At 34.7% G+C, this 72,089-nt stretch overlaps 4 protein-coding genes across 6 annotated transcripts; 2 read left to right on the forward strand and 2 right to left on the reverse strand.

Moving 5' to 3' along the window:
• The first annotated feature begins 11,767 nt into the window (after nucleotides 1–11,767).
• On the forward strand, nucleotides 11,768–13,501 carry LOC144550974 (protein SRC2 homolog). Its single transcript, XM_078298736.1, has one exon. The coding sequence runs from the start codon at nucleotides 11,894–11,896 to the stop codon at nucleotides 12,836–12,838; it is 945 nt and encodes a 314-aa protein (XP_078154862.1). The 5' UTR covers nucleotides 11,768–11,893; the 3' UTR covers nucleotides 12,839–13,501.
• Nucleotides 13,502–38,998: 25,497 nt separating this feature from the next.
• LOC144550971 (calnexin homolog) lies at nucleotides 38,999–42,481 on the forward strand. Its single transcript, XM_078298731.1, has 6 exons — nucleotides 38,999–39,286; nucleotides 39,393–39,462; nucleotides 40,110–41,236; nucleotides 41,399–41,470; nucleotides 41,681–41,797; nucleotides 42,032–42,481. The coding sequence occupies exons 1-6, from the start codon at nucleotides 39,203–39,205 to the stop codon at nucleotides 42,200–42,202; spliced, it is 1,641 nt and encodes a 546-aa protein (XP_078154857.1). The 5' UTR covers nucleotides 38,999–39,202; the 3' UTR covers nucleotides 42,203–42,481.
• Nucleotides 42,482–46,151: 3,670 nt separating this feature from the next.
• Nucleotides 46,152–53,297, reverse strand: LOC144550968 (ribonuclease TUDOR 2-like). 2 transcript variants are annotated; one of them, XM_078298727.1, is made up of 16 exons: nucleotides 53,160–53,297; nucleotides 52,044–52,211; nucleotides 51,091–51,165; nucleotides 50,869–50,982; nucleotides 50,657–50,779; nucleotides 50,318–50,524; nucleotides 50,010–50,228; nucleotides 49,574–49,681; nucleotides 49,287–49,457; nucleotides 48,945–49,193; nucleotides 48,318–48,665; nucleotides 47,764–48,201; nucleotides 47,591–47,674; nucleotides 47,304–47,498; nucleotides 46,800–47,177; nucleotides 46,152–46,678 (listed from the first exon to the last, which is right to left on the reverse strand). In XM_078298727.1, exons 2-16 carry the CDS (start codon nucleotides 52,194–52,196, stop codon nucleotides 46,493–46,495), a joined length of 3,048 nt encoding a protein of 1,015 aa, XP_078154853.1. In that variant the 5' UTR covers nucleotides 52,197–52,211; nucleotides 53,160–53,297; the 3' UTR covers nucleotides 46,152–46,492. The 2 variants fall into 2 exon arrangements, with proteins under 2 accessions (XP_078154853.1, XP_078154854.1); XM_078298728.1 differs by having other exon boundaries at nucleotides 53,014–53,231.
• Nucleotides 53,298–61,704: 8,407 nt separating this feature from the next.
• Nucleotides 61,705–63,843, reverse strand: FOLB2 (Dihydroneopterin aldolase). Of its 2 annotated transcripts, none has more exons than XM_078298741.1 (3): nucleotides 63,733–63,843; nucleotides 63,164–63,370; nucleotides 61,705–62,159 (listed from the first exon to the last, which is right to left on the reverse strand). In XM_078298741.1, the coding sequence occupies exons 2-3, from the start codon at nucleotides 63,358–63,360 to the stop codon at nucleotides 61,961–61,963; spliced, it is 396 nt and encodes a 131-aa protein (XP_078154867.1). In that variant the 5' UTR covers nucleotides 63,361–63,370; nucleotides 63,733–63,843; the 3' UTR covers nucleotides 61,705–61,960. The 2 variants fall into 2 exon arrangements, with proteins under 2 accessions (XP_078154867.1, XP_078154866.1); XM_078298740.1 differs by having other exon boundaries at nucleotides 63,611–63,739.
• Nucleotides 63,844–72,089: the final 8,246 nt, after the last annotated feature.

The following is a 72,089-nucleotide window of genomic DNA, read 5'->3' on the forward strand; positions in this document are numbered from 1 at the left end:
CCTCAAAAAAAAAAAAAAAATGAATGCATTAAAATTAATTTATTAACCTTTTAATTTTGACCGATTGATTTTATACTAAATTAATTCGAATGTTTAAAATTTTCACATTAGACGCATCACTCGTAAGGTATGTGGGTTTCAACAGTTTGGATTCGTCATTTAAAGCTGATTTGATGGGTTTTAGACTTGAGTTCACTAAAAGATTTGGTGAACTTAAGAACACCCTAGTTCTACTCTCAAATCCGTTATTGTTTCCTGTATGGTCTGGTGATTGAAGAAATCGTCTAATTTTAATCATATTATCGCACCAGTAAAATTCAAATTATCGATGTAAACCGTTTAAATTTTGATTGATTGACTAATGATAAAATCTTGTCATCGCAAAAATAAAAGCAGATATAGGTTATTGGAAGGATGAGTTGGTGCTGGCTCAGCGTTAATTAAAAATCACAGCAGATAAAAAGATGATCGGAAGTCGGAACCATCGGAAATTTGGAATTAGCCTTTTTGCATTGATCTAATCCATTGAAATTTGATCACAGTGTTAAATAATATTATTTTTGTTTCGCCATGGTACGGAGAATGAAGTATGGACCACCGGGTGAGCTGACTCGGTTTCAAGGGAAAGGGGTCAGTCCCGAAATTTTTATAAATACACAAAAAATAAACAAAATTACGAAATCTACTTTGTTTCTTAATGTTTCTTAATGGATTTCGATTTATGCCCCTTCCGGTTACCAAATGATCGAATTTAGAATAACCTTCCGGTTACCAAATGATCGAATTTAGAATAACTTTCCGGTGATCCAATATCCAGATTTGGACAAATAGTCCTGTTATCTGGTAAGTGAAAAGATGAAAAATTTCACAATAATAACCGGTTTTGATCCGGTTACTTGATAACCGAACATTGGAATTTTTTTTTTCTGTTACATATTTCCGTATCTTTTGTCTCCAGTCTACCCTGACAAAGTTCTTGTATAAATGAGGATTCTTTGTTGGAGAAAATGCAATAGGATGACAACAGAGCACTTTTATTTTAGTCAATTTTGGTTTTTTCTTGCATTAAGAAACCAGTTGTGTGCGCTCAAATAGATTCATTTATTAGTGACCTTGGTAAAATCTGGAGCAAGTGTTTTTTTCCCTTAATTATTATGTCAACATCTCTTTGTTTCGGTACTCAAGTACACCAATAGGATTTTCGTGTGTTGACAAATACAAATAGTTAGAGGTGCTACTATTACTCAATTACTGGATCTGAACCGGATTCGAACTGAAACCGATCCGAATTCAATTAATTTGAATAGGGTATGGTTTAAAAAATATAACCGGTTAAATTATGTATACGATTACAAAATCAATAATTTAATATCTGACCAGAATTCGAACCGGAATCGATACTGTAGTGGGTAGGATATGAGTTCGATTTAATTATCCGATCCATAACCGAACCCGACCCGATATCCGTATAAATACCCGATAAAATAATAATACCATTTGTTTATAATTATTTAATATAAAAACATATATTAATAACTATGAAAAGACAATCATTTGCAGTATTTTTAATCTTTTTTAATGAAATTTGTTGCTCTTTTCGTACATATTATTGAAATTAAATGTCGCGTTCACCTTTTGCCTATAAATTTTTGAAATTAATTAATTCCTTTTTTGATCTTTGTTTACCATATATCTGACTTTCTGTAGGGATAATTGAAATTTATTGCTCTTGTTGATAGAAGTCAATTAGTATTAATATTCTATTCATGGGTTTTTGAAATCATAGAATGAAATCACCATCTTCAATATTTTGAAGCAGATTTTAATTTATATTATAATGATATATTGTGTTTGGATGTTCAAGAAATTATAATGTTATGTTTTGACCCAAATTGCTATTCGGGCCCGTTAAACTTTGTATCTTTAATACATAATCTCTTGTCATGAGAGAGAATTATGCCAAATCTGAATATCACTTTCAGTTGTCTCTGTCTCTTTCTCTCTTTTTCTTCTCAAACCCTAGAAAACCTAACAAATTGGTATCAGAGCCATCTTGCCGCCGGCAGTTCGATCGGTGATTCCAGGGTTCAGATCTGTTCCGCTGCCGTTAGAGTTTCATATTTTCTCAAGCCGATCCGTGAACCACGCAAGTGAGCCAGTGCCTTCTGGTTTCGCGATTTGGGTTCGTCAGCCACTTTCGTCGGTGGATTTTGGTGAACCGCGATCCCCTTTTCTGTACACCGCGTGAAGAATTTGATAAACCTTGCAATTATTGCTGTGCACTATGCCAAGCTTTGTTGACCGAAACATTTGAAATCAAACTTTGGTTTTGACTTTGATATTTTATTCAAATTTGATTGGTCTCCAGTACAATCGGGTCAGATAGCATAATTCTAATATTGCTCAATTAGAATTTTTCCGATTGTTTGCTGTGGCTGTGGTTTATTTTTCGGTTGATTGGTGTATTTTGATAATTTGGAGAATTAATTAATTGGGTGTTTTGAGAAATTGAATGGATATGTCGGCAAAGTATGATATTGAGAAGTATGATGGGAAGACGAGTTTTGCATTATGGCAAGTGCGCATGGCGGCAATTTTGTCGAGCCAAGACGTTAAGGATGTCATTTTTGGTCGAGATAAATTGATTGATGCATTGACGGATAGTAAGTGGAGAACTATGGATGATAAGGCACTATCCATTATCTAATTGTGTTTGAGCAATTCGACATTGCAAGAGGTCCTGTCGGAGAAAACTGCTAAGGATTTGTGGGAGAAATTGGAGAACATTTACATGAAGAAGTCTCTCACCAATCGGTTGCAGTTGAAATTGCGCCTCTACACCCTTCGCATGGTTGAAGGTACATCAGTTTCCGATCATATTTCGGAGTTTGCATCTATTTTGAATGATTTGGGTAAGATTGATGTTAAGGTGGAGGATAAGGATCAAGCGCTTTTGTTATTGTGCTAATTACCCGCATCATACAGGGCATTTAGAGACATGTTGATTTATAGTAGAGACAAGATTTTCCTTGAGGATGTTAAGAGCAATTTGCAAGCCAAGTTGCACATTAATAGTGAAATGACCAATAATGAGAAAGGGAGTCAAGGTGTTGGTTTAGTTGTTGATCGAGGTAGGTCATGGGACCGAAACTCGAAAGATACAAGGACCCGTTCGAAGTCTAGGCACAATAATTTGGCGTGTAACTATTGTAAGAAGAAGGGACACATTAAGGCCGATTGTTTCAAGCTTAAAAATAAACAAAAGGCGGATGGTAAAGGTACTTCTTCTGAAGAGGCCAATGTGGCCGAGTGTGACACGGTTGATACTCTTTGTGTGGTAGACACCAATGTTGATGACATGCATTGTTGGGTGATGAATACGGGTGCTTCGCAACACATGACTCCGAATAGAGATTGGTTTGAGACTTATGAGCCTACGGATGGTAAGGTTCTCATGGGGAACAACAACATGTGTAAGGTTGCCGGAATTGGTTCGGTGACAATTAAGTTCCATGATGGAAAGGTTCGAAGGTTGACGGGTGTGAGACATATACCTGATTTGTCTAAGAATTTGATTTCTTTGGGGTCTCTTGAGGAAAATGGGTGCAAGTTCCAAAGTGAAGGCGGAGTCCTTAGGATTTCTAAAGGGGCTCTCACAATTATGAAGGCGAAGAAAATTGAAACTCTTTATTTCCTACAAGGTTCCACGGTCACGGGCTCGGCCGCCATTGCGCGTTCGGGTACTATCTCGGATGCAGATGCTACAAAGTTGTGGCATATGAGATTAGGGCATATGAGTGAGCGAGAAATGACCATTTTGAGCAAGAGAGGCTTGTTGTGTGGCCAATGCACGGGCAACTTGGAGTTTTGTGAGCATTGTGTATTTGGCAAGCATAAGAGGTTGAGCTTCTCCACGGCCATTCATTCGACCAAGGGAACATTAGACTATATCCATTCGGATCTTTGGAGACCTTCTCGCAAGCCATCTAAAGGTAATGGTTCTCGTTACATGCTTACTTTCATTGATGATTTCTCAATGAAGGTTTGGGTTTATTTCTTGAAAGAGAAAAGTGATGTGTTTCGCACCTTCAAAGAATGGAAGTCACTTTTGGAGAACCAAACGGGGAGGAAAGTTAAGAGGTTGAGAACCGATAATGGTTTGGAGTTTTGCAACCGTGAGTTTGATAACTTTTGTAAGGCCGAAGGGATTGTTCGGCACAAGACGGTGGTTCACACTCCTCAACAAAATGGTGTTGCAGAAAGGATGAATAGGACACTACTTGAGAGGTCTAGGAGTATGCTCTCAAATGCGGCTTTGGGTAAGGAGTTTTGGGCATAAGCCATTAACACATCTTGCTATTTGGTGAATCGATCTCCTACCACTTCAATTGATTTGAAGACACCCGAAGAAGTGTGGTCGGGTAAGCCGACCGATTATTCGAATTTGAGGGTGTTTGGTTGTCCCGCTTATGCACATGTGAATGAAGGAAAGTTGGAGCCTAGATCAAAGAAATGTGTTTTTGTTGGGTATCCCGAAAATGTAAAGGGGTATAAATTGTGGTGTCCCGAATCATCTAAGTTCCTTATCTCGAGAGATGTCATTTTCAATGAGTCGGCAATGTTAAAGGCAAATGATGTTGCACCCGAGTCGACTATTAAGGGGAATGAGAAGGTTGAGAAGAAGGTGGAGTTTGAGGAACCGGTCCAAGAAGGTGATGATGCGATCTCACATGATGATGCCAATTTAGATGAAGGCCAAGAAGATGCACAACCATATGCATTGGCAAGGGACCGAGCTAGAAGAGAAATTCGACCACCTACAAGGTATGGATACTCCGACTTTGCTTATTGTTTGGCGATTGCAGAGGATGTGGAGTATTGTGAGCCATCTTCCTACAAGGAAGCCATTTCTTCCAAGGATGCGTCCAATTGGGTCGCTGCTATGAATGAAGAGTTACAATCCTTGCAACAAAATGAGACTTGGTCTCTTGTGAAGCCTCATAGTAGTAAAAGGATTATGGGTTGCAAGTGGGTGTTTAAGAGGAAGATTGATAGCTCAAATTGTTAGTGTAATAATCTAGAAGTCAATAATACGATGATTTATCATAAAACTTTGTTCATGAATTAGATTATTAATATCATTTTGTTGCCTTGAGTATTATTGAATTTATGGATCATTTCGAGTTCATGACTGAAATTGTGAAACTCCATAATACAGATGATATATACTCTTAAAAAGTCACTGACCAAGGTAATTAGCAGGAACACTAATTACCGCGATAAGGTTAGTATGTGGATTAAAATATGGTTAAGTTTTACAAACCACCTGACACGAGATGTCATTTTAATCATATAGATACATGTTCTAGGAACATGATATTTGACAGACCCCGAATGCAACATTAAATAGAATTGTGTTCGTGTCATTTATGTTTTCATTCAGTGTCAAGTTCTACAGTATGAGGTATTCATCTTTCCTACTAAGAAATGTATATGTGTGATTGTTATCAAACGCTGTCGGTAAAATGCAGTTATAACGGTAGCTCTTCGGTATACATGGCTTAGCTGAGGTAGTGATAGTTTACCAAAAGTACTATTGTCCCTCGTATCTCTATACTAGCTATAGCATCACTGGGCCCCTTGATAGAGTAAGATTATCTGCTAGCGGTATAATTACAAGAGTAATTATATTTGATAATCTGCTCAAGATCAAGAAAAGATTCAGTTAGCAAGGATGACACACATCTACCTTGAAACTAATCTGATAGCTATTAGACAGAAGAACAGACACAAGTAAATTGTTTACTGGATCGTGATATTGTACAGTACAGCATCATCTGTGTAATTAAATGGTCATGATGTGTTGCCAGATGCCGCTCATGATTATAGAAGTTAAAACAGTTTTAACTCTATTTACCAACATAACACAGATCCTATTGGGTCACACCATATAGGAGTTAATCGGAGAATCTTATTGTGATTGATTATAAATTGGTTATGATCAATAGTAAGATGGTTATAATTAATTATACGTGTTATAATTAAATTATAAATGTTATGTAAAAATAACAAGCAAAAACATTGGTTAATTTATAAACGTGTGTGACACGTTGAATAAAAGTTAACCGGTTAATTTATAAATGTGCTGGACACGTTGTATAAATTACCGAAACAACAACCGCAAGAAAAATATATATAATTGTTCAGAATAATTATACGAATATTATTTGTATTCGGGCCGAGGGCATTCGGGTCTTTTCAGATTCGTGCTTATCCGCATGACATGTCATCGATCCTATCCAGATGACACGTCATCGATCTTATCCACATGACATGTCATCCTTATCCATTCAATGGCATATCTTGTAAATAGGCCGAACTTGGAGGGCATTTTGGTCATTTGGCAACCGACCCTAAACCCTATAAATAGGGGTGGAGGGGTAGAGAGAAATTTGCTAATTCACTCATACCGTTTCGTGTCGAAACGGATCGGTATTTTCTCTCTTTCTCGGTTTCTCTCCCAAATAGTGTTTCGGTTGAGAAAAGAAAGTTATACGTAGTTGACGTATAATCTTGCGGGTTGTTGTGAAGTATATTTACGGGATCGATGAATAGTGTTTTACTGAATTTCGCGGTATGTCAGTTTTGCATATTGATGAAACTGAGCAACCGAAAATTCGTGTTTACGAGTTTTCGTCTTTTTCCTGTGAATAGTGTTTTTGCAGAAATCTGCGGTTTACGGTATTTCTGGCAGAAGAAATAAACCGCTCTCCGGTTAGTCCTGGTGGATAACCGATAGAGGTATCACACGTGTGATACTCCGAGTCGATTCCTTCCCTGGTGAGGCTCTACTCGCTCGGTCTGCATTCCAACTGTGATTTGGAAACAAGGTATAAATATGCTATATTAATCTATTTAATTGGTAAGTAGATTAAAGTTTTAGAAATCAATCATGGAGTAGATCTGTAAAAGGATTAAATTGGGTTTTGATGTCAAATGAATACTGAAGGTGGACCGCCTTGGAAAGTTTCCTGACATACCCCGTTTAATCCTGAGCTTAAGTTGGCCGTAGAAATTTTTGTTCTACGGTCATTCCGCAACTTAAGCCTAAACGGGTTTTGGTTACAGCACCGTAAACCCCAACACAAATCCTGCAGATTTTCAGGCTTGTGGCTAAAGGGTATAGTCAAGTCCAAGATGTGGATTTCAATGATGTATTTTCTCCCGTAGTTAAGCATACCTCCATTTGAGTTTTGCTCTCTTTGGTGGCAATGAAGGATTTGGAGTTATAGCAAATGGATATGAAAATCGCCTTCTTGCATGGTGATTTAGAAGAGCAAATTTACATGAGTCAACCGGAGGGTTTTGAGGTTGCGGGAAAGAAGGACAGTGTGTGTCTTTTGAAGAAGTCCCTTTATGGCCTTAAGCAATCACCGCGGCAATGGTATAAGAAGTTTGACTCATTCATGGTGAGTATTAATTTCCATCGTTCCAATTATGATAGTTGTGTCTATTTCAAGAAGTTAGATGGTGGAGATTTTGTTTACTTGTTGCTCTATGTGGATGACATGTTGATTGCATCCTCAAACTTGAAAGAAGTTAGGAGGTTGAAAGAGCAACTAAGTTCGGCATTTGAGATGAAAGATTTGGGGGCTGCCAAAAGGATTCTCGGGATGGAGATCACAAAGGATAGGTCCAAAAGAAAATTATTTCTTTCACAAAAGAGTTTTGACGAGAAAGTGCTATGCCGTTTTGGCATGGAGAAAGCAAAGGTTGTTTCAACACCTCTTGCGGCGCATTTCAAGCTTTCGGCCGCTTTAAGCCCAAAATCTGATGCTGAGAAGAAATATATGGAAAATGTTCCATATTCGAGTGTAGTCGGGGGTCTCATGTACTTGATGGTGTGTACTCGACCCAACATTGCTCAAGCTGTTAGTGTGGTAAGTAGATATCTCTCTTGTCCCGGGAAAGGGCATTGGGAAGCAGTGAAGTGGATCTTCCGCTATTTGAGATGTACTATTGATGCTCGTTTGGAGTTTGGTAATGGTAAGGCACTAACGGGTTATGTGGATGCGAATTTTACGGGTGATTTAGACAAGAGGCGTTCTCTGATGGGTTATGTTTTTACTCTTGGAGATTGTGCAATTAGTTGGAAGTCTACACTTCAAACCACAGTTGCACTCTCAAGTACCGAGGCCGAATACATGGCAATTACTGAGGCTATTAAGGAGGCTATTTGGCTCAAGGCGTTTGTTGGTGAGATGTCTTCTTTCGAGGGTCCTATTACGGTGTTTTGTGACAACCAAAGCGCGATACATTTGACCAAGGACAGCATGTACCATGAGAAGACGAAGCACATTGACATTCGGTGCCATTTTGTTCGAGATGTGATCTCGGAAGGTAAGGTTGCTGTGAAGAAGATTGGTACTGAATCAAATCCGGCCAATATGCTCACAAAGCCTCTTCCAATTGCAAAGTTCAAGCTTTGTTCAAGTTTGGTGTCGGTTTGTTTCTAGCTAGTTTGAGCTAGTTTTGTTTTCTAGCATGTTGCTAGTGTATCTTTATGTTTGTTTTATGCATTTGTTTTATGTTTTAGTTTGTTTTAGATGTAATTTGGTTCAAAGTGGAGATTGTTATGTTTTGACCCAAATTGCTATTCGGGCCCGTTGGGCTTTGTATTTTTAATACGTAGTCTCTTGTCATGAGAGAGAACTATGCTTAATATGAATATCACTTTCAGTTGTCTCTGTCTCTTTCTCTCTTCCTCTTCTCAAACCCTTGAAAACCTAACATATAATTATATTTAAATATAAACGGTTTCTCAAATGCTTGTGAGTTACGACATATACCCGCTTCAGATCCGGACCTGCCCCAAATCTGCTCCGGACCCGATAATTCATAAACAAGCTATAGGTATCTATCTACCCGAAACTGAAAAACTGAATCCGAAATATCTACGGGTAGATAAGTATTCGGATCTGGATCCAACCCGATTTGAAACTAACAAATATATGGATTGAAATTCGGACCCAAACACTTTTAGAATACGTGTTCAAATATAATAGTATCCAGACCCTAATAGCACCTCTACAAATAGTACAAAAGCATCACTATTTACGATAATCAAGGGACCGATTTGGATCCTGAATTATGGAGAGAAGATGAGGACGTAATTTTTTAGTTTTTGTCTTGTTTTGCCTTTCTTTAGCCTTGATATTTGTTCTTTCAAAATTTCTTAGTTCAGTTAAAATTGACCGCAGGTTCAGAGACTGATAGTGTCAGGCAAAATCAGAGGTGTTTTAAACTCAATAACCGAACATTCTCCACATTTTCGGTTACTCAGTAATCGAACAGGTTTTCAAGTTTCGGGTATTGGATAAACGGAAAGAAGATGAATATCCGGTTATTTAGTAAGCGGAAGGGGTATTTTTTGAAATCCATTCAGAAACTGAATAGATTTCGTAATTTCGTATTCTTTTTGGGTATTTATAAAAATTTCGGGGATCGGTCTCATGACCGAATTTTTTATTTATCTATCCCGCATTTAAAAAAATAATAATAACACTTTATCTAAATATATTAGTTTTTGCAATAACCAAATGTGTAGTATGCAATAAATGGGTATTTTAGAGATTGTTTCAACATAAATTGTGAGTTTCAAAATCCAACGATTTGGAAACCAATGCAAATTTAAATGTTGTGCTCCAAGTTTTATAATGACAAATGTTTATTTATTATGTAATGATCATGTGTGTATTCTACAATAGGTAAATGCACATTTTGATGAGTCTCAATAAGATGTCTGATGAGAGTTCAAAACAACTCAATAATTTTATTTAATTTTAAATGGATAAGTGTACATTCTAAAATTAAATATTTATTTATTTAAAAATACTTAAAAAATTAATTAAAAATATTTGTTAGATGATTTGAAGGATAATTGATATCTAACCTAACATTTATTGGGTCTACAACTGTTGTCCGCAAACAAATCAATGCGACGATGAGGCTTAAATTTTTTTTATAATCTAGAAAGATTAATAGATTAACATACTACAAAATTAGAGAAGTGAATTAATTCAGTGTATTGATAGAAATTTTCATGCATGAGAAAGAAACTCCAGCCAATAATTTTGCCAACTTAGTTTTTATAAATAATTTCTTAATAATAAACTTTACTGCATAGTTATAAATAAGAAACTCTCAAGAATATGTTTTTATTCTAGTGACATAAGCACATAACTTCTATTGAGAGGTCATGGATTAAATCATCTGTAATATACACAAGAATTTGCAAGTGTGTTAGATGACTTGACCTCCAACCATAGTGACAGACGAAAAATTTAGGTTCGGTTCAGTGGGTTCAAAAGTTCATGATTCGGGAATAATTCAGTACAATAAGGAAGAGAAAAAAGAAAATCTCCAACATAAAACCCCAGCAAAAAAAAAAAAATTGGCATTTTTTTTGCATTTTTCTAGCGAATAAAACGTGATTTGCGTTTTATTAGCGAATAAAACGTATTATACTTTTTTTTTTGCATTTTAAACGGAGTTTGGTTTGAAAACATAAAAAAAAAACGAATTAAATGCGAATTAATCGAGTACTATGTCACTATGGCTCCAACTCATGATTTAAAAAAAAAAAATCTCATATATTTGTGAAATCAAAATAAAAATTATCATCTCATACTAGAAACTCTAATAATAGAAACGGACATACTCAAATTTAACATTCCTAAAAAATATCTTGTAAAAATTTAAAGAAATCAAGAATTCAAGATTGAAACGGGTCAATGTCTGTGTTTTTCAATAAGGCCCTGTTCGGTGCGCTACTGTGCGCGTGGGAAAAAAAAATTCAGTCAAACTGAATTTTTTTTCTTCTCATGAGCACAGTAAATATCAGTTCAAAACCCATACCCATTCCTCACCCCCATTAGAACGCTGAACAGGACCTAAATGAGAAAGGTAAAATGTGTACGACTTGTGTCTTGTGATAATGACTACCAACAATTAATTAAGAGTTATTTGAATATTTAATGATAAACTTTTAGGACGAAATGACCAAAATACCCTTATAAACATGTTTATTGAGTTATTTGAAATATTCATGATTTAGTAACGGAACTGATGGATCCATCTACTATTTAAAAAAAAAAAATAATAATAATAATAATGCATACAGTTAACAGTCTATTACAATTTTACAAATACACTTATTTCAGAAGTTCGCATTGATGCTGCCCCGCTGCTTACTTTTTTGGCAGCGAGTAACGACTTCTTCAAAACAATAAAGACGTGCAACTTAATGCACAACAAGTTTCAAATTTCCAAATTTTCAATAATTGACGGGAACGAAATTTCGAGAAAGGAAAGACAATTGGCTGGAAAAATTTTTTAGAGTTGTTGTACTTAAATATTGAAAGTTTGATTTCTCTTCGTAACTTCGTAGAAAACAGAGTAGGTCTGATGGGCATCGGACCTACTTTGGTTCCAACAGGTTCAATTACTGTCGGATTGACTTTAAAATTTGCGTCAGAACTTTCGCGTCTGCTTTAATATTTGTGCGCACAAATTATAAAGCAAATTAAACGGTATATCTGCCCATCAGAACCAAACTAGATCCGATGGACATCGGACCTAAACCTTTCTCGACTTCGTAACTTCTGCGAAAATTCTCCAAAAAAAGACAGGAACGAAATTTCCAACTTTGAATCAGTCTCAATTCCATCTAATAAATAATAAGCAGCTTCCACCAACCAGTCTCCCTACCTGGGATTATATTTCCTCTCAAAAGCTAAAGATTTCATCACATGAAAACCCCGCTCAAATCAAATTCCTCTCCATTTTTTCTCCATTAGCAGTGAGTCAGTGACCAGTAAGCGCAATTCAATTCATGGATCGGCAATCCATTGATCTGAAATACATCTCCGGCCGAGGCATCCGCTCCCTGGCCGTGTTACGCCGCCCCTGCCTCTACACCACTGTCTACATCTCCTCTCCCTCCTCTGGCCCCCGGCCCCTCCGTCAGAAAACCCCTACCGATCACGATGGCGCCAGTAACCCTGAGTGGAACCACCCCATTCGCCTCTACTTTGATTCAAACCACCAAAGTATTTCCCCGGATCTGATCCTCAATTTCGATATCAAGACCCAAATGCTCCTCGGCGACAAGTTAGTCGGGTCCGTACAAGTCCCGCTTGCTAACTTGGCACCGGAGGGCCCCACAGAGACATTGATCCCCGTCAGCTACCAGGTGCTAGACCCTGATGACAAGCCCAATGGAATTCTCAGCTTTTCTTACATTTTAAACGAGTCTCCGGTTAGAGTTTCTTCTGATCCAGCGCTGGTGAAGGATAGCATTACGTTGCACCAAGGATCATCTTACCCGACTTTCTCGAATGATGTGGAGCCCCGAGAGGTGTACCCAGTACCACCTCCAGAAAAGCCTGATTGCATGTCCCGGTTGCACCCGCCTCCAGAAAAGCCTGATTCTAAGCCTGGATTTTACCCAACTCTTGATCCAATAGAAAATTTGAAACCCTTTGTTTATAATAATCCATCCTGGTTATCGGATCCAAATTTGAAACCTCCATTGCCGGATTCAAAGCCGAGTTTATACCCGGTAGTTCCCACTGAACCAGTGATTGCTTACCCTGTACATGATTCAGGGCTTGATGGGTATTATCAAACCCCGCGTTCATTGGGGAGTTATCCACAGGTGGAAGTGGAACCCGTTAGTGGATTAGCATCCTATGCTAGACCCGGTTATTACCCGCCACAAGCACCTGGATACTGCTCTCAAGCGCGTGGATGGGATTGGGATGGAAGGTGCCTGTAGCATCTTCTGTACAAGTTTTTGAGCTTCAGTTACAAAATTAGTGATTAGTCTAGGTAGGCACTAGTGAGTGCGCTTTTTTGGCATTGTAGGTTGTACATTTTTGTGGTTGATTAGTCGATGATTTCCACCAACAAGAAATAATGACAAGTAATTAATGTTGTTTGGAAATTATTTCTTGTAGGTTGTATATTTTTGTGGTTGATTAGTCGATGATTTTCATCAAAGATTTAAATAGCATTTATCGCGTCACAGCGGACCGATTAAAAAAATAGCGCTATGCCCAAATAGCGCCACTATAGCGCGCTATAGTGCCATAGCTTTTATGGTCTCAAAACGCTATAGCCAAGGTCTATCTTTATGATCAGAGGTTGAATCGATCATCAGAACAAGAATGAGGCCAAAAAAAAGGATACATTCTGGGAAAATGAAGCTTCCATGGAAGAGAAGTAAATGAAAGGCTTTCATAAAAATTCTCGTAGAATCGAGAATGAAGTTTTCATTCTGTACATGCTAGATATAGCGCGCTATTTAGAACCTTGATTTCCACCAACAAGAAATAATGACAATTGACAAGTAATGTTGTTTGGAAATTAATATTATTTCTTGGTTGGAATATTAATTGGTTTGATGATTCTACAATATTATTAGTGGTTACTTGATGCATAAAGACTATATCCAAGTCAATGATATGTTACTTTATTTACTATCTCCATTTTTTTTTTTATTGCGGTAGGGAGCTAATTGTATTAATTATTAAAGAGGAATTTTTTTGGCACATTGGTTTCATTATTTTCCTGTGGGGCCACTGGCAGTGAATTATTGTGCAAGTCATGAATTGTCTCCTGCCATTTGATTTATTGTAAGAATTAAATATTTTCATTACAAGTTTGAACTTGTAGTTTCAAGTTTCAACCCATAGACGCATTCCCCAAAATACTAAGCCATAAGCTCGACAGTTGTACTGTAAAATATGTATACAGATTTTCCGGAAAGATCTCAAGTAAGGGAGAGGGGGGTTTCCGATGGGCATCGGACACAAATAGGGTTCGATGAGGGGTTTAAACCGTCGGATCTGCTTTAGGATTCGTGTGTACGGATTTTAAAGCAGACGCGAAATTGCGAGTGCGAATCTTAAAGCAGATCCGACGGTTTAAACCCCTCATCGAACCCTATTTGGTCCGATGCCCATCGGACACCCCCCTCACTCCTCAAGTAAACATAATATTTTGCCCCATGTGCATTCGATTTTCTCGGCTATCTATTTGTTAATTTTTTATAGCATGTTTTTTTGTCATTCGAATCTCGGTATAATTTACGTCCAAAATAAGAGATCCAATGAAATAATTTATTTTATAACTGCATGATATAATAAATCCTTGCGGGGTTTTATTTGATGATTGCAAGTTCATTTTTGTCATAGCTTACATTGTATTTTGCAATGTATGTCTAGTAAAATAGAAAGTCTTCCTGATGTCTCGAGTAAAAAATAATATTATATATATAAGGAGGGATCAAGTTAGACCGACACATTTTTATAAGGTACTTTTATGATTTTAAAGTTTAAATAGTCGATTCGAACCGTTCAACGTGATCTCTATTAAAATATGTTTGGAGACTAAATTTTCTATATTTTTTTTTGAAAAAAATTGTATTTATTAAGATGTGTACAAAATTGCTATTTTTAGATAATTCTAGACCACTGATTAAAAAATTCAAAAAATGTAAAAAATTTGGTCTCCAAACACTTTTAATGTTGGTGATCATGTTGAATGGTTCGGATTGACTTTTCGAATTTTAAAATTGCAAAAATAACTTATAAAGATATGGTGTATAAATATGTAGTGTTAAAATGTGTCACCATAAAATGATATAATTGAATCCCTCCTATATATATGTTTCACGAGAGAAATCAATATTGTACTAGAGGTGCTGAGGTGGGTTCTATAGGAAACGGACTGGAGTTATTCTATCAAATTAATCAATAAATTAATTAAAATTAAATATGTTATCGTAGCTATATAAAACTCAATAATTGTAAAATATTATCACGTTCATATTGTACTAGAGAAAATATGTTATCGTAAGCTATATTTTCCGATTTTTTTATTTTTATCCAAAATATAAATTGAATTTTAAAAATTAACCGAACCGGTTGTCAAATTTTAAATCTACCCAAACCGGTTAACCGTTAACCGGACCAAATTTCCGGTTAACGGTTAACCGGACCAAATTTCCGGTTAACGGTTAACCGGACCCTTTGAAATAGTCCGGTTAACCGTTAACCGGAAATTTGGTTTGGGTTCGCTTAACCGTTAACCGGATTCGTTGGTTCGCTTAACCGTTAACCGAACCCGATTTTTTTTTTTTTTAATTTTTAAAACAGAAAATTTTAAATGTTTTTTTTCTATTGAAAATATACATGAAAATTCGTATTTAGATTTATCAAATTTACACCAAAAAAATTTGTAAATCAAATATGAAATTTAAAATTATAGAAAAATACACATACACATACACATACACATATACATATACATATACATATACATATTATATATGAAATTTAAAATAATATGTATATGTATATCTATATGTATATGTGTATGTGTATGTGTATGTGTATTTTTCTATAATTTTAAATTTCATATTTGATTTACAAATTTTTTTGGTGTAAATTTGATAAATCTAAATATGAATTTTCATGTATATTTTTCAATAGAAAAATAAAAAAATTTAAAATTTTCTGTTTTAAAAAAAAGTAAAAAAAGTAAAAAAGAAAAAAAAATTGGTAACCGTATATTATTTATGTATATGTATATGTATATGTATATGTATATGTATATGTATATGTATATGTATATGTATATGTATATGTATATGTATATGTGTATGTGTATGTGTATTTTTCTATAATTTTAAATTTCATATTTGATTTACAAAAATTTTTGGTGTAAATTTGATAAATCTAAATACGAATTTTCATGTATATTTTCAATATAAAAATAAAAAAATTTAAAATTTTCTGTTTTAAAAAAAAGTAAAAAAAGTAAAAAAAGAAAAAAAAATTGGTAACCGTATATTATTTATGTATATGTATATGTATATGTGTATGTGTATGTGTATTTTTCTATAATTTTAAATTTCATATTTGATTTACAAAATTTTTTGGTGTAAATTTGATAAATCTAAATACGAATTTTCATGTATATTTTCAATAGAAAAATAAAAAAATTTAAAATTTTCTGTTTTAAAAAAAAGTAAAAAAAAAAAAAATTGGTAACCGTATATTATTTATGTATATGTATATGTATATGTATATGTATATGTGTATGTGTATGTGTATTTTTCTATAATTTTAAATTTCATATTTGATTTACAAATTTTTTTTGTGTAAATTTGATAAATCTAAATACGAATTTTCATGTATATTTTCAATAGAAAAAAAACATTTAAAATTTTCTGTTTAAAAAAAAAAAAAAAAAAATCGGGTTCGGTTAACGGTTAAGCGAACCAACGAATCCGGTTAACGGTTAAGCGAACCCAAACCAAATTTCCGGTTAACGGTTAACCGGACTCTTTTAAAGGGTCCGGTTAACCGTTAACCGGAAATTTGATCCGGTTAACGGTTAACCGGTTTGGGTAGATTTAAAATTTGACAACCGGTTCGGTTAATTTTTAAAATTCAATTTATATTTTGGATAAAAATAAAAAAATCGGCTATATTTTTCTTCCTCATCGTATACTCTATCTGGAATTTCACTGCAGCGAGACTACGTACCTTTCTAATTCATCTACTTCTTTACGTTTCTTTTTTTTTGTTGGGGAGAATCTTTTACCGAATTTTATTAATAAAAAAATAATAGTTTTGAAAAAATAATAATATGCAAGTAAAACGGATTGTAGAAAAGTTAAAAATCAAGAATAGTGTAGAATGTTCCGTCCGCCGACAAAAAAAAAAAAAAAAATTGGAATTGTTGTAAAATTAATATAAAGTTGCAACAAAAGTAAGTAAATAACAAGAAAGATAAAGAGAGCAACAACAAACTTGTATTCTCCACTATTATATAATATGTGTGTCCAATATTCTCTATTTACAAAGCATCTATTTATAGGCTAGAAAAAGATGTTACAATAAAGGAGAAAATAAATGTCCATGGTAGTGGAGATAGTGGAGGTAGTGGATAATTAATATTGGAAGTTATAGAATGAACATCCACATAAATATATTTTATAACACTTCCCCTTGGATGTTCATCTTTCATTATACGCTGTTAATATGATACTTCAGGATCGATATTAACATGATACTTCAGGATCAACATGATAGTTCAGGACCATGTACTGCCTCATTAAAAACCTTACCAAGAAAAACCCATTGGGATAAAAACTTGGTTAAGGGAAAAAGAGTACAGTGCGTATAATGCTTCCCCTCAATTTGATATCATTGAATATCCTTCAATCGATGTAGACCTATCTTCTTCGTGAGTTGTACAAAAACCTTTGTTGGTAAAGATTTTGTGAATAGGTCTGCAAGATTGTCAATTGATCGGACTTGGCAAACATCTATTACGCCTTCCTTTTGTAGGTCATGTGTCGAAAAGAACTTTGGTGCAATATGTTTAGTTCGGTCTCCTTTGATATATCCTTCTTTGATTTGTGCAATGCATGCTGCATTATCTTCATATAACGGTGTAGGATTTACCTTGATGTTTTCAAGTCCGCATTCTTCTTGAATATTTTGAATCATTGACCGTAACCAAATACATTCTCAACCCGCCTCGTATAAGGCAATCAGTTCGGCGTGATTTGAAGATGTAGCTGTAAGAGTTTGTTTTGTCGATCGCCATGAAATTGCAGCTCCACAATAGGTGAATACATATCCCGATTGAGATCGTGCTTTATGTGGATCTGATAAATATCCTGCATCTGCATATCCAACTAAATTGGATTTTGTATCTTTTTGATAGTATAACCCCATATCTCTAGTTCCGCAGAGATACCGAAATACTTGTTTAATTCCATTCCAATGTCTTCTGGTTGGTTTGGAACTATATCTTGCTAACACATTTACTGCAAATGAGATATCGGGTCTCGTATTATTTGCAAGATATAATAATGCCCCGATTGCACTTAAGTATGGTACTTCAGGACCAAGCACTTTTTCATTATTTTCTTGTGGGCGAAAAGGATCATTTTCTGCATTTAGCGATCGTACAACCATTGGTGTGCTCAAAGGATGAGCTTTATCCATATTGAATCTTTTTAATATTTTTTCAACATAATTTAATTGATGGATAAATATTCCATTCTTTAGATGTTCGATCTGCAGGCCGAGACAAAATTTTGTTACACCAAGGTCTTTCATCTCAAATTCATTCTTCATTAATTTTGCAGTATTCTCAATCTCTTCAGGAGATCCAATAATATTCAAATCATCAACATACACTGCAATGATTGTGAAACCTAGATTTGATCTTTTAATAAAAACACACGGACTAATTATATTATTTTTATATCCTTCTTTTAGAAGGTACTCACTCAGTCGATTATACCACATTCGACCAGATTGTTTTAGTCCGTATAAAGATCTTCTTAATTTTATAGAGTACATCTCTCTAGGTTTTGACTTATATGCTTCAGGCATTTTCAATCCTTCTGGGACTTTCATGTATATATTACTGTCAAGTGAACCATATAAATAGGCTGTTACAACTGTTGGGGTTTCGGGGTGGTATAACCAAAACCCCTTTTAGGCTTAAGTTGCGGAATGACCGTAGAACAAAAATTTCTACGGCCAACTTAAGCTCAGGATTAAACGGGGTATGTCAGGAAACTTTCCAAGGCGGTCCACCTTCACTATTCCTTTGGCATCAAAACCCAATTTAATCCTTTTACAGATCTACTCCATTATTGATTTCTAAAACTTTAATCTACTTACAAATTAAATAGATTAATATAACATATTTATACCTTGTTTCCAAATCACAGTTGGAATGTAGACCGAGCGAGTAGAGCCTCACCATGGAAGGAATCGACTCGGAGTATCACACGTGTGATACCTCTATCGGTTATCCACCAGGACTAACCGGAGAGCGGTTTATTTCTTCTGCCAGAAATACCGTAAACCGCGGAATTATGCAAAAACACTATTCACGGGGAAAAGACGAAAACCCGTAAACACGAATTTTCGGTTGCTCAGTTTCATCAATATGCAAAACTGACATACCGCTAAATTCGGTAAAACACTATTCATCGATCCCGTAAATATTCTCCACAACAACCCGCAAGATTATACGTCAACTACGTATAACTTTCTTTTCTCAACCGAAACACTATTTGGGAGAGAAACCGAGAAAGAGAGAAAATACCGATTCGTTTCTGCACGAAAAGATACATGTGAATGTGCATATGTATATATGTGAATATATCTTTCTCTCTCTACCCCTCCACCCCTATTTATAGTGTTTAGATTCGGTTGCAAAAAACCAAAATGCCCTCCAAGTTCGGCCTATTTACAAGATATGCCATTGACACCTCATCCTTTTATATGTGAAATGACCAAAATACCCCTTCCACACCCTTCCACATTCTTCTCCATGCTTCTACATATGCAAGGTGGCATAGGTGTGAAATGACCATTTTGCCCTTGTGGATAGGATTGATGACATGTCATATGGATAGGATCAATGACGTGTCATGCGGATAAGCACGAATCTGAAAAGACCCGAATGCCCTCGGCCCGAACACAAATAATATTCGTATAATTATTCTGAACAATTATATATATATTTTTCTTTCGGTTATTTGTTTCGGTATCGATGACGTGTCATCTGGATAGGATCGATGACGTGTCATGCGGATAAGGACGAATCTGAAAAGACTCGAATGCCCTCGTCCCGAACACAAATAATATTCGTATAATTATTCTGAATAATTATATATATATTTTTCTTGCGGTTATTTGTTGTTTCGATAATTTATACAATGTGTCCTGCACATTTATAAATTAACCGGTTAACTTTTATACAACGTGTCATACACGTTTATAAATTAACCAATGTTTTTGCTTGTTATTTTTACATAACATTTATAATTTAATTATAACACGTATAATTAATTATAACCATCTTAATAGTAATTATAATCAATTTATAATTAATCAGTAAGATTCTCCGAGTAGCTCCTATATGGTGTGACCCAATAGGATCTGTGTTATGTTGGTAAACAGAGTTAAAACTGTTTTAACTTCTGTTAGTCATGGGTGGCATCTGGCAACACATCATGACCATCCAATTACACAGATGATGCTGTACTGTACAATATCACGATCCAGTAAACAATTTACTTGTGTCTGTTCTTCTGTCTCATAGCTATCAGATTAGTTTCAAGGTAGATGTGTGTCATCCTTGCTAACTTAATCTTTTCTTGATCTTGAGCAGATTATCAAATATAATTACTCTTGTAATTATACCGCTAGCAGATAATCTTACTCTATCAAGGGGCCCAGTGATGCTATAGCTCGTATAGAGATACGAGGGACAAATAGTATTCTTGGTAAACTATCACTTCCTCAGCTAAGCTATACATATGGAAAAGCTACCGTTATGACTGCTTTTTACGGACAGCGGTGGATAACAATCACACATACATATTTCTCAGTGGGAACGATAAATACCTCATACTGTAGAACGTGACACTGAATGAAAACATAAATGACACGAACACAATTCTATTTAATGTTTCATTCGGGGTCTGTCAAATACCATGTTTCTAAAACATGTATCTATGTGATTAAAATGACATCTCGTGTCAGGTGGTTTGTAAAACTTAACCATCTTTTAATCCACATACTAACCTTATCGCGGTAATTAGTGTTCCTGCTAATTACCTTGGTCAGTGACCTTTTAAGAGTATATATCATCTATATTATGGAGTTTCACAATTTCAGTCATGAACTCGAAATGATCCATAAATTCAATAATACTCAAGGCAACAAAATGCTATATAAATAAACATTCAATTCATGAACAAAGCTTTATGATAAATTATCAACAACATCCATAAGTCGCATTTTTAGATTTTCTGCAACTGTGAGACTTATTAGAAATCTGAGAGTTATCGCATCCACTACAGGTGAATACGTTTCTTCATAATCAACTCCAGGTATTTGTGTAAAGTCTTGTGCCACTAGCCTTGCTTTATATCTCACAATCTCATTTTTCTCATTTCTTTTTATGACAAATACCCATTTGTAACCTACAGGGCTAACATCATTGGGCGTTTGGACTACAGGTCCAAATACTTGCCGCTTGTCTAATGAACTTAATTCTGTTTGTATGGCATCTTTCCATTTAGGCCAATCATTTCTTTGTCTACACTCTTCTAGAGTTTTTGGCACATTATCTTCTTCGTTTATAACATCGCTTGCTATAGCGAATGCAAAGATTTCATCAACATGTGTTTTATTTCTATTTAATATAGTACCATTTATTACATAATTTATAGAAATCTCATATTCATTTGGTACTTGAGTTTCTTCTGGAACTTCATCAACCTCTTTTGGGTTTTTATCAACTTCTTCATGAGTTCTACCATTAATCTCTTCTGGGATTTTATATACTTCTTCAGGAGTTTTACTATCAACCTCTTCTGGGGTTTTATTGACTTCTACAGGAGTTTTACCATCAACCTCTTCTGGGGTTGGACCAACTGCTTTATTCTGCTCTTTCCTTTTACGTGGATTTACATCCTTAGAACCAAGTGGTCTTCCACGTTTTCTACGCACATTAGATTCATTAGATATTTTTGTAATGTCAATTCGAGCGGGTGCGTTTATAGCTGGAATATGTGATTTAGTAACTCTATTCGTATTTGTGAATGCATCAGGCAATTCATTTGCAATTCTTTGCATATTTATGATCTTTTGAACTTCGAGTTCACATTGACCACTTCGGGGGTCAAGATAAGATAACGATGAATTCCAAGTTACTTGTTTATCCAGTTTTTGTTTTTCTTCCCCTAAATTTGGGAATACTGATTCATTAAAATGACAATCAGCAAATCTTGCTGTAAAAACATCTCCTGTTAATGGTTCTAAATATCTAATAATAGAAGAAGAGTTAAAACCAATATAAATTCCCAACCTTCTTTGAGGTCCCATTTTTGTGCGTTGTGGAGGAGAAATTGGAACATATACTGCACAACCAAATACCTTTAGATGAGACAAATTTGGTTCTCTTCCGGAGACCAATTGTAATGGGGAATATTTATGATAAGCAGTTGGTCTTAATCTAATTAGTGCAGCGGCATGTAATATGGCATGTCCCCATGCGGAAGACGGTAAACTAGACCTCATGAGTAATGGTCTAGCAATTAATTGTAATCTTTTAATCAACGATTCTGCCAGACCGTTTTGTGTATGAACATGGGCCACTGGATGTTCTACCGTAATTCCAATAGACATGCAATAATCATTAAAAGTTTGAGAAGTGAACTCACTTGCATTATCAAGCCGGATTCTTCTGATTTGATAATCCGGAAAATTAGCTCTCAATTGGATAATTTGTGCTAATAGTCTAGCAAATGCAACATTTCTTGTTGCTAACAAACTCACATGTGACCAGCGTGTTGATGCATCAATTAACACCATAAAATATCTAAACGGTCCACATGGAGGTGTAATAGATCCACATATATCTCCTTGAATTCTTTCTAAAAATGAAGGAGCTTCAGGTCCAACTTTATTTGGAGATGGTCTAATAATTAGTTTTCCAAGAGAGCATGCTTCGCATGTCATATCTTTTGATAATAGGATCTTCAGGTCCTTTAGGGGATGCCCATTTGCACTTTCAATTATTCTCCTCATCATTATATTTCCTGGATGACCCAATCTGTCATGCCATAATGTAAATAACTTTGGATCAACTAACTTCTGGTTAGTAACGGTTAACTTCGGGTTAGCAACCATATTTGATTCTATTTTACTTATATAAGTACTATATAATCCAGATGACATTGCTTGCATCTTTTCAATTATGATCTTCTGGCAATTCTTAATAGATGTGATATGAAGATACTCGCAATTTTTCTCATTCATAGTTTCAATATGATAACCATTCTTTCGAATATCTTTAAAGCTTATTAGATTTCTTCTGAATCTACTTGAATATAATGCATCATCTATTATTAATTTTGTTCCTTCAGGTAACAAAATACAAGCTCTTCCGGAGCCTTCTATTAAATTACTTGTGCCAGATATAGTGTGAATATTAGTCTCACCAAGATACAATAGTGAAAAGTATTTCTTACTTTTCAATATGGTATTAGTTGTTCCACTGTCTACCAGACATGAATCTTCATTACTTATCATTGCGTCAGCCATTTTCCTTTAAAATGCAAAAATAAATTACTTTTATTCATTTTCATAAAAAAAAAATTAAAAAGTAAACTAAACTTTTATTAAACATAAATATAAATTTTTATACTATATTTTCTCCCTAAGTAATAATATATATTTCTTCATTGACATTATGGAAGAAATCTGATACATCAAGATGTGTATCCACATGGCATTCATTTTGGAGTCATATTCAGTAAAGTTAGTTTCCACATTTTTCCCTTATTTCTTGATTGTGGCTTGATATAGCTCTACAAAATATTTTGGCGTACGACAAGTACGCGACCAATGATTTATCATCCCACATCTGAAACAAACATCTTCAGGACGTTTTTCTTTCTCATTAATATGTATTTACAACATCAGGTTATTACTACCATAACTTCAAGTTATGATAAATGAAAAATGAGATAAATTCAAACTTTGTGAGATTTGTCATATGTACTACAAAATAGATACGCATTAACTTCAGGTTATTAATGCCATAACTTCGGGTTATGAATGCCATAATTTTGAATTATAAATGTCATAACTTCAGGTTATCAATGTCATAACTTCAGGTTATCAATGTCATAACTTCAGGTTATTAATATCATAACTTCATATTATGAAAAGGGAGATAAATAAATATAAATAAAAGAATACGTAAATTGTATGAATAAAAAAAATAAATTAAATGTATTAATAACTTCAGGTTAATATTATATAACTTCAAGTTATAATAAAATATTTTATTTAATAACTTCTAGTTATTAAATTGCTTGGCTGCACAATTGTATAATTTAATTTGAAATAACTTCGGGTTATATTTTCATCTGATGACCTATAATAACTTCTGGTTATTATATTGATTTTATATGAAAATTTCTAATAAAACTTCAGGTTTTAATTGAGAATAACTTCAGGTTATTATTCATCCAGTGGCCTATAATAACTGCTGGTTATTATATTAATTTTATACTAAAATTTATAATAGAACTTCAGGTTGTAAATAATTCTAATAATAACTCCAGGTTATTATTTTATTCAAGTAATACGAACTTCGGGTTCTTGATAAAATTTTAGTTGTGATAATAACTTCAGGTTATTACTCTTATTATTATATTAATGTAATATGAACTTCAGGTTTTTGATAAACATTTAGTTTTGATAATAACTTCAGGTTATTATTTCATCATTCACTTCAAGGAATGATTCTTATAAACTAAAACAAATATAATCAAAAATTTAAATGAAATTTAAATTAATGAAAGATATAATAATTAATCACACAAATTACTTACATGATTACTTTGCAACTTCTTCCGAGCAATTCGTGCTGATAACGTGTTATAAAATTAATATAAAGTTGCAACAAAAGTAAGTAAATAACAAGAGAGATAAAGAGAGCAACAACAAACTTGTATTCTCCACTATTATATAATATGTGTGTCCAATATTCTCTATTTACAAAGCCTCTATTTATAGGCTAGAAAGAGATGTTACAATAAAGGAGAAAATAAATGTCCATGGTAGTGGAGATAGTGGAGGTAGTGGATAATTAATATTGAAAGTTATAGAATGAACATCCACATAAATATATTTTATAACAGGAATGGTAAATTCGGTCCCGTCCTGAGAATCTTCTAAATTTTATTTTGTTTCTATTGTAAAATTTCTGCTTTTTGGAAAAGGAACGAGGAGGCTGCTCAAAAAAGAAAGTTCAGACCTTAGCATGTGAAAAGACTGTACAATTCCAACTTAATTTTTTGTGCTTCCTTTGGCCTATTTTTTCTTGCTAACTCCTTGATTACTTGCTTATTCAGTTATTTGAGACTAATTGAAAGCTTAATTGACTTATTTGTTCGTTGGCCGTACCGTGTCTTATTTTTATTTATTTTTTGTTAGACTCGGACGGAATATCTTGTACTGTCCTGTATTTTTTTTTCTTTACCTAAAAGCAGTGTTTTTGTTAATTAGCGTGTTTTCGTGTTTTTAGCGCAAGTTCAGGTTTGTTAGCAAGACGGGATAAAATGTCACGTCCGTTGAAGACGGGATAAACGATCACGTTTTAACTAGATTTTAAATTTCAAGCAAAACGATCCTCTTTAGCAATATTTTACTTATTTATTTTCGATTAATTAAAAAATCGGAATCTTTTACGCGATGTAGTTTGATTGCAGCTCTCTCAGGTTACAAGGGTGGACTTGTCTAGTCAATCCAGACTACACATTAAATGCTAATTAAGAAGAGATTTCCGTTTCCCAGATATTTTATTGAACTTGTGTTTTTCAACGTAACGGAATTTTCCAAACTCTTGCAAAGTCATGTGTATGAACATAAATTTCGATGGTGTTTAGTCAATATTTAGTTGCGTCTTGTGAGTTGTGAGGAAACCCTGCTTTAATTTACCTTTTTCCAGAAACCCTCCTCAGATCCTGGATTTTTTTTTTTTTTTTTTTTTTTTTTTTTTTTTTTGACCTTTTTCCAAAACCCTTCCTCGGATTAATGCTTGGAAGTTGGAACCACGAAAAATAATCAACCGCGGCATGTCAGCATCAAGTTGAATTATTGTAGAATTTTAGTATTGGGAAAAAGTTGTGGGCTTGTAACAAAATAAAAAGGCTTTTGTACAGTGACCCATTCAGCCCATAAAGGCCTTTTTTCCTTTTCTCTTATTATTTTTCACCTCAATTTGCGGCCTAGGCAATTGGAATGTTCTATATAGTAAACAGATACACGTTACTTAATTTGTGCGCTTTATTAAACTTAGAATCAAAAGCTGGTACCATTGCGTTTGGTAAAAGATACCTCAAAGTTGGATATACAAGCATTCCTATTTGAGACCTGGATGGCAGTTGGTTACAGAGAAATCCTGTAGCACTTTATCAGTACAAAACATTGTTCTCTTCTGAATAAGTTTGATCCTTTGTTAAGTATATATAAAAGTCAATCCAGTTATTAAGAGATATACAAGCTGGATCATATTTTAATCTCATTTAAATACATATATACACACCTCAACAGACTGAATTGAATCAAATACAGAAACCAGTAATAATAATACAATCAGCATTCAACACACTCATTTTCATTATTTTTTCAAATCCGATTATGAAAAGAATTACACACGTAACGAGCAAACTGAAAGCTATATGATAATCGATCGTGTGCATTACTCAAAATCTATATCCATCAACTCGATCCGTATAGGATCAAATTGTTACCAAGATTTTGAGCCCTTAATTGCTCGTAGAAACTTTCAATGAACTTCTCAGCTCTATAATCCACATCATTTTCAAACCCTAACCCGGTGCCATTGCCTTCTTCCTCCTCATCGGAACTGTAACCTGAGACCGTAATCACATAAGGCGACACAAGGAGCTTTGTTGGTTCAAAGACGTCGCGAGTTGTTGAGAAATAATAGTCATGATCATTGTTGCTCCTACTATTGAAGCATGATAACAAACTAGACTTAATCCTAGATCTTACCTTGACCACCATTGGATTATTGGGGCTATTGCTACAAGAGAACTCGTAGTCTCTTAGGGTAAGCGGGATTGGGTAAAGGTGCTTTTCGGGCTTGAAACGGTGATTTTGGAGGTGCAAGATGAGGTTAATTAGGGTTTTGGATAGGAGTTTACCTCTCTTTACAAGGCTTCTTTTTGCTATATAGATGAAGGTTAACTTTAGGTAATTCCACAGCCTCTCCATGAAGTGTAAATCCATGTGAGAGAGCTTGGTATATATATATACTCATGCCATTGAATTGAGAAAGAAAAGGGACTTGACTTATTTATAGGTGGTGGAATTGGAGAGCAGGGACAAAAGATAATAAGATATGCTTAGAGGCACTAAACGAGTAACTAATAATAAAAAAAATAAACCTTGCTATCATTAATATTCATTAGCCCTTGCTTGCTTACTAGTGATTCTAGCTAGTGTAAATTATATTCATGTCTATATATCTGTCATTTTAGACAACTATCGTAAAAAGTTTTTCAAATTATAAACTTAATTAGTACTGTATAGATTTCTCATCAATCATTTGAATGTGGCGGTGTATTAATTTTGAGTAAATTAATGTCTGTTTAATCATGCATTCATTCACTGAGAAATTATTTAATCTAAACCATTAAAATTTATGAAATGATTTTGTGTTGAACCAAATAAGTATAACATAAGAATAGATTTACAACCGATATTTACTAATTTATATAAGAGTATGGCTACGGTGCTATGGGTTGCATAGAGGGTTACGGTGCTACGTCTCAATATTCGAGTTTTCAAAATCCTAACGGTCGATCTGAACCGTTCATCTTGTTCTCCATATTAATATGTGTTTGGAGACCAAATTTTACATTTTTTGGAAATTTTTTACTATTTTTTTAGTTAGGTAGAAAATCAAATATGTGAATAGTACATAATTTTTTAGATCAAGTGATTTTATTTATGACAGTTGTTACGGACATCGTCACATAAGTATATATGAAAATTCTGTACCATTCAGATGAAGTGATTTTCTACCTATCTAAAAAAATAGTAAAAAAATTCTAAAAAATATAAAATTTGATTTGCAAGTACATATTCATATGGAGATCATGTTGAACGGTTCAGATCGACTGTTAGAATTTTGAAAGCTCAAATATTGAGTCATTGTACGGAGGCCCTTTATGCTACGCGTAGCACCGTAATTAACTCCTATATATTATATATGTATATGTACGCTGGATAACACAATTATATAGGTAATTGTTTTCTAGAAAATATATAAATGGACTTGGTAGGTAACTGATATTGCGTTTCGTAATAGGTGGGTCCAACCCCCCACCGTCAGGAAGATTGAGTCAGATGTGAAGTGAAAACAGCAGTTGCATGAATCAAGGGAAGAAAGCTCTCATCTTTGGTTGAGTAGCGCCATGACCAAAGATGGTGCTTAACAACTGCACTGTCTCTTTTCTTTCCATTTTAGACAACTAAATATACAATAAAAATTAATTCACATGACCTGTGTCTACTTTTCATAGTACAACAATTTTCATATCTTAAATTCAAAAATAAATTATGCATTTACATGCAAAATTTATAAATTTATAAATTAATTTAGTATAAATTCAAGCGGTAAAAAAAATATTTATAAGTTATTTTTAATGCTTTTATTTTTCGTTATTTTTTGACTAGTTAACTCTATACTAAAAGAATACAAAAAAACTATAGAGTTCACATCACTCGCATATATAGTAGATTGGTTTTAATGGTTTGAATATGTCGTTAGAAGCCAATTCGATATGTTTTAAAGTTAAACTTATCAAGGAGCTTGGTGAGCTTGAAAACATTATAGTTCTACTTGTTATAATTTAAATAATATTTTCAAGATATACATAAAAAATAATTGTACTCTAAAACTATCAAACAAATAAGTTAGATTTACTTAATTTATGTTAATTGTTATATATCTTTATATCTTATCATCCATTTATAATTATGGCTTAACAGTCATTTTGTCGTACTTGCAAATGTTAAATGTATCGGTAATTAATGGGAGAATTTCATGAAATGCAAATGATTGGAGAATAGTTTCTTCATTTGAAGCTTCTAGTTTTTTATTATTTTATTGAAACAGCGGAGTGATACTTACCCATCTGTTTCATTAAAATGGGCGCTTGAAAGTATTTACAAAATCATATAGTACTAACGCACTTGCACCAAATTAATTAATCAACCCTTAAATCCGCTAATAGTAAACTATCTGATCAAGAATATCTCCACTTATACAAGAATTAAGAATACCAACAACAATATCAGTTTAATTTAACCATAAAACATTCATCAGCAAAACATGCAACCAATATATATATCAGTGTTCTAAATAGCGCGATATAGCGACGCAATAGCGTTTTCGGACCTTGAACGCTATAGCGGTAATAGCTATGAGATAAAAGTGCGCTATTTCAGCTACGACCGCTATAGCGGTAATAGCGGTGTGTTATCTGCGCTACACGCTACGCGCTATAGTGCATGCTATGTTACATAGACTTTTATATAAAGATCAAACTGAAAATTAATTTTGAAGATCAATTTTTTCATGGTCCATATTGATTTTTCTTTTAAAATAAAAAAAAAGATAGATAGTTTATTCCATGATGCTTAAGGTTTTTTTAATAGAAAAAATATATAGTTTATGTCATGATGTTTAGGTTATTTTGAATGGAAAAAAGAGAGATAATTTATGATATTATTAGAAATATTTTGAATAGCAATTTGGACTTTGTACTGGTTTAATATGAATATTCTAATTCCTTAATCAATTTTGTATTACTTACTGCTTTATAAAACTTTAGATAATATTGATAATTAGTCAAAATATAAAATATAATTTTTGAAACAAAAAGCGCTATATAGGATAGCTTTCTCTATAGCTTTTTTTTAGTCTTTTCGCTATGACGCGATTATTGTTATTTAGAACCTTGATATATATACAACATGTTCATCAAAACAACATCAAATAAAGAAAAACTAAGACAATTAAGCATTCACAAGATATATATTACAAAACACCGCTCCCAAAAAAAGCAAAAAATATAGAGATGGGCTACGGCCGAGATTTTTAAAAATACCCAAAAAAAAAATTTATTTTATTAAAAATAATCAGGTTTCAGCTAGAATTTTAAAAATACCTAGACTGCGAAAAAAATCCACGCTCCGAATTTTTTTTTTTTTTTTTAGAGTTTGGAGAAAGAAAATATCCATGGTTTGGTTGTTTTTTTTATAATATATGTATAATATATGTATATGTATATGTGTGTGTGTGTATATATATAGAGATAGGCTAATGTGCTTTTGGTAGCATATGGGCCGAAATACAAACGGTCCAAATTTGAAATTTCAAAATTCAAAAAGTCGATCTGAACCGTTCATCTCGTTCTCCATATTAATATGTGCTTGGAGATCAAATTTTACATTTTTCTGAATTTTTTTACTATTTATTAAGCCACTTTGAAAATCGCTAATCCAACGGTTTTACTGTTTTGTTAAGCCACCGTTGGATCAGCAATTTTCAAAGTGGCTTAATAAATAGTAAAAAAATTCAGAAAAATGTAAAATTTGGTCTCCAAGCACATATTAATATGGAGAACAAGATGAACAGTTCAGATCGACTTTTTGAATTTTGAAATTTCAAATTTGGATCGTGTGTATTTCGGCCCATATGCTACCGAAAGCACATTAGCCTATCTCTATATGTATATATATATATATGTATAGAGGTAGGCTAATATACAATTGATTGTTCTTGAGGTCCCGTACAACTAAGTCATTTTATGTTTTTTAAAGTCCAAATGATCGATCCAAACCGTTCATCTTGTTCTCCATATTAATATGTGCTTGGAGACCAAATTTTATATTTTTCTGAATTTTTTTACTATTTATTAAGCCACTTTGAAAATCACTGATCCAACGGTAGCTTCTGGTTTTACTGTTTTGTTAAGCCACCGTTGGATCAGCGGTTTTCAAAGTGGCTTAATAAATAGTAAAAACATTCAGAAAAATGTAAAATTTAGTCTCCAAGCACATATTAATATGGAGAACAAGATGAACGGTTTGGATCGATCATTTGGACTTTAAAAATTAGAAAATGACTTGGTTGTACGGGACCTCAAGAACAATCGATTGTATATTAGCCTACCTCTATATGTATATATAATATAATATATGTATAATATATGTATATGTTTCTTCAAATAAATTAAAATTTGTGTCAATTCTGTGTATTTTTTAATGCTCTACATGCTGGTGTAATCACTTTTTCAGTTTGATCCTTGTATCAGTCCAAACTTGCTAATTTACCAGCAGATGCCAAATTTGATATACATATATTATACATATATTATACATATATTATAAAAAAATGAGTTTATAAAAAAACAACCAAATCATGAATATTTTACTTCTCCAAACTCTAAAAAAAAAATTTCGGGGCACGGATTTTTTCCGCGGTATGGGTATTTTTAAAAATCTCGGGGCTACGGTGAATTGCGAAGTAAAGCGACTATTTTACTTCACGCTTATATTTTGCGATTTTGAAGTTCAAAACGTCGATCTGAACCGCTCAACATGATCTCCATATTGAAATGTGCTTGGAGACCAAATTTTATATATTTTTTTTAAATTTACTATTTATTAAGCCACTTTGAAAATCGCCGATCCAGCGGTCCAGAAATTTTTACTGATTTTTACTGTTCACTCATATTTTCAGATTTTCAAAGTGGCTTAATAAATAGTAAAGAAATTCCAAAAAATGTAAAATTTAGTTTCCAAGCATATTTTATTATAGATTAAACATCTAACGGTTTGGATCGGCTATTTAAACTTTGAAAATAAAAATATTGCGTGAAGTAAAAACGTGTTTTACTTCGCAACTCACCGTAGTCAAATCTCAAAAATATATAGATTTTAGTTTATTTCAAAAAAAATATTTACAACAAACCAAGGTTAATTGGAACTTATGAAAGAAAATAATATTAATTAATTTGAAGGATGCATGATTAAGTTTGAACGTGGTTTGTCAAGCTCAAATGAGATTAATTTCCCTGAAATGACCCAATACAATCCCAAATTATCCATAGACAACTGTCCACACACCTGGATTTATAAACAGCACAAGCAACGTGTTATATATAATGACATACGGTTTAATTACGTTAATTGGATCGTTACTAGAAACTGAACTGAATTACTTTTTAGTATGTTGAAAACGACCAGTTTGGAATTGCGTAATATATCCAATTTATATTACATGACCAATCCCAGATCAATGTTATCTAACCAATTATGTTATACCACTAATCAGTCCAATTTGTGCAGATATTTATAACCCGGCCTTTTAAGGAAAAATAAATAAAAGAGATTTTACTTTTTTATTGTGCAAGAAAACTTAAGCGTCATGTATCAAGGGGTGAAAATAGAGCGGATAGTGATAAAATCATATTCATATATATCTTTTTTTTTTTCGGATACAGATACGAAACGGATATTAAACAGATACAAATAATTGTTTGAATTAGATCGGATATTTATTAAAATAATATTAAAAAATATTAAAGTTCGTAATATTTATCTAATTATAATGGTGAATAACATAATTTTTTCATAATATATATTAAAATTTATGGTATATATATATATCTAGAGGAGGGATCCAATTACACCCTTTTTTGGTGACACCGGATTACACCCTATGTTTACAAAGTCCAAACAGTCGATTCAAACCGTTCAACTTGATGGATATGTTAAAATGTGCTTGCAGATCAAATTTTATATTTTTCTGAATTTTTTTACTATTTATTAAGATGGGTACAAAATTCAACGGTCTGAATATAGCGATTTTGTTAAATACTTAATAAATAGTAAAAAAAATTCCAAAAAAATGTAAAATTTGATCTGCAAGCACATTTTAACATATCCATTATGTTGAACAGTTTGGATCGACTATTTGAAATTTGAAAACTTTAAAAATAGAAAGTGTAATTCGGTGTTACCAAAAAAAGAATGTAATTGGATCCCTCCTCATATATCTATTATTCGGATACGGATAATTGAAATGTAAAACCATATCAGTATTCTTACCTACACGGATATTCAGATATCTGATATCCACATTTAATTTTTTGAATACAGATCGGATATTATCCATACCGTTTTCACCCCTAGTCATATGTATCTTATTTCTAATTAAAATTTTCGTTAAAAAATCAATACTCGATCTAGTAGCTAAAGTAAGACTTCATGTATACAAGATTCGGCTAGACATCTCTTATAAAATTCCATTGTTATCTTTAAAAATGTAATAAGTTCTTCATTTTTAGCTTTTAGTAAAATAATTTTACAGGTTTTCAATTTAAATGCACATTTTAATTTAGAGTAATGCTTAAAATACACAATAATATGAGAGAAAATTTATCAATTCATGCTGACCGTCCGATCAAACAAGAATAAGTAGAAAATATTCTTGTGCTTTGAAGACTAGTTCTTAAAATTTAGTAAGAAAATATCCACAAATAACTGTAGATGGAAAAATTATTTTTATATACTTATCATTTAATTTTAAAAATCTTAATAACTTAATCTAGATATTTGATCAAATAAACATAAACCATTCAATAAAATATAGCGTATTAATTGAAGTAATTTTATTTAATTTAACCCTCCAGAAAGAATCCATCCTGAACCTAACTAGCTTGTCAGAAGCCAAAGTTTGAAAAGATGCTGTGATTATAGACTCACAGTTTAAATATAACGGGGAATTTCACGTATACCCCTCAAAAACTTCAAAATTACGTATGTTCCCCTCTAAATTTTAAAATTACGTATTTCCCCCTCTAAACTTCAAAAATTTGCATATTTATCCATTTTATTGTCTTTTATATTAAAACTCATTCTAAATTTATAAAATATCTATTTTACCCTTTATTAAAAGTATAAAACGCTCAACGAACTCAAATTTGAGTATGAAGGATTCCTCTAGTGTCTGATCCGCATGCATCGCAATAAGATTATTGCGTGCTCCCTTCAAGATTCGTGCTACTAGCTTGCACAGATCTCAAAGCAATTTTGATCTACGCGCATCGCATTAAGATCTGCACACTACTTCAATATTCTTGTTTGTTCGCTTCAAGATTCGTGCTGATCTAGCGCGTATGAATTTTAAAGCAATTTGAACGGTAGAGGAACCTTCAGATTCAAATTGGAGTTAGATGGGCGTTTTATGCTTTTTAATAAAATGGTAAAATATGTATTTTATAAATTTATAATGTGTTTTAATATAAAAGATAATAAAATGGGTAAATATGTGAGATTTTAAAATTTAGAGGGGGAATATGTAATTTCAAAATTTAGAGAGGGAATACGTAATTTTAATGTTCTTGAGGGGTATACGTGAAATTCACATGAAGCAAAGTTAAAAGTTTACATGTTTTGAATAAAGTAAAATTCACATGAAGCTTATGTATGCGTGAATACAGGCCTCAGACATGGGCCTCTTGCTGGATCTTTTGTTCTGTTACCTTTTTATTCAGTTTCCTTTTTTCGTAAGAAATACCCCTTACATTAAATTGCGTTGCTTCACTTTTATCACACGCTACATTTTAGCAGTGTTTTGTGGTTGCGTAGGTTTACCACAATTTATACTTGGTGCATGTAACACTTGTTTGGATGGAAAGTAGAGGGAGGGTGATAGAAGAGAATAAAGCAAGAATTGTATTGACAGAATCTCTTGATTTCATTAGTCTCAAACACAGATAACATTGGGTCTTTATATAGGCATCATACAGATCCATCTAGAATCACTAATCCTAACTGTAATTAGTTAACAACCTTAACAGAAGGTAGTTACATGATATCCTATAACAGCTCTTAACAGCTGGACATTACTGTGACTATTAGAGGGGAATAGAAAGACAAGAAAATTTTTCTTTGAATTGTGTTTGGTGGATAAAATTATGTCAGAGATGAAGGTGCAAGAGGTGAAATGTTTAACCTTATATTATTGTAATTAATAGAATTTGTTTTCCTTCTAATTTGAAGTGTAATGGGTAAAAAAAAATTATTACAAATATTTTTAGAAAAAATAACACAAATGTTCGACTCTCTTACCAATATAATTCTCATATAAGTTTTTTTATCACAAACCTATAACAACCACCGAATTTCTCATTAACTTTCTGAATTTTAATCAACCAAATAATAAATAAGACGGAAAAAAATTAAATTTATTTTCTCTCATTAATTATCCAAACACAAAGAGATTAAATATTTTATCCAACCACCGAATTGTATTGACAGAATCTCTCATTAATCTTCTTTTCTATTTCATTCTATTCTCTTCTATTTTTTCTGTTTCTTTTTTTTTCTTTTATGCAACTTTCAAACAATATTTTGCTAAATATAGAATTATTTTTCGAGCTTCCTGCTGAAAATTAATAACATAAAATTACTAAAGGAGACAAATATATATATTTTTTAGATGGTTAAAACTTATATACTGATAAACATTAATATTAGTCCCACAGTAATTCATATCGAAGAACATAAAAAAGTTAAATTTTTTTAAGAATTAAATTTCATATCAGATATATGATATATCAAAAACAAATCTCTTCTAAACGACAAAAAATAATAATACACATGAGTCACCCGTTCAAATTAAACAAGAAAAAAAATATTCAGAATAAATAATTTTGCGCAAGATGCGCGTTTAAGATTTAAAAGCTAAACCTTCTTTTTATATTATAAACTTATAATTCATAGTCACCCCTCTTCATATTTTTTTTTGAAGAAGCCAATTTTGTGATTATTAGAGCATCTATATTCGACCAACTCAAATGAGTTTCTAAATAATTGTTAGCTATTTTTTAGAAATTAAGATCTCTAAATTTCTAAACTCTCGTATCTCTGAAATTAATTTTAGAGTTTCTATTCAGTCACGTCAGCAATAAATTAAAAAAGGAAAAATAATTTTAGCCAACTATTTCTTAATAAAAAAAACTTTATTGCATAGTTTCTAAATAAGAAACTCTTTCACATTTCTAAAACTAAATTAAAAACTGTCAAATCAGATTAGAAACTCTAATAATATCAGGGATGTCGATGTTGTACGTTCATTATTTGGGCTTTTTTTTTTTCAAGTAATTGTCCAAATTATGAAACAAAAAAAGTAATTTTATGTTATTATCGTCCAAGTAATAAGCGATCCATTAATCACAAGATGGAAATTTTGATCGCAAAATTTTGAAGAAGAATAAGTGTGGATTTGCAAATTTGGTCTATTTGGAGCGCTAAAAAGCTTGATTTTTTTAATTAATTACTTTAGAGGGTAGATTAGATCAAAATTTAGGAAAAAGAAAACTGCAGCTGAAAAGCATGTCAAACTATCAAAGATGCATGCGAGGTTTTTTATTTATTCAATTCATCACAAAGTTCCTATCCAAATTTCACCAAAATCCGTAGGACAGTTTAAATTGTCAATTACACTGTGAATTATTGGGTGTCATGATTTGTTAATAAATTAGATGTTCGTAATTTGAAAATTCATTAGGTGTATGTGCCAATCAATTAGATCCGTTAAAAATTCATGCAAATATTTTTTTCGATTTAATTGGGTGTCCTCTAGATGTGTGCAAATATTTTTATCTACTAAATTTTTTTGGTCAACCTACTTTTTTGGTCAGCCCATGAAACGACGTACAAAACGCCAAATTATTTTGTTTTTGTTTGTTTTTTTTTTCTGAAAAGCAGTTTCATTGATAGAAAAAGTTACAAAGTAGCTGTTATATAAAATTAGATAACTAGTGTCGGTAAAAAACACACAACAAAATAAAACAAAAAACGTACAGGGATATGTGCATTATGTGGATGCAAATTGATCATTATTGCTTGATTAGAGTGATAGGAGCCTAGCGATAGTGTCCTCTATACGCAGATCACAGCCGAGAAGGCACTGAATCCAAACTAGACTGGAAACTGAATCGACCAGACCAAAATAGTCACCCATCAGCTGAGCAGGCACTGAATCACACCAGACTGAGAACTAAATCAACCAGTCTATGACAGTCACCTCGAAATAGAATAAGAAGAAGAAGAGACGAAAAGCAGCACAAAACAACACATAACATCATCATCGCAAAAACATACATTTATTTTCGAACTAAACATTTATTATAATATATATATATATATATATATATATATATATATATATAGATGGGCTATGGTTCATTGCAATGCATAGGTCATGGTGTGCATTGGACCATAAATCACCGATTCAAAGTCCAAATGACCGATCCAAACCGTTCATCTTGTTCTCCATATTATATGGAGAACAAGATGAACGGTTTGGATCGGTCATTTGGACTTTGAATCGGTGATTTATGGTCCAATGCACACCATGACCTATGCATTGCAATGCACCATAGCCCATCTATCTCTCTCTCTCTCTCTCTATATATATATATATATAATAACTATATGTACAACTCGTTTCCACCCACTCTTTCATTGTCAAATAGGGGAATAAGAGCTCAAAAGAAGGTAAGAAAAAGCGAACCGCTAGTATTGGAGAATAAAAACTCCCAAAAGGACAATGCGAAGAGCGATGACCATATCCACAAGCGGAAGAACCAAATAATGGTTGCCAAATTCGCTAGATGGAAACACCGGTTTGAATGACAATGGAGGAATGAGTAGAGTTGGAAGCACCGAAAACAGTAACTAGATCCACTAGACAAAAGCAGCACTGACTCAAATAGATAGAAAGAAGATATAGAGGAAGTGGAGGAGAGATTGGAGGGGGGAGGGGGGGCTGATTGTCATAGCGATTTTTTTTTCGCCTGACTTTATGCCTTACGCGGCACCGCCTGCCAAATCAAAATTTCATTTGATTAAAAAAAACGGTGTCTCCATATAATAAAAAGGAATATCTTCGCAATTTAATTTGAAAATATGGACACTTAGTTTGAAACTGCAAGCATGATGAAAATAATTTTTTTCAGAAATCGTAATTATTTTATTTAACTTTTTTTTTTTAAGATGGTATAAATAAAGATTTCGGTTCAAGTCCAAAATAACACCAAATTTCATAGAATACCCTAAAATTTACTTTGAGCTGTACAGAAGCCCAGTCTTGGAAAACAATTTAGCCTAATTTTGAATTATAATAAGATAAGATATATGGGCTTGCCTAAAGAAGACCCATTGGGCCACAAAGTAACATTATACAAAGGCCCATAGTATGTAGAAGGGAAACGTTTAACACGTAGCCACATGGCCCACATGTAGGCCGAAGCTTCTGGAATCTGCAACACTTTGCGATTTATTATTATATTATTATTATTATTATGGACTTGGTTTGCTTGTTTCAATATCGAATTGGGTTCTTCTCCTACCAATATCTACAATTCAAAGGAGAAATCGTGTTAATAAAAACTTTTGGGTTTTAATAAAGGAAATTCTTAAATTTTTATTTCTTCTTTTTATTGATACAGTGCTAATTAATTACTTTTTTTATTTATTATAATTGCTATGCTAACTAGATATTGTATTTTATATTATTATTTGATATTATTTGATATTATTATTATTATTATTTTCATTTGAATGGTTTGGCTGAATTTATTGTCACCCAATTAAATATAGTTTAATTGAAACAGTTCATAAATATAGTTTGATTTGGTTTAGAATAATATTTTCATTTTATTTACGATTCAGTTGTGATATTCAAAAATTAAACAGACGAAACAAATTAAACAAACTGCAGTATTAACATATAGTGTTAGTATTATAGGATCATAAATAGTACATATAACTTAAGTAAATTAGTAATTATATAATTAATTGTGTTACCGATTCCTATGACATTATAGTTTTTTTTTTTATAAGAAATCAGTGATTTATCAAAAAAAAAAATATAATTAATTGTGTATTGAATCGTTTATACAATTCAATGTAATTGAATAAGTGGAAATAAACTTTGTTTTATTTAATTTCGACTTGTATTTATGCAAATTGAAAAAAAAAAATTAAATAGAAGTCAACCTAACAAAGACCTTATTCTAAGTTTAGACAACGGGTCTAGCTTGGCACCAAATGACCCGAATCCCACTCCGCAACCACAAAAATTGCTACTCACGCAAATCATCTGATGTGGCAGTCGATAATTGGTTAGCTCAACGTGCTCGGCCATCTGATTGGCCAGAACAAGTCATTAGGTTCCTTTTTATTGCCCCGCTCATTAAATCCAAACCAAAGCAGAGAGAAAGAGACGGAGAAGGAGAGACTCAACGACCAATGATCCTGATCTGTTAATCCTGTCCGTTGATATCCTCCCTCTTTACGTACTGCCCGTTGGCTGATATAGATCCAGTCTTCCAAAATCTAATTGCACAGAAGATTTCAGAAATTTAGTGCCTCCATTTCGAGTAGTAGTACATCTAGGGTTTATGGTGGGAGGTTCCAAGATGAGACCTCAACTTGTGCTCGCGGTGATTTGCGCTCTCGTGATTCAGATCTGCGCTTCAGATCCAGTAAGATCACCATTCTTTGCTCACTTTTAGTCACTTTATCTATCTCCTTTTTGTGAATTTTGCATCGAGGTATTGATCAATCGAATTGTCTTTTTTTTTGAAACAGTTGTTTTATGAGTCGTTTGAAGAGAACTTCGAGGGGAGTTGGATTATCTCTCAGAAGGGAGATTACAACGGTACCATTATATTTATCTCATTTGCTGGATTGCATAGTGTTTTCCTTTTGTAGATCCGATCTGTTGTCTCTTATCCTAGGATCTGTGTTACTTCACAGAAATAGGTTTTGGTTAATTTGGAGGTTTAACTTTTTGTAGATAAGAAACAGTTGTGTTTTACTTGATTGGCATGAAGATTTGAAAATGCTGTGCTCATTTCTGCATATTTCTCGTGAAGTGTAAAGATCAATAGATTGATCGATATGAAGATCTATGTTTTGGTTTATTTTAGATCCTTCTATAGCTAAAATGTTTCCAGCACAATTGTAAAATGAAATATTGAACTATATTTGTTTATTGGAAGTGAAAAAGAGTGGCCCTTATGGCATACAATGATACATGCACAGACCAGACTTATCTCCAAATTTGGTACTGAAACAATAGAATTGATGAAGTGCATCTTCCTTTATTAAAAATACTGAAGACCAGAATGCATTATCATGAATTGCTTTTTTTTTTTTATAAGAGCTTTAGTGAACTTGTTAAAGATCTTCATTTCTCCATAATTTTGTATTTTATTGCTTGCCCCTTTGGGTGTTTTGATTTAATAACATTCTACTAGACTCCAGAGGTGCAAATTACTTACGTTTTATGTATCCTGTTACCAGGTGTATGGAAACATGAGAAAAGTGATGGGCACGAAGACCACGGCCTCCTCATCAGCGAGAAGGCGAGAAAGTATGCCATTGTCAAGGTACTCGACAAACCTGTATCCCTGAAAGACGGCACAATTGTGCTCCAATACGAGGTTCGCCTCCAAAATGGGCTTGAGTGTGGTGGTGCCTACATCAAGTATCTTAGGCCACAAGAGGCTGGCTGGATCGCCAAGGAGTTTGACAATGAGTCACCTTACACCATTATGTTTGGACCTGACAAGTGTGGTTCCACCAATAAGGTTCATTTCATTTTGAAGCACCAGAACCCGAAAACTGGTGATTTCGTTGAACACCATCTCAAGTTCCCCCCTTCTGTACCACAAGACAAACTCACCCACGTCTACACTGCGGTTATCACCCCTGATAATCACCTGCACATCTTGATTGACGGTGAGGAGAAGAAGAAGGCAAACTTCCTGTCAAGTGAGGATTTTGAACCAGCTCTTATCCCACCAAAAACCATTCCTGACCCAGAGGACAAGAAACCTGAGGATTGGGATGAGCGGGCTAAGATACCTGATCCAGAAGCGACCAAGCCTGACGACTGGGATGAGGATGCCCCAATGGAGATAGAAGATGTAGATGCAGTTAAACCAGAGGGGTGGTTGGATGATGAGCCCGAAGAAATCGACGACCCTGAGGCATCCAAGCCCGAAGACTGGGACGATGAAGAGGATGGTGAATGGGAGGCACCAAAGGTTGACAACCCGAAATGTGAGGAAGCACCGGGTTGTGGTGAGTGGAAGAGGCCCATGAAGAGAAACCCAGCTTATAAGGGCAAGTGGCATGCACCTATGATTGATAACCCAGCTTACAAGGGTATCTGGAAGCCAAGGGATATCCCTAATCCTGAGTACTTTGAGCTTGAGAAGCCCAATTTTGAGCCAATTGAGGCTATTGGTATTGAGATCTGGACCATGCAAGATGGCATCTTGTTTGATAATATTTTGATTGCTGATGATGAGGTGGTGGCAGCTTCATACCGTGAGACTACATGGAAACCCAAGTATGATGTCGAGAAGGAGAAGGAGAAGGTCGATGAACCTGCTCTGGGTTCTGGTGCTCTTGCTGGAGTCCAGGTGAATTCATTTTCTTTCTTATGCCCTTTTTATTTTAATATGAATTGACTTATTTCCATTTCTGTGGCAGTTGAGAGTTGAGACCATAGATATATATATTATATGATTCTTTTTATGAAAAAACAATTGAAAGTAACAGACTTAATTTTTTGGTAATTTCAGAAAATGGTGTTCGATTTGCTCTATAAGATTGCGGATATCCCCTTCCTGGAGGCATACAAAATTAAGATTCTTGTAAGTATTATTTTCATTGTTAGTATAATTTTCGGTGGTTTGGTACTGTAATTCTAAGTATGTTATTCCATACTTAAAATTTCCATCACATAATATTTAGTTACTCTATATATGAAATACAAAAGAGGGGGTTATTGATTTAATCTGTCTATGCCTGTTGCTTTCTTGGGTTTAATAATGTATTTGTTTTATTGTGTTTCATATATTTAGGATCTTATTGAGAAGGCAGAGACTCAACCAAACGTGACTATTGGCGTTCTTGCTTCAGTAGTTGTTGTGCTTTTCACCATACTATTCAGACTTCTTTTCGGAGGCAAAAAGCCTGTGGTATGTGATTTATTTTAATTTTTAATGGCCTTTCATAAATTCGGTTGTTTGTATTGGTAAAACAATACTTGTTCAAACCCACTTATTATTGTCATAAGAAACATCAACTGAAAGAGTTAAAAAATGCTAGATTACTGATGATGAAAAAGAAACTTGATGGTTTTAAAGCATACTTTATGGCTTTCTAGAATCAAGAATTTTAGAATTGAACCTGTCTACTTGAATTAATTTTAGACCCCAGTTAACCCACCTGCTGCCACAACTGAGACAAAGAGCTCTGAAGCTACCAAAACAAGCGAGGAAAAGGACGCAGCTGGAAGCAGTGGTGAGAAAGAGGACGATGAGAACGAGGAGGAGGATAAGGCTGATGGTGGGGCCCAACGCCCCAGGCGCCGTAGGGCTTAAATATTAGAGATTTGGTTTTCTTTTAATCAATTTTGGTAAAACAGATGCTTGTGTTGTTTAAGAATACTTTTTGGCTTGAACGTTAGGGATTTTTTAGTATATATTTATGATTTCCTATAACAGTTTATTTTGTTTTATCTGGTTGTAGCCTAATGTCATCATTTGTAGTTTTCTTTTTCTTTTTATTTATATTTTTTTATTTTCCATCACAAGGCATGTGCTAATCTGTCATTTTTATGAATCGAGAGATGGAGAACAAAACCGAGTAATTGGCTTAAAGTTTTTCACTCATATCAACCTTTTTTTTTTAATTTTTGTATTAAACATTCCTATTTCATATTCACAACTCACAGGTGTTTTTCCAGTTTACATCAACATCGGTACCGTATCTCATAATTTGGTTCTTCTTGGTGGTTCTAAGGACATGTTTGATTTGTATTCTCCTTACTCTTGTAGCAGTTGCTGTTGTGTACCAAATACTAAGGTTGGTTAAGCTTATCAGTTAGGCAATTCATCCAGGTCCCCTTCTACTTTTGGGACCAAATAAAGCATTCATTCTAAATAGTCCAATGGCAATGAGCACTGTGAGGTATCAGCTGAGTTTCTTGGACTGTCATTTGCATGCCTTTCCCTGTGCCTCAAATGGTCCTTGAGCCCTATCAGATTTTGTTCTTACATGGATGGTCTGTTCTCTCAATACAAATCTGCTCGTTTTCTTTCTCATTGAGAAAAGGAACACCTTCTATTCTTCTCTCTTTCTCTCTCTAAAATGAGAGAGAAATATAAGAATAGGAGGGTTCTCCTTTGGAGCGAATTTGAATCCACGTTCTCTCATTTCAAAAATACTGTCCGCCCCTGCTGATCAATACTTGAACTGGCCAGCTCCATCAGGGTTGGTACATGTACCTACTTGTTTGACAAAAATTTTTATTTATAGAAATTGTTATGAACGTACCGTATTGGATGGATTGCATCTATATTTCGATGATTAGGAACATAAAAATATAATTTTTCAATTCATGTAAGAAATCTTAAATGAACCTGAAAAAAATTTCAATTCTACAGGACCATTGGTCATACCAAAATTCATCATTTTTTTTTGTTTGAGCTTAGGAGGAAAAAAAGAGAAGAGGGGCCGCACTTAAAAGGGTTTTAAAATAATCAAAGAAAACACTTCAGTTTTTTTCAGAAATGAATTTTATGTGGTATGATATTGTGTGATCTATAGGTCTCTTTAAAGAATCTTAAAGCAGAAACAAAAAAGTTTGTTCCTACTGTGGAAGAGAAATGTGGATGCAAATTCATCTAATAGTCTACATTATTTTAAAAATATTTTTTTATAAATAAAAAGTTCTGCTTGCTGACTCTGTAACAATCCGTCATGCAACTGTAGATTTGAATGGGGTTAAAATGTGCTATTGATGTGTGCGGCTGTGCCCCCTCCAGAAGAGGGTACTCGGAGGGAGGGGAAGAATAAATCACTGTGCAAAGGGGCCCGTTCGGTCAGATGTGACTTCATCTGCTCCAGAAAGGAAGAATCGAAGAAAAAACGGAAGGGAGCAGTTATTATGCGGAGGGGAGACGAGGTGAGGATTATGTAGATTTTTGACAAAATCTTTCACTCTCAAATTGAGGTGTAAGATCACTGTATACAGAGAAAGCTCATCTCTGTCTTCTTCCCCTCCCCTTCAATTAATGAGATTTTATCTTGATTCTGCAGCACAATCTAAATAGGCGCTGAAGGGCCTCTGTGTCACATGAATTTGCATCAAAATAAACAGTTCTGCAACAGTTTGAGAAAACTGGGCCCTGTTTGACCTCCTTTCCCTGACCCAACCAGATTCCAAGGCTCATCTTTGGACTTTGCGTTTCAGGGCCTTAACAAACTTCCACAGTATGCTACTATTTGCAATAGAATCCGGGTAACATTTAACTTATACAATTTGAACCCATAATTTATTCTTACCCTATCCGAGTACACACATACTGATTTTAGGACAACGGCCTCATTCAGTTTTTTATTTCCCACAAACATTCTCATTCTCATTTCTTTCTGAATAGCTTCCTTCAAAAGGGCCTCAGCCTCCTCGGTAAATGTCTTTGTAGAAGATATAATCTCTTGAAATCTAGATTTTTTATTTTTTTAAGCAACTATGCATTTTTTCAAGAAAAGGTCTTATCTGTCCAAGCAGCTACACAATTTTACTATAGCACCATGAGCTGTTTTGATCCAGTTGATTCAATTTCTAGTCCGATTTGATTAAGTGTCTTTTTAGTTGCACACTTTTCTGAGCGGTAATTGTCCTGGTTCAGTTGATTCAGTTTTCAAACATGTAGTATGCCAGCAGGAATAAGACAAATATGTGCACAATGAAAACAATGTAATTACAATCAAGTGATTAGATTTGTGTCCATGAGATACACATACTTTTGTGTGTTTATTTATTTACAGTTGAATGCTCTCAAAGATATTTGTTATCTAATATCATGTAACAGCTAACTTATAATTTTTTTGAATCAATACAATCGTCTACGGACTTTCAATAGAAAAAAAATGTTTTGATTTATTTTTGTTTGTTATTAGCGGTTGACTGGTGGTTATTACTGGTTGCCGATGGAATTGTGAAATACGAACAAATGTTCAAATGAAGGATCTCCACTTACAATTAAGTTAAAAGTCCGGCTCTTTGGTAGTCACTACCAAATTTTCAAAAAAAAAGTTAAAAGTCCGGATAGATCCACTCAACTCTGTGGCCTAACAGTGACAGCTAGTTCTATTTGGTTTGGCATAAAGCCGAATCTCTGGCATAGGAGCAGCAGCCTCTTCTGGTCCCCTCCAATTTAGTATATGAGTTTATCACTGTTCTTGTTGTTAAAGCATGTGAAAAAAAAATAGATAATTAATTTCAAAATTGTCATTTATTTCTTGAAGTATAATAGTGTATAAGTTTCTGTTATGAACTGTATAATTAAACAGGACAGAGATTTATGGCACACCATCTCAACGCCTAAATTTTTTAGGCTAGGTTATACAAACCTAGCCTAAATTGACCCAAGCAGGCAGAAATTTTGAACAAAAATGCTAATACGAGGTTATACAAACCTAGCCTAATCCGAGCCATTGCCTTCGCTAATTTCAAACTACAGATCAACGAACTTCAATCAACAAAATCAAATACCACCCCCACTTAATTTATACTATTGAGAGCTCAATATACAATACTGACTGCTCAGACCTTTTTTTTTCATACTAGTTTTGTCCTTAATTAAGACTCTTTACATATATGCTAAGATCTATGGATAATCAATGTATTGTAACTAAGTAATTTACGTTCTAATTTTTCCTATTAACTAAAAAAATATCAGTTACTTTATTTTAATTAATACATTTAAGTCATCAGATTCAAAACGAAATAGAAAAAATATAACAAAAATGTTACATTATGAAATCTTGGGAAATAAATAGTTGGCTCTCTCATAGTAGCCAAGTTTGAAGAAAATTCTCATTATTTATTTACCGTTTATTCTCTTCTAGTGAGAAGGGAAGGATCAATCATCCCTTATCGGTTAATAGTTAGTGATATCTAACATCAATATGTTTTGCCCTTATGACCAGTCAACTTTGTGCATTGTGCGTTGATGTATTTAAATATATGATCCAATGATATTGATAAGACAAGTTTACATCTTCCTAAATTGTGATCTCCATGGATGTAAGATTGTAAAGTAGAAATTAAAATTTTAAAATAGCATCGCCCTTCTTTATTATAAAGATACTATTTTATTGAGCCAAATTTTACTTATTGTGACATATTTTAATAGGTTCTAAGATAAACCGCTCCTGATCACAGTGCAACCAACTGATTCAGAGATCAGAACCTTTTTAATAAACCATTACATCTAACAAACCGAAGCAGAAAACTTGAAAACACAAATAAAAAACACAACCGATATCTGTCTAAAATCTGCTATGATGTCTAGTTCAAATATAAATTAAAACAAGGATTACAACACAACTCTACCCCTCCAAAATTGGTGATTTCCGGGAAATTATATGGCTTCTCTTATGCCGACTACAACAGGACCTTATTAAGTACGGGGAAAACAAATGTCTCTCAAATACAACCTTTCCACAACTAATTGGACAACAACATTAAATCAAACTATAGTAACTCTCATATCTCTGTTCTCTCTAAGTCTAACCCAAGTACCAAAATCTTTTAAGCTCATCCCGCAAGTAAATCTACATAAATAACATTGGGAGGGGCAAATAGGAAACTTCCTGTTAATCTAACGACGGCCTCCAGCCTTTGCTGGTGGGCCTGATTCCTCATCATCAGACTGGATGTCCCCGTACCGCCATATGTTCAATCTCTCCTTTCTGGCCTTGTCCTGGAACTCCTCCAGTTTCTCCAGTGCAGCCTTTTTCTCCCTGGTGTCAAACCTTTTCTTTCTCTCCAATTGAGCTAACCCTTCCTGTATATATATCCATCACAAAACATTTCTATCAGACAAGAATTTAGGTGCCAGAATGAGAAAATGTACTTGAGAATAAAAAAGAAGAAGATAACAACAAAGAGAGGGGAAGAAGGCACACCTGAAGCATAGCAGCGTTAATGCTAGTCTCTGAGGAAGGGTCCATGAGAGTGACAATGAGGAGATTGCCTGTGCCTCGCCCCTTGGCTTTCCCAGCAGTGTTGTCCCTCTCCTCAATCACAGCCTGGAACTCTTTGGCATTTTCTAAGATGCAGTAGCTCAGGAACTCGGCCGCTTCCTGCCCGCAATCATCCTCCAATTCTGGCACCTTTATGTGGGCCAGGGAACAGAGCATAGCCAGCCCAGGCCTGCCTGAGATCTCCGCATCTGCTGGGCGCAGACGGCTGTATGGCACCTTTTCCTGGTTCCCATAATCTAGGTAGAAAACCTCGTACTCATCGGTTGCAGATTTCACCCCATCTTTAGGCCCATTTACTATCTGCAAATATTTAGCATAGATATTTTTGTCAGTAATAAGACCAGCGGTATTTGCACAAGGGGAAAAGTAAAAGAAATGAAGATGAATGCCATTGAGTTATAGCAGATCATGTATTATTGTGCCTACCATAGCTCTGTTCCATGAGTTATCTAACGAGAACTGTGCAAGAACAATGCTGCCCTTTGGTGGGTTGAAGGAACCAATGACAGGCGCATCCTTGATTGATAGTGAGGCCAGCTTTTGTTGAATAGAAGCCACTTCCCCATCACCAACCTTTTGCACATAGAACTTGCCCCCAGACAATACATCGGTGATGACAACCTTATTGAATACGAAATAAAACGTTTAAGGAATAGCCTGGAATAAGAAACAATAAGAGTTTAGAAGTATAATTATAAGTAAACTTTGAGAACCTTCATTGATTCCTTCTGCTTCTTTTCATGCGTCGAACTAGAACCATTGGAAACATCCTCCCCTTCAACATAGTTCTCCCAAATCTTCAAACAATAGAAAGTATAAATATAACTCTTGCAATAGAAATGATAACACAAACATCCACACGAGCACATATAAAGGAAGCACTTACCTTCTTCTTCTGCTGCTTGGCATTCTGTTCAGCACGTATAAGGAGGTGAGAGTCAGGGATTCTATCAAAACCGAAGGAGGTCTGGAGCTTGGCAAGCCCTTCTTCGACAAGAGACAAGGCAACATTTTTCTTTGACTCATAGACAGAGCCCAAGAAAGTGCCTGTCCTATCAACAGTCTCTACTTCTATCTCTACATCACGCTGTAAGACCTTGCGCCTCATGAAAGCAAGGGCCTCATCAGAATATGGCTCAGAGATGTTCTTGGCTGCATTCCTAGCAGGAGCCCTGACACCAGAAATAGCGAAGGCAATGCTGCACGTCTCCTTGGGGATATATAGCTTCAACCGGTGGCCACTGAAAACATATTCCACCACCGCAGTATGTCTTTTGGTCTTTTGCAAAAATGGTAAGAAATCTCTTGCCTTCTTCACAGACCCCTGATAATATTCATATACAAAAACATTTAACAAAAATGAAAATATCAAACTAAATACTCAGCCTAAACATGATAATTGAGGAATCAATTGGTCAAAACTAATTCTTAGTTTCTAACCATTGAGAGATCAGCAACATGCACAGCAGGGGGGTCCTTAGAAGAGTGCATCCCTTTCCTTCCACTAATAGCCCTTGACTCAGCAGTCACCAAGGCATCATAGTACTTGGACCTCTCCTCAAAGTCACGGTGCCTGACCACAGTTGCTAATCCACGAGAAACAAGCATCTCAGCGACATTTATCCCGCCAATTTGGTTAGCCGGAGGGGCCTCTTCGCCATCATTCTTAGAGGGAGATGCTAAGATGACTGACCCGAAATCCATCACCCTTGAATCGGCTGAGCTTGATGCCACAGCACCAGGCAAATCATTAGTCATCTTTCTAGAGTATTCCATTGATACATTGACCTACAAAGAAAACATAGATAACTATATTGTTGTTCCAACACCAAAAAGGCATATAAAAAGCTTGCTAGTGTGATTCTACGAGTCACACAGAGAAGTCAAGCAGCTAATGAATTACGACTTAATGACACAAAACAACCATAAAACTAGGTGAAGATTAGTGATCGATCAAGAAGAGATACATAGTATCCAACTGCCAGCCAACCAAAAAATGGCAAGTATTATAACGACACAGTAATCATTCTTAGAGATTGCAATTTACGTCTAGAATGAGTTCAGTACCTGGCGGCCAATAAGACGAGTGCGCAGGAACTCTCTAGCCTCACGGCCAAAAGCACGAGTGCGTAATACTTCGTTAAATTTGGCTCTTTCCTCTTGATTGGTGGGTTCAGCATCTACGTCACGACGAGGATTGCCCATTTTAGGAGCCTTAATACTTGAAAGGTTAACCCTTCTCTCTGAAGCAGGGCTCCCCAATGGAACTGAATCATCTGCTACTATTATACAATCCCCACTTACAACCTCAACCACCTAATAAAGATTGAGAGAAGCAAATGCACATATTTTAATGCAAACAAACAAAAATGATTATCATTGAACTAAAAGACAACAATTAGGACGTACCTTTCCAGTGAAATTCTGGTCATGGATAGCTTTGGAGTTGGAAGCAGGAGGCTGATAATTGGTCCACATTCTGAGACGGTCTTTTTTAGCTTGGAGCTCAGCAGCCTTCAGCTTTCTCTTTGCCTCATCTTCCATCATGTTCCCACTCCATTCGACATACTTGGCAAAACCCTTTACTCAAAAATAAATAAATAAACAAATAATACTTCCATACCTTCCATGCTATTGTTTCGAATAGAATAGCAATGGTCTGGTTTCAAATTGTAAGGCATCAGTAAGATACTGACATTTTTTACAAGCTCAAGAGCCAAATCTGTGGCAGAATCACCATCAGGATAATACACGGAGCCTATCAAGTTATTGTTTTTGTCTACACCCTCCAGCACGATCCGTACCTGCAAAATCCAAATAATATGAGAGCAAGAAATAAAATACATTTTACTGCCGATATTGCAGTTCCTTTATGGTAAAGACCACAGTACAATTTACTTATGAGCACTTTTTACTTCTTGTTTTTCCATATATTTCTGCTATCCACAAGAAATAAAATTGGAAGACAATTAAGTTAAATTGAGGCCTGTTTGAGGACCTTGAGGCATACTTACTATTTAAAGGCCAAGCAGGAAATAAATTTAGGAAAGCTCTAATTGCAAAATTAATTGTTCATACAAAACATTAGGGAAACTAAAATCCAGAACTGAGATGTAAGACAGGAGATATTACATCTTTATTCAAGACGCGAAGTTCTGTGAAATGTCTAGCCTCCCTTGCAAAAGGATCTGGAGGAACCTCAGAAGCTGCAGTTACAGACTGAGCAAATCGTTGCGCTGATGTCAGAGGTGCTGCGCTTCCTGAAGGAGCATCTCCATTCAATCCCTCAGCCAATGGTTCCGTCTCAGCTGCCACAAACTCAGGCATTCCTCTCCTTCCCATTGATGGAGCCTAATTCAAAATTCAAAATCATCAGCTTCAGTAGCTTCTTCATATAAAAAAATTGTATGCTAAATTGACTTGTGACATGTCAAGTTTACCTGGACTCCAGCAACAAAGACCTGAACGAACTGGAAGCCGGGAAGAAGATAGGCACGGAGGGAGTGCCCATCACGAACCTGTTCCACAATGGCTTCAATGGGCTTTCCCTTGTTAGAGGTGATAAACCCCATTGCATCGAAGTTAGTGGGGTCACCAATAGCTGAGGGAGGCAGGTCTCTTATTGACGCCTCTGATGCTCCTGGCACCTGCAACATTCTCAAAATAAGATGCAGGTGTAAGACTTGTGGTCTAGAGTATTTATGCATGGCAAGTCAAAAAGAGATTCACTTTGAGAGAACTTGTTTGAATTAGTTAGGAATAATAGTTAAATCCAAAACCTTGCTCCAGCGGCCCAAGCCAAGTTGCTTTGCCTTCTCCTCAGATGCTCTGAGTTCAGCTAAATAGGGGCTCCCTTCAGTCTTCTCCTTCTCCTTATCCTTTGGCTGGAATGGTTCTCTCACCTAACAAAGATGACAAACATAACAACTAACGTCAGTCATAAACAGATCACAGTGTGGTCAGTACAGTAGAATATGGACATAAGATTTACCTTTGCCCATCCTTCACCAACAATCAAAGAAGCGAGATTCTTATCACCAAGAAAAACAGTACCAAACTCTCGGCTGATGGATGGGACCGTGTATTCCACCTTAAATACAACATCCTAAAAAGGAAACCAAAAAAGAATGTAATGCTTTTGTATAGCACATAAGTGAAAATTTTGTTTGAGAAATAAAAATTGAAGCATTAAATTGTGGCGTCTATCAAGCACCTTTCCCAGACAGAGCTTCCTCAAAAACTCTCTGCTATCCCATGCAAATGGTTCATCAACTCCGCCTCGCCTGGCCTGTATAAATGCCAAACAATTGGTTAAGAAAGAAAAAGAAGAATAAATAGTTGATCAAAACAATTATAGACTATCTGCGGTAACAATTTATTATACAACTTCCCAAAGTTCTTAAGGATTACAAATCCAAAGGTAACACACAAGTTTCTAAGGAGTTTCAGTATTTATTCACAATGGGTTTAACTTGCAGATATTGATAATGACAACAGATGAATTTTACATATTGAATTGCAAAATGTTTGGGATGATCTACACAAGCCATAAAATGCACATGAATCATTACTGATATTAAACCACTAACCTTCAAAAAATAATGACTGATATTTTATCGTTCATTGAACAATTTGAAATTCTCAAAGAACTGTGTTGACCAACCTTTGATGTGTATATAGATAAATACATACCGTACAAACTTTAATAGTCAAACTATCTGATGTCTAGCAACATCCCTTCCAAACTTCTTTGGTTTGGGTATATTTCTAATTGATTCCAGAAATTACAACCAGATGTAAATTATCATTCAGCGTTATCCTTTTTAAAAAATTGTAGTGGCCCTAGCATTAACTGTCGCAATACATGGGAAAACAGTAAGCATTAAATTTTTTTCAGATATTGTTTTAATTAATATTTGACCGTTACCAAGTCTATTAAAAACAGTAAATGAACCTATATTCAGGCATGCAAGGGACCAATAATAAAATGCATGTTATAAAACACGTAGTAACACGGCATAATCTATCTTGGAGATGCCTCAGTTACGAAGAGCTGATGCATGATCTGAAAATACTACAGTGTGGTGCCTGATGTGTCATGCATGCGACACAAAATATTATATCCAGCATGTAAATATTTATATTATGCAGCCTGTGCAAGCATACCAGTTTAGGAGCCATGATAGAAGCCAAAGTGATGGTCTTCTCGAGCGGTAAATCAGCCTTCACATTCGCCATGATGACAACACAGTCACCAGAAGGTACCGCCTTAACTCGGCCTCTCAACCAATTCGTCGTACCGGGATTTGTGGTCGACATCTCAGCAACTAAACCCTAAAGCCAAAACAAGGAAATATCATAAAATTGCATAGAACATAGATATCACACAGTGAATGCAATGACAGAATGCTGTGCTGTATTTTAGTTGTTATTGAAACGTAACAAACAAAGAAGACACAGGCAGAATATTTTTAAAGACTAGTATCGCTATTACTGTAGTAATTTTAGATCTAAAACCGACTTATGTCATACAAACATCTCAATTGTATCAGAAGTACATCAAAGTCCATAAACTTTGTCCTTGCGTGTAACTTTGATGGTAAACCATAAAATACGAATATAAAGACAACTATATAGCTACAAAATTTATTACGTTTACGTATCATAACAAAAACGCAAAAGAATTCAATACAAATTTGCATGATATGCTGGATCTGATGCATTTAAATTATCAGTTTTCAAATTCCCAAAATCATAATTCTTAAACCCTAGCAACCATTGGAAATGCACTATTAAAATTAACTAGATGCCGACTTGACGGAAGCATGAGAACAATAAAATCTTTGACCAATGTCAGATCAGCTAAAAAGACCGTTTAGATCAAGCATGTCACCACAAAGAAAAAAGAAAAACAGATCAACGGAATTGCACCTACAGGTCCTTTCCAAACACGTTGACAAAATTACTGAATCATGACCCAAAATTAGAACTATGCACGATTCTTCCCATCCAAATAAGAAAAAAAAAAAGTATATAAAGCACAAAAACGAGGCAAATTATATCAGATCGCTGTTTCCAAAGGCATTAAAACTCGGATCTAACTCCATTTCGAGATTGTAATGGAAGATCAGGTTACCTGAAGCCGATCTCCGATTAGAGAAAACGAAATTGAGAGAGACCAGCTTCAATCAGATCGAAATCAAAATTTTCAATTGAGATAGCACCTGAATAAATCTGAGGAAGCTTGTAAAAGAAAGAAAGAGGTGGTACGAAAAGCAAAACCTGAGGCTTTATTTGGATAGTAGCGAAAGCCTCGTGCAACGCCTCCGCACAGCCAGAGAGAAAAATATAGGTGGGGGGAGATCTGATCGAAGGATTTGTACTACTCTATTAAGCCGTAGAAGGAAACTATATAGGAATTCTCACCGTAGACCCGGTCTCATAAACCGGGCCGGTATTTTTGGGTGTCAGTTATTTCGAGAACTTCTTATTTTAAAAAATGTTCAAATACTTTTTTTTATTGAATATGTTTGAAAGCATAAGAATCACTAGTTCAAATTAGTCCAAATTAAATCAATTCTAGGCCCACCTCCTTTCAACATAAAAAATCACCACTTAAAACCCACCAATCCACATACCTCTCACCCTGCTCATTTTGAAAGAATCACAAAAGTCAAACTCCGACCACCACAAATGGCCACCTTTACACCTGACGATGAGCTGCTAATCCAAAAGTTTGTGGGTTTATCTACCTTAGATCATGACACCCCAGTCATTTCGCTGCCAAAGGAGGCTACCACAAGCACGGATTGGGAGTTGAGTCTTCTAGTTCGGGTCATCACTGACCGTACGGTGCTTGATGCACAGTTTGCAAGTGTTATGAGGAATGCCTGGGGAGTCAATCCAAACACCACCTTTGTCCAGATTGCTAAAGGATGCTACCTGGTGGAGTTTACTAACATAGAGGATATGCATAAGGCTCAGGTGGGAGGTCCATGGGTATATCGGGGAGACTTGGTGGCGACTAGGCAGGTGTCATCAAACTCTGAGCTAAAGATGGGGCATATTCAGCTAGCGGAAGTGAGTGTCCTGGTGTTTAATATTCCGGTCAACTCTATTAAGGAAGAAGGTCTCCAGTTGGTGGCAGCTGAGATAGGGATACCTGTCTCACCGCCGCAAGAGGGGTTTGTCAATGGCCGGCGTTTTGTTCGGTTCAAGGTGATGGTGAAGGTTGGTCAATCGCTTAAAGACAAGGTCAAGTTGGAACATCCTTCTTTGGGCTCTTTGACTCTTTATTGCACCTATGAGAAAATAGCAAGGGCCTGTTCTTTTTGTGGTGAGTTGGGCCACGAGATAATGGGCTGTCCAGAGCACAGGAGACTGTCTATACTCCTTAGTCAGCCAGGAAACAAGCATGAGAAAAACAAGGACAAAATACTGGAGCCGAAAAAAGGGCCCTGGTTGCTCAACTCGGCCCTAGTGCCAACAGAACAGGAAAATGAGGCCAAGGCACCTAACAGGCCCAAAAGGCCTTATGTTCAGACAAGGCAAAGCCCAAGAGAGAAGGCAACAGAGATGCAAGGGGTAATCACACTGTCACAGGGGGGGGGTAGATCAACACAGTGAGCTAGAGTCAAATTTAAATAAGAAGCCTAGGCCGGCGAGGCGAGAAACGCCGGCAATGGATATATGAGTCTATTGTCGTGGAATTGTCGGGGTAGCGGGGGCACGACAATGGCCACGTTAAATAGATACCTCCGTTGTACAAGGGCGCAAGTGGCTTTCGTATCGGAGACGAGATGCAGGGTTAAAAAGGCAAAGGAGAGGATAGAGTCACTGACCTTGTGCAATTCTTTGGTGGTACCAGCGGATGGTTATTCTGGAGGACTTTGGATGTTGTGGGGGGATGAAGTAGAAGTTGAGCTGGTTAGGATGAATAGGAGTATGATAGCAGTAGAGGTCAAAGATAAAGGAAGGAGAAGCAAATGGTTACTCATTGGTGTTTATGGGGATCCTTCAAGAGCTATGAATCCGCTAATTTGGGGAGAGATAGAGGCAGCAATGGAGCAAAAGGGGCTGCCGACGTGTGTCGTTGGGGACTTTAATGCTATAACATCCATGAGCGAGAAGTGGGGAGGTACACAAACTCTATCCACTTCCAATCGGGCGTTTAGAACATGGGTGTGTAATGCTGGACTTATAGACATGGGGCACAATGGCCCGGCATACACATGGACAAATAAGAAAGGAGGTGCTGACAATATAGCAGAACGGTTGGATAGGGCTTTGGCGGATCTAGAATGGACTATGCAGAACCCAAATGCAAAGGTTTTTCATTTGCCGAGATTTAGCAGTGATCACTTGCCTATCTTGGTGAAGTATGATGCTAAGAAGAGAAGGCAACCGACGCAATTTCGGTGTGAGAGCTGGTGGCATTTGGAGGAGGGCTACAAGAAAATATGTGAGGAGATGAAGGAGTTTCGAGGGACTTGGGAGGAGGTCAGTGAAATGTTTAAAAGAAGAGTGAAAGAATGGCTAAAGACAAGGCAATCCCCGCATAGTACCCTGAAGGCAATTGAAGCTGAGATGTTGGCTCTGCACGAATTACCACCAGATCAGGTTTTGCCGGCAGAGGAGAAGGAAATCCAAGATAGGCATCAGAAGTGTCTGAAAATGGAGGAACTATATTGGTTCAAAAGGGCAAGGGTGCAGAGGGCTCTCTTGGGGGACCAAAATACTAGATTCTTCCATGCATCGGCAGTTACTAGAAGCAAGAGGAATGCGATTACATCTTTGCTTGATGAACAGGGCAATTGGATAACAGAGGAGCACCAAATCAGAGCCGCTTTTGTAAAATATTATAAATCAATCTATACAAAAAAGGCAACTCATAGTGCATCTGTTTTTTGCAGCCCAGAAATGTTACAACGGATCAAAAGAGTTCCCATGGAAGCTGTTGAGTATCTTGATAGCAGGCCCACGTGTGAGGAGATTAAAATAGCGGCCATGTCTTTGGGGCCTGAAAAGGCCCCTGGACCTGATGGCTACAATGCTGGGGTACTACAGGCCAATTGGGAGTTCTTTGGCCCGGCTGTGATAAATGAAGTAGATGAGTTCTTTCAGACGGGCTTCATGCCGACCCGAGTGGCAAGGTCCAACTTGGTATTAATACCAAAGAGGCAGGATGCGTGTAAGGTGGAGCACTTCAGGCCCTTATCAGTTTGCAACACGGTTTATAAAATTATTTCAAAAATTCTAGCAGCAAGGATGAAATCGCATATAGCCTCCTGTGTTTCCATGGCTCAGTCGGCTTTTGTGCCTGGGAGGGATATAGCCTCTAACATCATTCTGTTGCGTGAGATCTTGCATTCTTTTCAAATGAAGGGATACAAGGGATCTGATTTCTGTCTCAAAGCTGATCTCTCCAAAGCTTTTGACAGATTGGATTGGGATTATCTCCAAGAGATTCTACCTCTATATGGTTTTCCCCCAAATCTGACGAGGTGGGTCATGGCATGTGTAAGGTCTGCAAAATTTACTATAGTTTTCAATGGAAGAGGAGGGGATGGGTTTCTGACACCGGAATGCGGGTTGAGGCAGGGGTGTGCATTATCACCGTACCTATTTATTTTAGGTATGGATATACTGTCTAGGAGACTGGAGTATCTGGCTAGGCGAGGGGATTTAACGGGTCTGAAAATCACCCCGAGATCCTCTCCAATAACAAATAGTGTGTATGCAGATGATTTACTCATATTTGGAGCTGCAACAGAGCAAGAGGCAAGAGAAATACAACAGACCTTGTTACAGTTCTCAAAGGTGTCGGGGCAAGTGGTGGGCCCGGCAAAGAGCAACATTTGGTTCAGTGAAGTGACATCAAAGGAGTGCAGGGAAAGGGTGGCAGCTATTCTGCAGGTGCAGATTGAGGTGACATCAGAAATGTACCTGGGAGCTCCTATACTGGTAAATGCGGCTTCTTTTGATTTTCTAATCGAAAGATTCTCTGCGAAACTACAGGCCTGGAAAAGCCAAACCCTATCACCAGCAGGTCGTTTGGTTCTTATCAAGGCGGTTCTACAATCCTTACCAATCTACTACATGTCAACAGTCCAAATACCGCAAAAGGTAATCAAGGTGTTAACGGATCTGATGAGGAGATTCCTTTGGGGGGCCATGAATAAGGATAGGTACCTGTCGTATGTGGCTTGGGAAAAGATTTGTCGGCCGCTAAACCAGGGAGGATTGGGGATAAGGAGTTTAACTGAGGTGAATGAAGCATTACTCATGAAGGCTCTTTTCAAGCTAGCTCAAGGATCCGATAATCAATGGGTGGGCATTGTGTGTGATAAATACCTCCCAAGGAGTTACTTATGGCACACAAGGAGAACTTATAGATGCTCAGTTTTTTGGAGGGCTTTAATGAAATTGAGAGGAAAGTTGTTGCCTATGCTGACATATAGAATAGGAAGAGGAGAAGGGTGCGCTGTTTTTGGGCAGCCATGGTTTGAAGGCTCAATAGAATTCATTCCATCCAACAGGGAAGACTACAAGTTGACCCTCAAGGACCTGTCAATGGAGGAGGGAGGAGGGTGGGACACTGGCATGCTAATTGAACTTTTTGGATATCAAGGTGCTATGAGGGTTCTGCAAGAGGTCAAGCCCCCAAATCCTGAATCGGATGTGCAGGATACAATCTTGTTTAAAAACACCGGTGATGGCTACTTTTCTGTAAAGGAAATGTATAAACATTTACGGAGGGAAAATGGAGGGGAGCTCCTATTGGGGGAAACACCGGATCCGATCTGGGATATTATCTGGAAGAGGGGATCGGTTTTGCCAAGAATCAGAGTTTTTCTCTGGAAACTGGTACAAGGAGCATTGCCTCTGGGGACTATATTGCAAAGAAGGAATCTGAGAGGTGAAGTTAAGTGCGTCATGTGTGGAATTGAAGATGAGAATGTGCAGCATATGGCTTTTCATTGTGCTTTTGCAAGACTGTGCTGGTTTGGGGGGCCACTTCCATTGAGAACTGATTTGCTTCAAGGCTCAGTGAGGGAAATTCTTATTGGACTGGCAAACAACTCTAAGCAGGAAGTCTGGGGTATTATAGCTAATACTATCTGGGCTATATGGAGATGTCGAAATGATGCGACTTATCAAGGAAATGTGCCAGAATTTCAAAAGTTCCTGCAATACTATGTGCAAGTGGACAATGAGAGTTCCTGGATGGGGTCTGCAAAGCACATGGGTAATGGGGTCCTAAATGAATCGGGTCTGCATGATCATGTATGTCATACGGATGGTGCTTGGATGAAGCAAGGCAAAGGTGGCTTTGGATTCATAATTGAGGAAAAAGGAAATTTGGTTATGTTTGGCATGGGTCCAGTAAACTCCTACTGCCCTCTGCAGTCAGAGGCAATAGCGCTGAGAGAAGCAGTACAGAATGTCATAAATTTAGGCATTCTCAGGTGCTCATTTTTTACAGACTGTCAGCAACTGGTTACCTTATGCAACTCACAGCAACCTCCAATTGATATGGACTGGCGGGCTCTACCTGAGGTGATCACTCTCTGGAACACTTTTAAAAAACAAGGGGAATTTTGTCTGATGCACAAGGCTAGGAGCCACAATGACGTGGCAGATGGCTTGGCGAGGAAAGGTGCCCTGTCTCTGTCAAAGGCGGTTGGGTATACATACCCCATGTTTGACCCGGAGTAACCAGAGGTAGAAATAGGCAGATGCGCATGAAACTATTATCTTTTAGGTGAATGTACTGAGAGTGTCTGTATGTAATGGCCTACGGGCGTTTCTGAAAGCAAAAAAAAAAATTAGTCCAAATTAGTACTTATTCGCATTTCAACGAAATAGTATTAATTACATTATTTTACTAACTCAATATTTTGTATGGATAATAAATTAGTATTTTTCGAATTAGTACTATTTTAAATAATGTAATCGAAATAATATTTATATAAAATTAGCACATTTTATTTTCATGGTTTTAATATATTACAGAGCAGCATTTATAAAAGGTGTATCTTAGATAGTTCAATCTAAAATTATAACTAGGTGATCAAATAATTTGCGTAGAGCATGATGTGCACGTCAATCAGCAAATAGTTATTTTTAAAAAGTAATCTAGATAAGTTCAATGGATTTAATAATATGTCGCCTTGTAAAATCTTCCAACGGATATATATATCAGATTGGATTCGATTTCTTGACAAAATTCGTTAATTTGACCGTAGTCAGAGGCTCAGAGGTGCACAAAAAGTTTGAAGCTCGTGATTTCATTGAGTTTGATTCGAAAAAAATTCGGTTCAAAACAAATTCAACTCAGTTCGATTTGAAATTGGTTCAAATTAAACTTGAACTGAGTCTGATTTGATTCAAAACTCTTATTTTTAGTTCTCAACTCTGTTTCAATTTCGGAACCAAAATTGATTCGAATCGCATCGAATCAAACTCAAATTTTTCTTTTCAGTTCGAAATCATACTTCAGTTTCGAACCGAAATTGGTTCGAACTTGAACTCGAACTGAATTAAGTTCGATTCGTTTGCAACCCTAATTGTCTTACATTTCTATTTATTGGATCGGATCAAATATTAGAGAACTAATTATGATGCACTTCCCCTTAAATAAACCGAGTTCAAATGAAAATCTCAGGGAAATTTAAAAGCAAGGTTATTTGTGTAGAACTAATTGAGGCCATGTAGAAAAGGAAGATTAACCAAACATCAAATAGTGTCGATTGTATCATGACACTAAATTTATATATTCCGATTTGAGATCCATGAACCGTTTTTTGACACTAAATTTATATATTCTCTTTTTATAATTTTATTTGTGTGTGTAGTTCGGTTGAATTAGTATATATGTTCCAAAATATCTACCAAATTTGTAATAACTTAAATAGTAACAAACATGTTCTGAAAATCGTCGATAGAAGCTTATAAATAAAAGAGCAAAATGTGGGGGGCGAAATTAAGTTTCGTCATTTAAATCCTGTCTTGATCCTAACTAACATGTTCTGAAAATTAAGAAATAAAGGAGGCTTAAGAAACGCTCCCAAACAGGTGCAAAATCTGTTATATTCGAGCTAAACTTCTTAATATTCCTCGGTCTTCCACTCTTTAAGCACGACAAAAATGATGGCATATCCCTCCCTCCCAGACCCGAATAGAAATCAAGAGAACTTGCGTTTTAGAGGAACCTGCTTAAGCTTATTAACTTGGTAGATCAAGCTATAAGACTTAAAAGAAGCGCTTCTTGGGAGGCAACTCAAGAACCCCTCTCTTTTTTTCTTCTTTTAAAATTAGAATTTTAGTTAACTCGAGTTCAAATCTTAGAAGTAACTCACAAAAATTAGTTTATTTTTCATATGCATAGGATGAATAAGGAAGAACATGGACACACAAGAACAAGAAAAGAGAAGAAAGAAAATAAAATGGAAAAAATTGGTAATTTAAGGCAACCGCACACAGATGATGAAGAACTGTGTGTGAGCTGATCAATCACGCGCGGCTGATGCTCAACCGCATGCAAGCGCCCGAGAGGCAAGAATCCTAAACGGGTCAAATACAAGATTGCATGTGGTTCCTATATCAACCGCATACAATTAAACTCGTTAACAGACCCGATACGGGTTTTTGTCTATGAATTCCGGCATCGTTTCATTGCACCATTTTAAACCCTGTTACAAACAAGTACACAATTATCTTGACATGCAATTAGAGATGTCAACGGTACGATACGAATCGAGTGGATGCATTTTCATACCCATACCTATTATGATTACAAGTACATATATGAAACAAAAGTGGTAGTTGCTGAGGGCAGAAACGAAAGTTTACTATAAAAAAATTAGGAGGGGCCGAATATGATAAGCAAAATTAATAATATGTACTTCCAACGAAAGATATTAGTCATTGAAGTTAAATAAATTCTTTATTAATAGAAATCACAATTTCTTTTAAAAACATGACCGAAAATAGAACACGAACTTTTTTGAACTATAGGAAGAGTTGGCCCCCTTGCTCCGCTTAAATTCGCTCTTGTATTGCTTTGTTGATACATCACATTGTACTCCAAAAGTAATTGATTTTGCATTTTTTTGTGACTTTTGTGTTCAAGCATAGAGGAAGTTCATGTGGCAACTAAAGCAAACTATCTGCCGAAATAAAATTATTTGATATAATAACCATTTTAAAAATCTGCTAGGAACCTTTCCTATCATTAATTTGTTGCATGTTTAAGAGAAGACATTAATTACTTGTATGTTTAAGAGAAGACATTAATTACAGCCACTTACTATGCATTAAAATAACTCTAAAGTCTAAAGACATTGATATTTTACTTCTCTTATTTAAGTGTGTAGTAGCTAAATACAAAGTATAGCACAGTCGATTGAAATTTGATTTTTCACAATTTTTCAAATACGAATAACTTTTAAAATAAAATTTTAACAATACAAAAATTGATCAAACACGAGACTAAAAATAACTTTTCAAAGTACAAGAAATTTTAATTTTACTAAAAAAAAAAAACAAGAGTTTGATATTAGCATAACATCTTCTATAAAATTTTAATTTTAAATTTAAAAAAAAAAAAAAACAACTTCGTGACAAATATCTCATCTACCAAACACCTATATTTTAAATTTTTTCATGGATTAAAAGACCTTGGAAATTCACAAATTGACATCTCTATTTCCATATCCAAACATTCCCATTACCACAAAAAATCTCATTGTCAAACAGGCCCAAGTCTTTCCTATGTTTTTACCTGACTGCATATTATAACATTCATGCAATCCTGAAATAATGCTTGATGCTTATGCAAAACCTTTAACTATAAAGACTGCAACTATGGCAAAGAGAATTGTTCCCTCGGATGATTCCAGACAGACCTGGACCCGTTTAGTTTAGAATAAAGAAAACTTGCTACAGTTGTTACTTCTTAGGAGGGAGCTTCTTTAAAAGCCAGCTAACAAGTACATATTTCATCACATGAAATTTAACTAAGATACAATCAGCTTTCTACAAAGCTTTTCATCTCATCTTTATGTTATTCATCTTTGGACCTACTTCTCAACTTTCTTGTACCTAAATATCTCAACTCCAAGGTAATCAATAGTACCATGTACTGCTACATGAGGCTTACCGACCTTCACACGCACAGCTGCAATCTGAGGGAATTTGATAAGTGTTGTGTTTGCAATTAGATGAGCCACTGATTCCAGAAGGTTCTGAGACGGGCCTTCCACAACATCCTTAACTATCCTATACCAACATTCAGCAATTTTTAATGTATCAATTACAAAAAGCATCTTTTAAATTGAAAAACAAAAAAAACAAGGATGGATTAAGTAAAGATCAAGATCTTGGATTTCAATTTTGCTTAAGAAAACACTCTACTAAGACTTGCAACAATTCGAACCATAGGTGCTGGTAACAGTACGTTTAGGAAGGTACATACCAATGCCTACCTAAGCTTGCCCCTTTTCTTTGTTTCCTTTCTTATGCATACCCTGCTCAAGGATAGAGCAAATTGGAGAAAGAACCTCACAACAGAAAGCTCAAATGGCACAGTACTGGAACCAGTTCAGTAAGTATTTAACCGCAATTAGTTCTTATATAATGAAGGAATAAAATAATTAAACTGGGTTTGAATAAAAAGAAAGAGAGTTATCAGGTAAAATAGATTGTCCCTTTGTAGTTTGATAACATTTCATGAAATATGCATTGGGCCATATATATTAGCCGAATAAAATAGATGGTACCATGTCCCATTATATGAGGCTCACTAGGTGTTTCACTACTGTTATACATATGCCCAAATTTGAGTCTCATCTGCTATGGGTAAAGCAACCGATGTTTTTTGATTAACAACTTGAACTACTGTACCAAACCAAAGTATGAAAATAAGTTTGTTAAATGACTACGATTACATTTTATAGCTATTATTATTTAGTTCCAATTGAAACTATGATTACTTAGTTCCAATGGGACTACTTGCTTGTAACCACACAATGTAATCATAATACCAAACCAAACTAAAAAATCATAGTTCCATTTAGTTACCTAATGTAAACGCAAAAATTCAATCAAAATATCACAGAATTGAAAACCAATTTATTTCAGTAGACTTCAATAGTATCCAAACTTTACTAAATTAATTTGGCAGTAGATTTATTCCTCAACAAAGGCACTTAACCTAATTTGGCTGAATAATGAAATCAACCCAAAATAGATATGTAATTCAAATGACAAAATAAAGGGCAGACCTGTAAATATCAGTATAGCTGACAGTGTCAGCAATGTCATCAGAAAGACCGGCCGCACTCAAGTCTATCCATGCATCGACATCTACAACAAACTTCTGGCCTAATTTCTTCTCTTCCAATTTTACCCCATGAAAACCATGAAACTGTAAGCCTCTCAATATAAGTTTGTCTTTATCCACAAGTTCACTACCAGCCATCACTACTCACCTATACAAAGAAAAACATAATGAAATGATAAATGATTACAAAGAAAGTAAATATAATAAAAACAAGAATTATAGATGCATTTTACCATTTTCAGTTTGCATATATTTACTTAATCATGACCCAAAATTAGAACTATGCACGATTCTTCCCATCCAAATAAGAAAAAAGTATATCAAGCACAAAAACGAGGCAAATTAAATCAGATCGCTGTTTCCAAAGGCATTAAAACTCGGATCTTACTCGATTTCGAGATTGTAAGGGAAGATCAGGTTACATGAAGCCGATCTCCGATTAGAGAAAACGAAATTGAGAGATACCAGCTTCAATCAGATCGAAATCAAAATTTTCAATTGAGATAGCACCTGAACAAATCTGGGGAAGCTTGTAAAATTTTCTCCGATTACGAGGATTCGGAGCCGGATTACTGGCACTGCTGGTGTGTTTCTGGTGTACTGTGAGTTTTTGCGCAGACAACACAGGACGCTTGGTTTAACAGAAAACTTGGTAGAAGAAAATATTAAATTCTCATCAAATATGGCCCGACCGATCCCTAAATGGCTAAATCCAACGATTAATAGAGCCTCGATTTTTTTTTTTATAAAATAGAGCCTCTGTTTCAATAGTGCTGACGCGCCAGCAGGCCCACCACGTGATCTCTTTCCTATCCGCTTTCTGGATTGATTTTATGCGCAATTTGGAAGTGAAACTGTCGTACAGCTGACAGATCCAGTTCCACATGTTCACCCGCCATACATTAGATCACACAGATAACGTCAAGAATATTATTTACAAATTACAATAATTGTAAGACTGAAAACAACCGTCTGATCAAAATCATCCAGGGATCTAAGTAATCCAAGGACAGGGAATTCTGGGCACGTAAACAGTGACAGCTCTAGCCGCTTACAATTGTTCATAGAGTCATAGATAAGCATTTTTTTATACAAAATAGTAGGAAATTAAGCGTATTTTTGTAAAAAAATTTCCAGGGTGTAATCTGTCTGTCTGGCGAACATTCACAGTGCAAAGTTGTGATGCAAGTTACTGGCGCTTGGAAATCGCTTGTGATCGACTTGCTTGTAGAGGTGTGACCGTGTGAGGATAGTGGAAAATACGTACCGTGTCGTGATTAACACATTGTGATTTTAGTTTTGTGTTGTGTTGTATTGTTATCAAATTAATTTTTCACGTGATGTGTCAGTCGTAATTAAAATATCAAGGGATGGTCACGGCACGCAAATGATCATGCCGTGTTCAAACATGTCTCATGTGACTCGCGTAACAATTCGGTTATAATTTAAGTTAGTTTATTCAAGATTCACCATTTCATCAATATCTAATTGTCCTAATTACACATGACCACGTACCGTGTTGTGTCGTGTCGTGGCTAGATCTTTTAGGTGACATGACGTGCCATGTGTCAACGTTTCAAAAAATAGTCATGACACACGACTAATCACAACACAAAACACGCAAGTCACGACACGTAACTGACACGCGTTTCGTGCCGTAACCATTTGTTCCATATCGGAGCCGGCTTCGTTGTGCCATTTTTCCGCTCTAGCTGTGAGTTTAGTTATTAGCCCATTGCTTGCTTATGTTTAATTTAAATATATAGTTCAAGCTAGACTTTGGCTAGCTCTAGCTTATTTCAATCCAAAAAGAAAATAATTTTGATGAGAAACTAACAAGTGAGTTGAAGTTTTGATAAGTAAATTATTCTAATTTGCAATATTTGGATGGAAAAAATTTCAAATTGTGAAGTTTTGATGAGTATACACCCATATTTTTATAGTTTAACTCTAATCTCGAAATGGATGGTTGAGACCGTATCAAATTTTGATTGTTTAAACACATTCATTAATGGATTACGGACAACAATTCCAAAAGATATTTACTCTTTTTTTTTTTCTCATATGTTTAATCTTAATCATTGATGAAAATGAATATAAGGAGTAAAACTATGTTGTTCTTAAGCTCACCAAAGTGTTTTGTGAGCTTAACTCTAAAATACATTATATCGGTTTCAAACGACAAATTTAAGCCGTTAAAATCTATCTACTTCACAAGTGATGAATTTACATGTAAAAATTTTAAAATTTCAAATTATTTTAGTATGAAGTCAAGTGGTCAAAATGAGAAGGTTTATAAATTAATTTTTGTACATTCATTTTTTGAATATTTTTTTACCACTTGACTTTATACACAATTAATTTGAAATTCTAAAAACTTAACATGTAAATTCACCACTCGTGAAGTAAATCGGTTCTAACAGTTTGGATTTATTGTTTGAAACCAATCTAATAGATGAGCTTAAGAACACCCTAGTTTTACTCAAATATAAGATTTGCTTTTTCTATTATGTGCTTAATATGTTTCGTGCTTTCTAAAAACCACGGAGATATTTTATTGGACATCGTTGTTTTTTAAAACCAGGTGCTTTAGGTATTTAGTGAAAGAGATTTTATTCTCAAATTTCACAATTCTAGCTATTCCAGCTCTCATTCAAACGTACCCATAATATATTATATCAATTTCAAATGACAAATTCAAGCCGTTGAACTCCATTTACTTCACAAGTGATGAATTTACATGTAAAAATTTTAAGTTTTCGATTTATTTTATTATAAAGTCAAGCGGTCAAAATTAGAAAATTTATAAATTAATTTTAGTGCATTCATTTTTTTGAACATTTTTTTACCACTTGACTTTATACAAAATTAATTCAAAATTCAAAAATCTTTATTGTTTGAAACCAATCTAATAGATTTTGGAATTAAGCTCACCAAACACCTCAGTGAGCTTAAGAACACCCTCCTTCTACTCGAATATAAGACTTACTTTTTTTTTATTATATGCTTAATATGTTTCGTGCTTTCTAAAAACCACGGAGATATTTTATTCGACGCTGTTGTTTTTTAAAACTAGGTGCTTTAGGTGTTTTTTAAAACTAGGAGCATGTTTAGCTATATTTTAAAAGTTTGATGGTAAGATTTAGGAGGGGAAAAAAATCTGAAAGTTTCGGCTATAATTCGTTTCCCTTCAAAAGATAAGAGCAGCTCATAGGGCCTCTGTCAACCTTCGAAATATAATTTGAGGCCCAACTTGTCTTATCTTTTTCTTCTTCTTTTTTAAATTGGGCGTCTGTCAACCTTTGAAATATAATGTCTATTCCTAGATCTGAATAATCTGATTCTCAGCCCATAATCTTTTGATGTTTTACAATATTACATATTTATCTTTGAAAATCTTCATGTGCTTCTCTTAAATTTTAAATATTATGTATTTATCTCTTTAGAATTAGTAATTACATATTTATTTTTAAAAAATATAAAAACTCACATATCAGAGTGTTGAGACTTAAGAATGAGAATATCAGTGTTGCTTCTACACTGACAACGAATTATGTAATTATGAGGAGTTTACATACTCACTGTTTAAGGATTAGGATGTCTTTTAAAAGAATTTTTGGAGATCTTTTATATTTACAATAAAAATGTGTATCCCAAAATGAATGTAAGACTACATTAATTTGAATGCCAAAAAAAAATCTTATCAATGCTTCCCAGATCTTTTATATTTTCAAAGTCTCTCCTTATCAATTGATGATCGGTGATGAAATCAAATAAAAATTATATACTTGCATAACTATATTTAAATCTCCGTTGCAATGCACGGACAATTGACTAGTTTATCTTTAAAAATCTTCATGTATATCTCTTAAATTTTAAATATTATGTATTTATCTCTTTAAAATTAGTAATTACATATTTATTTTTGAAAATTATAAAAACTCATATATTTATCCAATTTAACTCGATAACATATAAATTATCTTCAATAATAATAATTCTTTTTAATTTTAAAATATATTTTATAATATTAATTAATAATATGTTGACTATTATGTTTTTCGTTTATGTCTCTTTAAGTCGCCTGCGTTATCTTCTCTCTAAGACGCCATACTTCCTGCCTCTCTCTTCTAACAAAAACATAAAAAATAAAGTGACGAGAGGCAAGAAAAATATGTGAGAGGGGAGAAGATGAGGAGAAATCTGTGTTTAAGAGACAAGAGGTTTGACGTTTGAAAGAAAAGAGAACTCATGCAGACTAAAGAAACAAAAACAAAGAACATAATGATCAACACCTGAAATTTCCTCCTACATTTGTAATCAACAATTTTGATTCCATCCACTTTAATGCTGTACGAAAATACCAAATCCATTGCTTTAATGCTGTAATCAACAATTTTGATTCCATCCACTTCCAAAAATAATAGAAGTTAGAAATTTTATCAGGAGTGGACGAACATATACAGTAGTAGAATTACATGTATAGTTACAAAAAAAATCAACATAACAAATTTTTTGGAAGTCTAATCTCCTAAATTCAACATATATAGAAGAATTTTGCCGGGGGTACTCGACCAAGCCGAAACCAATCTGGCCATCCAGAAAATTTTGGAAGTCTAATAATAAACCTGAAGCGAACTTGAGCATAGAAATTTTAGAAACAGTTCAGCAATTCTCTATAATTGCAACTTGTGACCTCTATTCCTAAATTTGATATACATGAAGTGTTTCTATCTGATTTTCTAAAAAACACTGATTTTAAAAAATTCTAAAAAAATAGTAAAAAGTTTTCAAAAAGTAAAATTTGGTCTCAAGCATATTTCAATATGAAAAACATGTTGAGAAGTTCGAATTGACTATTTGAACTTTGAAACTAGAGATATGAGTACAAATTAAAACGTCCTTTTTAATTTGCAAAACATGGTCTATGTTATTTTCTCTATGTACCCATAAAAAAATGTTACATTTTGATTTTACTTTTACGTGAATCAATAAGTTAAAAATTAACGTCTACAAATTATCTACATTAATATACATTTTTACAAGCTCAAGATGACAATCAAAACAAAGTTGAAATGCCATAATTTTTTTACACGTGCATAGATAAAATGATGTAGTTCATATCTAACGGTTTTATTTTGAATTTTAAGATTTAAATTTTGAGTTATTAAAGTTTTTAAAAATGGAGGCATCATGGAGAAACAAAAAATGGAGGCATTTGAACCCTCCTCATATATTTATATATATTTTTAACGGTGAAAAAAGATAAATTTGTATGTCACATTTCATCTGATATTAAGTAGATCTGACTCAATGAGTAAGATTCAATTTTTTTTTTAAATTTGGTAGAGATCGATCCTTCAAAAAAAAATTTCAAAAAAAAAAAACCAAATTGGATTGATCAATTTTTTATCTGATTTTCTGTGGCATCTAAATTTCAATTTTTTCTATCCACGTTTATTTTTTTAAAATAAAATATATTTATGGATCTGGACTATTGAAACCAATCCATATATTTGAATTGGATCCATTAAGTCAGATCTTTATAGATTTGTTGAAATTCAAGTACTTTTTCAGTCTCGGTACGTATGAATTTAATAATTTCTATAGATAAACTTACCTTTCAACATTTCTCAAGTGGGACCGTCGTTCTGTTCCTTTTTCCATTCCCCTGCACTTACAGTCTTCTGCTTCTCTTTTCTTCTATCCATCCATGCTTTGGGTGAAACGATTCATGGGCGTGACTTGCTACAGTTATTGAAATATGTGAGACGCATAAAGGAATTGAAAAGCAATGTGATGTGTACCAACTGAAATAGTGGAAGTTGGTAAGACACTCCACTCTTCTAAAGAAGATGTGAATTTGATCCCTGATTTGGCATGAAAATGTGTGAGTGTATGGGGCCTACGAATAATTCTTAAAAAAAAAAAAAAAAAATGAAACAGTAGAAGCGACTAAAATAAAACAATTCTAAAAAAAAAAAAGACTAAAATAAAACAGGGAGCAGGCTGGTGGTTTGTTTGTGAGGCTGTGGGCTGTGGCGCGCCCACGACAAACCGACCATGGCCAACGACCTTCATATACTTTGACCTCAATTTTGAAAGAACTGGACATCTCCGTCCTCAAATCATGCAACATGCAAACCTGCTTTTCGCATCTCTCCAGTTTAGACAAAATGGATTAGTAAAGGTCGGACAGAATTCTGTTAGAAAGTGAAGAGGCGCAATTAAAGAAAGATGTGTTGCCAGTAAGATTAAATTTTAATCAAATAACCCTTGACTTTTTAATGAGCGGAAATTAACTTATATTTTTACGACATGTCACAATAATATTTTCCTGCAATTGCATCAACAAAACAGATGTCATCTCTCTTCTATTTTACTTGAGTAGATTTTTTTTCTATCGAAGATCATTAGCAAGAAAGAGACAAGAAACACTAATTAAAGTCGAAATCAAGGTCAATTAAATTGGTTATTTAAATTTAACCATGTCAAAATTATTCACGTTTAGTTTAGTTGAGATTTAAAGTAAACTATTTTTTTGGTTTCATTTGAATTTGCGACTTCACAGTAAATTTTTCGTCTATTTTACATGCAATCTTGATTAGAAATAAATTTAAAATACAATAACCTAATTAAAAATAACATTACATAATCAAGCAACATGTAACTATAGTGAATCAATGCCCTCTCTTCCTGAGTGGGAACTATAAACAAGTAACTATAGTGAATTAATGACCATTCATATCAAGTGATTTTTGTATCTATCTAAAAAAAGAGAGTCTATGGTACTATGCATATCACGGGTTGTTACCGTGCTACTGCTCTATATTCTAGTTTTCAAATCCTAACGGTCGATCCGAACCGTTCATCTTGTTCTCCATATTAATATGTGTTTGGAGACCAAATTTTAAATTTTTTGAAATTTTTTTTTACTATTTTTTTAGATATTTAGAAAATCACTTGATCTGAAAATTCTGGACCATCCAAAAACAGTGATTTTCAATAAATCTAAAAAAATAGTAAAAAAATTTCAAAAAATGTAAAATTTGGTCTCCAAACACATATTAATATGGAGAACAAGATGAACAGTTCGGATCGACCGTTAGGATTTGAAAACTCAAATATAGAGCCGTAGCACGGTACCAAATCGTAATATGCATAGTACCATAGACTCACTCCTAAAAAAATTAGTAAACACATTCTAAAAAAAAATATAAATTTGGTTTGCAAGTACATATTCATATGGAGATCATGTTGAACGGTTTGAATCGACTATTAGAATTTTGAAAATTCAAATATTAAGCTGTTGCACGGAGGCCCTCTATACTACGCGTAGCACCCGGCCAACTCCACCTATATCTAATTGCAATATAAATCCGAATTTGAATATTTAAATATTGGATATCTATATCTACCTTTTCAATATAAATCCGAATTCAAATAATATACGATTCGTTTCGAACCTTTCCAATTTTTCAAATAGTGCTTCCTACTTTATTAGATCAAAACTGAGATAACAAGTCTAATTGCGACGAAAAAGGTCTAAATGGTGCTTACGTGGCAGCAGATTCAGACTCCACCTGCTGATAGAGAGAATTTTTTTTTTTTTTTGAAAACCTGGCAGTAGCTGCCATGTATTACATTATCAGAAAATTACACGCTACAATGCATACTAATTAACAATAGCTACATCTACTTGACCAAGAATATAAAAGAAAAACTAATTTAAATATCCACATGTTATTTGCCTAACAGCACACAATCCACATGCTATTTGCTTTTTGCTTAACAGTACTTAATCCACATCTCCATTTCCTGCCAAGCCCTGTAGGTGATAGAATCAGGCCTTGCTGCCATCCCTCTAAAAATTATCTCATTTCTACCTTTCCATATATTCCACACCGTGCATATAAATCGAACCGACCATTCTTTATAAGACATACCCCCTTGCAAACGTACCATTTCCCATGAATTTTCCAGTACTCCATGTACCGATCATGCACATTTATATATGGTTCTCCCAAGCAAAGAGGAGACTTTGAACCAAACATGCACTGCCACCGGACAAAGAATACCGAGATTTTTATTTTTACTCAAAAAAAATATTTTAATAATAATAACCATGGTGTCCCCGGAATTATAAAAATACCTAGCCCGTGTAAAAATTCCACGGGTGGAATTTTTTAGTCTGCCCCGTGAATAATTTTCACGGGCGGGATTAACAATTGGGCCCGTGGAAAATATCCACGGCCCGACCTTTTTTTTGAGCTTTTTTCATTATAAATAGAGGTTTCCAGCTACGAGAGAGAGAAATTCATTTTGAAAGAGAGAAGGAGAAAGAGAGAGAGAAAGAAGAGGAGGAAGAGGAAGGAGTTACTGTTCAGCTACTAAAACAGGTATTTTTATTTTTCTGCAATTGTTCATTTATGTATGCACATATATTTATATTCATATCTATTGTTCATATACGTATTATTATTTACTGTTCATATACTGTGTAGGTACGTATGTATTGTTCATATACTGTGCATATACGTATTTTATTGTTTATATACGTATTTGCTGTTCATTACTGTACATATACGTCTTTACTGTACATATACGTATGCACTGTTCATTTACTGTGCATATACGTATTGACTGTTCATTACTGTACATATACGTCTTTACTGTTCATAGCTGTTCATTACTGTACATATTCGTCTTTATTGTTCATTACTGTACATATACGTTTGTACTGTTCATTACTGTGCATATAATGTGCATATACGTATTGATTGTTCACAACTGTTCATTACTTTAAAAAAGGAAACTGACAAAATATTTACATTTACGAATGTAGTTTATTGGACATGCCTATTGGA

Source organism: Carex rostrata, chromosome 3 (assembly GCF_964058835.1).
Source record: "Carex rostrata chromosome 3, lpCarRost1.2, whole genome shotgun sequence".
In the NCBI taxonomy this organism is placed as follows: Eukaryota; Viridiplantae; Streptophyta; class Magnoliopsida; order Poales; family Cyperaceae; genus Carex; species Carex rostrata.

What these genes read in the sequence shown, in the direction of transcription:
- LOC144550971 (XM_078298731.1), top strand. Translation starts at nt 39,203, where the DNA reads ATGGTGGGAGGTTCCAAGATGAGACCTCAACTTGTGCTCGCGGTGATT. An exon ending in GTGCTCTTGCTGGAGTCCAG is followed by an intron (nt 41,237 to 41,398) that starts GTGAATTCATTT and finishes TGGTAATTTCAG; the next exon opens with AAAATGGTGTTCGATTTGCT. An exon ending in CATACAAAATTAAGATTCTT is followed by an intron (nt 41,471 to 41,680) that starts GTAAGTATTATT and finishes TCATATATTTAG; the next exon opens with GATCTTATTGAGAAGGCAGA.
- LOC144550974 (XM_078298736.1), top strand. Translation starts at nt 11,894, where the DNA reads ATGGATCGGCAATCCATTGATCTGAAATACATCTCCGGCCGAGGCATC.
- LOC144550968 (XM_078298727.1), bottom strand. Translation starts at nt 52,196, where the DNA reads ATGTCGACCACAAATCCCGGTACGACGAATTGGTTGAGAGGCCGAGTT. An exon ending in CCAAGCAGCAGAAGAAGAAG is followed by an intron (nt 47,675 to 47,763) that starts GTAAGTGCTTCC and finishes TATTGTTTGAAG; the next exon opens with ATTTGGGAGAACTATGTTGA. An exon ending in AGCAGAAGGAATCAATGAAG is followed by an intron (nt 47,499 to 47,590) that starts GTTCTCAAAGTT and finishes GTATTCAATAAG; the next exon opens with GTTGTCATCACCGATGTATT.
- FOLB2 (XM_078298741.1), bottom strand. Translation starts at nt 63,360, where the DNA reads ATGGCTGGTAGTGAACTTGTGGATAAAGACAAACTTATATTGAGAGGC. An exon ending in AGCTATACTGATATTTACAG is followed by an intron (nt 62,160 to 63,163) that starts GTCTGCCCTTTA and finishes ATGTTGGTATAG; the next exon opens with GATAGTTAAGGATGTTGTGG.